General features: G+C 37.5%; 2 protein-coding genes across 2 annotated transcripts; one reads left to right on the forward strand and one right to left on the reverse strand.

The window, feature by feature from the left end:
* Positions 1 to 4,691: 4,691 nt before the first annotated feature.
* On the forward strand, positions 4,692 to 9,840 carry trhrb (thyrotropin-releasing hormone receptor b). Its single transcript, XM_046834359.1, has 2 exons — positions 4,692 to 5,627; positions 7,332 to 9,840. Exons 1-2 carry the CDS (start codon positions 4,878 to 4,880, stop codon positions 7,713 to 7,715), a joined length of 1,134 nt encoding a protein of 377 aa, XP_046690315.1. The 5' UTR covers positions 4,692 to 4,877; the 3' UTR covers positions 7,716 to 9,840.
* A 21,710-nt stretch (positions 9,841 to 31,550) lies between these two features.
* Positions 31,551 to 60,180, reverse strand: nudcd1 (NudC domain containing 1). Its single transcript, XM_046834935.1, has 10 exons — positions 59,944 to 60,180; positions 56,846 to 57,000; positions 53,572 to 53,760; positions 52,887 to 53,073; positions 50,910 to 51,098; positions 44,515 to 44,722; positions 43,386 to 43,530; positions 41,267 to 41,392; positions 35,424 to 35,583; positions 31,551 to 32,838 (listed from the first exon to the last, which is right to left on the reverse strand). Exons 1-10 carry the CDS (start codon positions 60,056 to 60,058, stop codon positions 32,552 to 32,554), a joined length of 1,761 nt encoding a protein of 586 aa, XP_046690891.1. The 5' UTR covers positions 60,059 to 60,180; the 3' UTR covers positions 31,551 to 32,551.
* Positions 60,181 to 61,717: the final 1,537 nt, after the last annotated feature.

Raw genomic sequence — 61,717 nt, forward strand, 5'->3', positions numbered from 1 at the left:
TCCAATATAGAAAATGGTTCTGCAATGATTCTTCAAAAGATCTTGGTCACTGGATCTTTGCATGTTAAAACAGTTCTTGCAATGAGCATAGAATTCTGAAGGATTTGCCTAGAGAGTGCCCTAGGGTTATCTGGAGTGACAAACTGTACAATTATCTCCATTATACAAGTGAATTTGCCCAACAGTGGCAGCTTGGTAATGCTGAAATATGAATTTTGTGACCCTTTGATTGAAGCCGAACAACTTATCCATTAAGCTACCACTTGCCTCCTTTTGTCAGAGAACCACCAGCCACGACTCCCTCCGTCATTCAACACTCTCGCTCAACCTCTTCCTCCTACTAATCACCTACACCTGTCTAATCACCTACACCTGTCCTCCATTTACCAATTCCCTTTATAAGGTCCCTATTTCCCTTCACCCACCGTCCGATCTACAGGTAACTACCATAGATCATTACGGACTACCTACTGCTCCTCTCCCTGTCCCTTCGCTTCCGTGCTCCTGGTTACACGTCACAAAAAGCACTCAGTTAAGTGTACCATTTGCTCCAGTCACCCCTCTTGTCTGTGTATGTTTAGACAAATGAAAGACATTGTTTTACTCCTGGTTTTTGACGCCTGGTCTATCCATGACACTTTTATAAAAAAGGCCTTCCAGTGGTTCTTTAAGGGTTCTTTGTATAGTTAATGCTTCATATATTCCTAAATTAGATCTAATAGTTTTCTGATCATCAAAACACTGTGTTCTAGCATTCTTCACCAAAAGCAAAACAAATCTGAAGTACTGCATGCATTAAAGTTCTAGAATAAACATTTTCAAATGCATCAGACTTTTCAATTTTTGCCTGTGATTTTAAAAGTTCTCTGGATAGAAATTCTTGGCATCCTAAAACGTACTTCCCCAGAGAGATACACCTAATGTAAAGTGCCTGTCAAAAGTTTGGAAATACCTAGTGCAGGGGTCACCAACATGGTGCAAGGACAACATGAGTAGACCGTGGGCCTTCACATAGATGAATATCATCAATTATTAATAATAACATATAATAAAAGGTAAATTGAACAAATCTGTTTTTCCGAATAAACTGAAAACTGTGTGTATTAAACTGGTAGCCCTTCAGATTAATCGGTACCCAAGAAGTAGCTCTCAGTTTCAAAAAGGTTGGTGACCCCTGACCTAGTGTTTCATTACTTTTGAGAGACACATGATTGTTCCAAATGGATGTTGCAAATTATGTAATGCAAAGGTACAATATTTTACTTTGACCAAACAAATATATAAATGTACAGATGATAAACATTGTTTTCACACACAACATTTTTTTTACAATAACACGAATAACAGATTTACAGCATGAACAACAACTTTACAAACTCTTGGCATCTGGACAGTTCATTTCTTCAAAACATTCTTCTGAAATACTTTGCAATGCCTCTTGTAAAAATTGGCAACAGTTTTCTTTGCTTGTTGGATATTTCTTTCTGACCTTGTAATCTAGTTAACCTCAGAGAAGTTCAATAGGATTTAGGTGCAGTGACTGGGCAGGCTATTTAGTGATAGATAAAACTCCAGCCAACTGTTTGTTTTAGAAATAACACTTATATAGCTTACAAGGCTTAATAAAAGATCATTTGGATAGTTAAAGGTTTGGTTTTTAGCTTTCAAATGAGTTCGATGTCGACATGGACCCTTTAAATGTTCTTACAAAGAAATAAACTAAAACACTTTTAAACATTTTATGGATTTACATTAAAATATAGAGTGTATATTTATGACTTGGTTGTGTAATAAATATTACTTGGTTATTACTAAAGTTATTTGTCAGCTTAAATATTTAAAAATGTATATTCATGGACATGTTTAATGCTTTATGTTTCCTTGCATAGAAAGTTGCTTTATGCATAAATCCTTGCATACAGTTTAAAAAGAAAATGGCAATTAGCTATTAAAAAACTAACAATGAATGAATGCTGCTAATACCTCCAGCTGAACTACACTATTGACTGTTAGAGAAGGAGCTCTTTGGCCAGAGCACTATTACACCATTAACATCGCATTTAAAAATCTAGAGATTTGGTGCAAATGCAGCAATTACCAGGAGCTGTCTCTGTGCCATCAGCACAGGTGGTGAGGAGGAGAGCCTTTCTCACATCTACAGTGCTCCATAAACAGAATAACTACACTCTCCCTGAAGAGGATTATACTCCTGGAGCAGCTTTACAGTGAAAAAGATGCCAAATTTTGCAAAAGTATGTGGAAAAATGTAAGAAAAATATTTTACACAATTAAACAAATGTCACGATGCATTATGTAAGTTGTAAAAATAAACAAGCAATCAGGTTTGTTTAAAAACCATCTGGTTTGACCCTGAATTACCCTTCCTCTCTTTTGTGAAATTCATCCATTTTTTTTAGTTCTTGTTAAAAACTAATTATTCTCCAAATACCACATTCTAAGAAAAAACCTCAAGGGGAACTTTTTTCCAAAAACCTTTCAAAGGTCTTATGTGGATGTCTAATCATTAGAAAGCTAAAAATCCCTTAACCCTTGAGGAACACGTTTAATCAGACAGGATGAATTATTCAGTAAGAATAATACAAGCAACAGGGCATGCAGTTTCAAGAGTAAAGGATGTGAATATGGACTCACTGCTGCTTCATGGAAATTAGGATAAATAACAAATTGCTATTTTTTTCTGTCAGGTTTATTAATATATAGTAAATACACCTACATTTTGTTTGCCATTCAGCAATTTAACTATTAATCTTATATGATGGAGCACAGAGTCCAATAATTGGGCAGAGCATTTCTCTTATTTTAAGAACAAGCACAAATTTGGAACATAATACTCATGGTTATATAACTGGGTGTAGTAATTTAGAGTAATCCTCGTCCATCCCTGGTTTAAAATACAACAAAACAAGACCATATTTTATTGTCATCTTGATCAATAATTGTAAATCTTTACCAAAATCTGATCAGAAAATGTTGATGTTCTACCTATAACTATTATAAGGTTATATTATATATTATCTCCAGCTCCATTGGCTGCAAATAAAATCACTGTTTTTATTTTTTTTAGTCCAAAATATTGTTCTTCAAAATCTTCAAAAAATGCTTTCTTTATCTAGATCTAGATCTGTATCTAACCTTTAGAAACATAGAATTTTCTTTCTTTTCATAAAAGGTTATTCGAGAATTTAGTGGTTTGGTTTTTAGTTTCCAGTATGGGATGTAATTTTTCCCTTTGTGGTAAGAAAATGTTTCCTTAAATTGATCTACACGTAACCTTTAAATGCCCCTACAAAGGGAAAAACTGATGCACTTATAACATTTTCAAAAACCAAGTACTTATTGATAAGGTAAAGATTTATGATGTGTTTAAAACTTGGGCTAGTAATCTTCAGTGTCAGTATGTTGCTACAATGAAAAGGGTGGAAATAGGGAATAACATGATAATCAGAGAGTCACCAATTACTACTACAGCCCCCAAAAGCTAGGCTACTTTTACTGAATAACTTTTTTGTGAACATTTTGGTGAACAAGAATATTCATATGCACATATGATAATAACATAAGTATTATGCTGGTTAATACTATATAGACAGCTGTCAATCACACCAATGTTTCTTTTCCTTAACATTAGTTGATCACAAATTCCTAGTCACACTGCAATATCTGGTAGAAATTCTTCAAAGCAGGAATGAAGTTTATTAGATTAGGTTGTTAAAAAAGCAAACAAAAGGGGAAAATACATCTGGAATGTGATGTTCAAAAATGTACCTAATGTGCAAATGTCAGGTGTCCACATACATTTGGCTTTGTGGTGCAATTTAGGGACGTGGGATGTGAACTTCTGGGAGTATTAACTTTTTTTTCTCATAGTTTCTTGTGATTTATTGCAATTTCACCTTGGTTAGTAGACTGTTTGCTGACTGTAGCCACTAATAAATTGGACAGTTTTTTTTGTGCACATGTCTCATTGTGCTGTTAGATAGATGCAGATCAGTAATCAATTTTGCACAATTAAGGAGGGATGAGTTCCCTGGTTATTAAAAATCTTTTTGGAAGATCTTCCAGGTTTCAGATAACATACATTATTATTATTATTATTATTATTATTATTATTATTATTATTATTATCATCATAATAATCATTGTTATTATTATTTTATTTTGTAATGGTTTATGACCCATAAATGTTATGCGCTTTATTTTTCAATTACTAAAAAAACTAAATCTAAACTGAGATCGTTAAAGTTAAATAGAGGAAGGAAGAAAAAGGAAGGGAGCAAGAAAAAAGAGAAGGAAAGACGCTCGATGCTTCAGGCAGCATATTGATTACTTTGGGTCCATTCAAAGGATTGCTTTCATCGATTGCGCATAATTTGCTTCTGGGTGCAATAAGTAAAAAAAAAAAAAGTTTTATGACGCAAAGGAATTGACAGTGCACCGGAAGCTGCTCAAAGGAATCGAAATGAACTTCCTTAAAATATATATCAGTTGATTTGAATTACAGTGCGTCCTGGAACGTGCAGCGTTGCACATAAATGATCCAGTCTATGAGGAGACAAAATTCAGCACCGCAAGTGCTGACCGCATACGCCCGCGCGCGTGTGTGTGTGTGTGTGCGTGTGAGAGAGAAAGAGAGAGAGAGAGAGAGAGAGAGAGAGAGATCAGTTCTTCACTGCCTTCCTCTGATGAAACACGCACATGCCCAAGAATCTCTTTGCTTTTAACTGGGACCTTTTTCACTTCAGCGTACAAGAAGAGAAAAGTTTTCTTCGCCTGAAATAAGTCTGAGCTGGACTTAGAAGTTGCATGTAAGATGATGTGAAGATAGTCCTAGTTTCCTGTCTTTTTTTGCGTAAGTAATGGAGAACTTCACTTTAACCAACCACACTTTGGGCCCCTGGATGGACCACAGTTTAGAATACAAAGTATTCAGTGCTCTTTTGGTCTTCATCATATGCGTGTTGGGAATGATTGGGAACGTGATGGTGATCCTGGTGGTGCTTACCACGAAGCACATGCGCACACCGACGAACTGCTACCTGGTGAGTTTGGCCGTGGCGGATCTGACGGTGCTGACAGCCGCTGGCTTGCCGAGCGTCGCGGACAGTGCGTACGGCTCGTGGGTGTTCGGCCACGCGGGCTGTCTCGGCATCACCTACTTCCAGTACTTGGGCATCAATGCGTCTTCGTGCTCCATCACGGCGTTTACGGTGGAGAGGTACATCGCCATCTGCCACCCCATCAAGGCGCAGTCGCTGTGCACGTACGCGCGCGCCAAACGCATCATCCTGGCCGTGTGGCTTTTCACGTCGCTCTACTGCGTCATGTGGTTTTACCTGAGTGACACGCAGGAGCTCGTGCGCGGCGACGTGACCGTCGTGACCTGCGCCTACAGAGTGTCCCGGGAACTTTACTTACCCATTTACTTCTTCGACTTCGGCGTGTTCTTTGTGCTGCCGCTCGCGCTCGCGACCGTCCTGTACGGACTGATCGCGAGGATCCTGTTCCTGAACGCTTTGCCTGAACAGAAGGTGAAGAACGGCCACTACGGCTCCGGGATCAAACACTCGGTCCAGTGCTCGAGCACCACGGCGGCCTCGCGCAGACAGGTGAGTCTCACACGCACGTGCGTCAGGGAAATCACACGCACGTGCATCAGCCTTACGAACTGAACAGAAACTAATCACGACTGAAGATGCATTTTCATAACACCATGCATTCAGACATTTAAAGAGTAATGACTTGTTCGAATTAATAAAAGAAAAATATGGAAGCACGTATACAACACGTGCAAGGTAATCTTGAAAATAAACATATCTTAAGAAATCATAGATGCAACCAGGTGGAATACCAGTTGAACAATAACTTGCATGTTAATGTAAACAAATATAAACGTATCATGCAAACATGGCGTGATAAAAGCATCGTGGAAACAGCACGTGAAAATAAATGCAAACCATGTAAAACTCACGTGATTAGAAATGCACCATGTAACCTTCAGGTGATTATACATTCATCATGTAAACATCATGCGAATTGAAATGCATCATTGAAACATGACGTGCAAATAAATTCATCGTGGAAACAGGACGTAAACATCACATGAATGTAACTCATATTTATAAATCATGGCCTACATGTGAACATAAATCAATCATATTTGAATAACACAGGTAAAAAAATACAGCATTTATTTATGTATACTGTATTATATACTGTATCACGTAAAGTGGAAGCATAAACATGAGCCTGAGGTAAATACACTTGGACAAAACGGTTAGGCCAAGGACCCTGAAATGTTCTATATTCTGTTCACTGGTTTGAGCTGAGGCTTTTCCTTTGAGAGACAAAATATTCCAGTCTTTCAAAGATCATTTGTTACATTAAAATCCATCTTTTATGCACTGTAGAAACTTTTACAGATGATTTGAATATATGATTGAAAGACAAAGTGAATATATATGTTCATTCATTTAACAGACACCTAACCATAAGACTGGTATGTGCTTTATAAACATCGCAATACTGAAATACAGTATTAAGCTCCACTCTTCTGGGAAGATGTTCCACTAGATTTTGGAGTGTGTTTGTGGAGATTTGTGCTCATTCAGCCGCAAGGGTGTTAGTAAAGTCTAGTACTTATGTAGGGTAAGGAGGTCTTGGGTGTAGTCAGCATTCCACTTCATCCCAAAGATGTTGATCGGGTTGAGGTTAGAGCTTTATAGCAGGCAACTAAATATCTTCTACTCCAACCCATGTAAAGTATATCTTCATGGAGCTGTGGTATTGTCATGTTGGAACAGGTTTAGGTTTTCGAGTTCATGGTGGGGAATGTAATGCTGCCCCTTTTAAAGACATCCTATACAATTGCACACCTCCAACTTTGTGGTAACAGTTTGGGAAGACTCAGGTGTCCCAATACTTTTGTCCATATAGTGTATGCATGCATGAAGTATATAGTCTGTGATATGCAACATTGTAGGTTAATCGCTGATAATTGTTGTATATGATAAACAGTATTATAGAACAGGGTTTATAGTGGAGAATCATTTTTAATAGAATTCTGGTGCAAAAAAAAAAAAAAAGCACTGTTACAACATACAAAAATTAAAAACAAAAATTACAGCCTTACCAGTTCTTTGGTATTAATCCATAGGCTATACACTCAGTTTACTCAATACAATCACATATAACAAAAGGTTCAAACTCTCTGTGTCAGAACAGATTCGAGAGGGTTTCTTTAAAATACAAAGTGGCTATAACTCTCATTTGCAGGCTAAAATGCACTCATGTGGTTTTCCCCCCTTTGCCAGGTGATAAAGATGTTGGCAGTGGTGGTGGTTCTGTTCGCAGTGCTCTGGATGCCTTACCGCACTCTTGTGGTGGTTAACTCCTTCCTCCATGAGGCTTACCTGGACCCCTGGTTCCTGCTTTTCTGCCGCACCTGCGTGTACCTAAACAGCGCCATCAATCCTGTTATCTACAACGCCATGTCACAGAAATTCCGCGCCTCATTTAAGAGGCTCTGCCGATGCAGTTCGAAGGCGCAGGCAAAGCAGACAGCCTACAGCGTGGCCCTGACCTACAGTACTGCTAAAGAAACATCCATGATCGAAAGCACAGACCATTTTTCCACAGAAATCGATGATCTGACAGAAGTGCCAAATAATCTAAGAGAAGAGCTGACACCTAATTAGAAGGTTCTTGCTGTGATATGTAATCAGGGATCTTTTACAAGCGACACTTACGTATAAAAGATGTATAGTACACTCATTATACACTCATATACACATGCTCATTCATGTAAATATAATGTTTAATAAGCTAAGCAAGTGGATAAGGAGATTCTTTTTTGCACATCACAGTTATAAAGTGTGGTTATGAGTCACTTTGATATTCTTGTGAGTCCAAACACGCCTTTCTATTCTTCTTTAATCAGCATTTTTCCTCACAAACCCTGCTGCTGAGTGGATGTTTCACTGTCTGTAGACTTTATAGAATGCTATCCTAAACAATCATTATACAACCTCTGCGTATTCTGATGTATGGACATAAAAATGAAACTGAAGCTCTTGATATGTATCTGCTTTGCAGTATGATACATGATTGGGTCTCTGAATAACTCCATGATTGTCCAGATGTACAGATGTTCCTAATTAAGTGGACTGTGAATGTATATTTGTATCAGATCATATATACTGTCAATGCATGTTTACTGAACACATGAACCACTTAATATGAAAAATGTAAGTGAAAATGCATTTTTGGAAAATGATGACATTAATATGATGTGGAGAATCAGGACATGTTTTATGGTAAGCAACCATGAGTAAAACAGGAGACCTGATGTACAAAAAGTTGCCAAAGGAGAATTAAAAGATTTCCCCAAACCACTGGGGTCTTGTACAGGGTTTAAAATAACATCAGGATGAGTTTTCATCTCAAATGATGAATATTGTACATTTTGTTTTTTGTTCTGGCTGGAGTAGTACCATCAAGGGTCCTTCATTAGTGCTTTAATGGTTTCTATTATATGCAAAAATGAATGCAGTATACATTTGAGAAGATTTAAAAGTGCACATTATTCTATATTATTCCAAGTAACAGACACGCGAATTGTACAAAAGATGGAACAGTTTAGTATGTTTTTCTGAGAGGAAGTGTGTAGCACAAGGCTGCTGTCTGTATTAGTATATTTTTACTGTTCTAAGTATTTGTCTCTGTATTTGTATTCTGATTTAAACACAAAATGGACGTTGCCTAAAACTGTATGGTGTTTGATTTAATTTATATGTTGCTTAATTCGTTTTTGTATTTTATTTATTTTTATGAAATATGAAACCTATCTTGATGCCATCAGAAACACTTCAATCATTATCTCATAGATTTTTCTCATAAACTGCCAGAAAACCCAAAACTTCTCTTCACATCATTATTGGTGTTTATACTTAAATTTTTTTTCTACTTGCCCATTAAACATTCTAACAAATGTATTCATTGTTAATAACCTCAAACCTCATATCTGACAATTTACCAGTGGCTGCATGAAAGTTAAACATCTTAGCAGGATTCTACTGAGTACTGGGTCTCATTCAAATGTCTTGTGAAGTCCTCTGACAAGCTTTTTACAAGGAAAAAAACATATATACATTTTGCATTTTATATTTGTATTTATTTCGAACACACTATCTGTTTAATTGGAAAACTGTATTTGGTGGCATCTCTATCTGAGAGTGTAGAAACATTTACAATTAATTGTATTCCCATAATTCGCTTTTATGTATGCACCTATTCAGTATTCATTGTTCATAATACTGTTTATAGTGCTGTCTTGTTGTTTTGGAATAATGTGTGTGGTTTTATGATGTCTGCAGTGCTGCTACTTATCAACCTGCCCTGATAATAAAAATAATAATAATATATGCTAAATTATGCTAATAATTGTATAAGAATAATCAGGAGACTGTACCAATAGTCTGCCCTTCAAATGATGAGAAAATGTAAATGACACCCACACACTATGATGAGGAAAAAGATAAAAAAAAAAAAGCACTGTGCAAGATTTGTGGAGAAAAAATTAATTTTTTTGAACAAACGTGTGTATTTAGAAATGTTTTGTATTTTGCCTTTTGCTGTTCATACTGAAAAAGTAAAAAGAATATCAGAATCTATTGCATGTTGCTTTTATTTGGCTTTGTTAACATGTAAAATGATTATAATTATTGCTATCATGATATAATTACTGTGAATTATGCTTGTGTTTCTGATTCTTTTTTTTTGGTAGCACTACAAAAGTCTTGAACTCCCATACAAATAAATGACGTTTTTTATATGACAGGGAAGTGTGGGTTTTTAATGATAACTGTAAATTGGTTTATATTGATTGCCTGGCTACTTTATTCGTAACATTTGTCATTGAGAAAATCATGTGGCAGCTGTGCAATTTGTAATCATGCAGATGCAGGTCAAGAGCTTTAGGTAATGTTTGCATTAAATCTAGAAAATAGGGACATGAACAAAGCTCTTGACCTGCATCTGCATTGCACAGTGCCACATGACTGGCTGATTGGAATGCGTGGACTGTGAGGGTATATTCAGATAACATAAAATATACAGTTAGTACAGGTTTACTACAGTACAACCATTTAAAATAAAGAATTTGAGAGAAACTGCATCTTTGAAAAATGTTGACATTATTATGATGTGGATAATCAGGGCCTTTTATGGTAAGCAATCATGAGTATGAATTCACCTCAAAATGGTGGACCTGAAGTATGAAAAGGTACCAAAGACTAAAAAAAATGAGTGCCCAAACCACTGAAATGTACCATTTTCAACAAATATAAGAGGTTTATGGTAGATAAGATGTAAGATGTACACGTTGAAATATTTCATTATACTGCTGATCTGGAATTTTCACCTCCAACAGTCTTTGTATTTTTTAAAAAGATGGTGTTAAAACCAACAAAACAATAAGAAATTTGCACTTTTGTGAACACCTTATGTGGTCTTTGGTTATAAGGGTTTGGTATGGATTCTAAGGTGCTTTTTCAACCTTAATGTCTGTAAAGAGTAATTATTTGAGTTTAAGTATCTTTACTGTCTGCTCAAACCAGTCTTTGGACATTCTTTGACAATCTCATCAACAAGGAAGTTAAAAAACTGCACCCACCTACTGTTGTTTTTCTAATTATTCTGTGTAAAGAGAGTGTAGAGTAGAGTGTAAAAATCCCAGAACAGAATGATCCGAAATAGTCATCTGACACCAACAATCATGTCAATTAAATATTTTCCTATTCTATTCGTGTGTACTGCACTGCTGGCAAATGGATAATTGGAGCAATTAAATGTTGTGCAAGTGTTTCTATTCAAATGGTCAGTGAGTGAAAAGGCTTACAATTTCCAAATAGAAAAAAAATGATACTATAATTTAAGGGCATTATTATGTATTTGACAAATAATGAGTGCAGAGATTCAATTAAATTATATTCCAATGATAAAGCGGCCCATAAGATTGTCCTGGAGCTACAACAGCTATAGAAATTCTTGCAGATTCATCGTGAAATCATCTCACACTATAATTATGACCTGCTCTCTGCTCTTCTCTCCGGTTTAAAAATGACCTTTTTCTTTACTCTCATCTCACCGCAATCTTTCACTCATATTAAATTTTCGCCTGACTGGTGGGTCACAGTAGACTAAAAATAAGATTGTGCATGCCAGGATAATACCATCATTATACACGTGATTAATAGGAAGCATTAAGCATTGTACAACTACACAGAAGGGATAATGACGATGATGAATGGGTTTGTGGCAGTGACAATAAATGTTTGCAAAGAATATTTTACAAAATATTTGGACAAAATTTATTGGGACACCTCACATTTCAGCCATTCGTGGTTATTCCATAAATTGTTAGCAACAAAATTAGAGGCACACAATGGCAGAGGATGAGTTGACCTTTGGGATGAACTGGAACGCTGACTACACCCAAGGTCTCCTCACTTCACCTTCATCAGTACCTGAATTTACTAACACTTTTGTAAGTAAAGAGTGGAGGTTATTATAACGGCAAATGGGGAATGGTTTGCTCAAAAAGCCTATATGAATCTTATGCTCACTTGTCCACAAACATTTGTCCTTGTTGTGTATGTTGTACATAGATTTAGTTTTATTTTTTTTTCAATTTCATTCCATCAAAATGTAAATCAGACGACATAGCTGCATTTAAATTTGTGAGAGTTTGTCATTTAAATGAAATTTCCTCTTGGTGGGGATTGGAGGAGATGTTGTTCAGGTTGATCAGCTTCATGGTGGTGCATTCAGATTCAGGTTTATCATTTAAGAAACCACTGATATTTATAGGAAAATATAACAAATTAGCTTCAATTCAGGTTTTATCCGATTAATTAGATACAAAATATAAACCAAACCTTTGCAAATCCAGACTTATTATTCAGTAATCATTCTTGGCACATTTTATCCAGTCACGGTGATACAATATTGACTTATAATACTACAATCATTCATTATTGAATCATTTTTATCAATGGATGAAATAGACAAAGTTTACCAATACTGTTCCCTGCTGAAAGCTTTGCTTTAGTGTTCTGTGGGGTCGGACCAGACAGATTTGCATTCATTTCCTATATACATCAATAAACTTAGGTCACCCATGACCTTTTAAACAGTTAACTGGTTGTCCTTTCTTTGACCTTTTTTGGTAGGTACCAATCAATGCACCACCATTTTGAAGATGACCCTGACCCCCTCATTCATATATATATTATATATATATATATATATATATATATATATATATATATATATATATATATATATATATATAAATAAATAAAATAGTGGTAGATTAGTGGTATGGGTGTTTGGATCTGGAGGTCATGAGTGCATTTCTCAGCCACACCAACCTGACATTCAAAGCACCCTGAGCAAGGTCGTCAATCCCCCAGTTTTATGAATTAAATACATTTTAGTCTCTCTGTATAAGGGTGTCTGTCATATATACAGTGAGGAAAATAAGTATGTAAACACCCTGCTATTTTGCAAGTTCTCCCACTTAGAAATCATGGAGGGGTCTGAAATTGTCATCGTAGGTGCATGTCCACTGTGAGAGACATAATCTAAAAAAAAAAATCCAGAAATCACAATGTATGATTTCTTAACTATTTACTTGTATGATACAGCTGCAAATAAGTATTTAAACACCTGAGAAAGTCAATGTTGAGATTTGGTACAGTAGCCTTTGTTTGCAATTACAGAGGTCAAACGTTTCCTGTAGTTTTTCACCAGGTTTGCACACACTGCAGGAGGGATTTTGGCCCACTCCTAAACACAGATCTTCTCTAGATCAGTCAGGTTTCTGGCCTGTCACTGAGAAACACGGAGTTTGAGCTCCCTCCAAAGATTCTCTATTGGGTTTAGGTCTGGAGACTGGCTAGGCCACGCCAGAACCCTGATATGCTTCTTACAGAGCCACTCCTTAGTTATCCTGGCTGTGTGATTCGGGTCATTGTCATGTTGGAAGACCCAGCCTCGACCCATCTTCAATGCTCTAACTGAGGGAAGGAGGTTGTTCCCCAAAATTTTGCAATACATGGCCCCGGTCATCCTCTCCTTAATACAGTGCAGTCGCCCTGTCCCATGTGCAGAAAAACACCCCCAAAGCATGATGCTACCACCCCCAGGCTTCACAGTAGCTATAGTGTTCTTGGGATGGTACTCATCATTCTTCTTCCTCCAAACACGTTTAGTGGAATTATGACCCAAAAGTTCTATTTTGGTCTCATCTGACCACATGACTTTCTCCCATGACTCCTCTGGATCATCCAAATGGTCATTGGCAAACTTAAGACGTGCCTGGACATGTGCTGGTTTAAGCAGGGGAACCTTCCGTGCCATGCATGATTTCAAACCGTGACGTCTTAGTGTATTACCAACAGTAACCTTGGAAACGGTGGTCCCAGCTCTTTTCAGGTCATTGACCAGCTCCTCCCGTGTAGTTCTGGGCTGATTTCTCACCTTCCTTAGGATCATTGAGACCCCACGGTGAGATCTTGCATGGAGCCCCAGTCCGAGGAGATTGACAGTCATGTTTAGCTTCTTCCATCTTCTTCCATGATTGCTCCAACAGTGGACAATTTGCACCTACGATGACAATTTCAGACCCCTCCATGATTTCTAAGTTTGGAGAACTTGCAAAATAGCAGGGTGTTCAAATATTAATTTTCCTCACTGTATATATATATATATATATATATATATATATATATATATATATATATACAGTACAGACCAAAAGTTTGGACACACAAGGTGTGTCCAAACTTTGGTCTGTACTATATATACAGTGCCTTGAAAGTATTCGCCCCTTGAACTTTGCGACCTTTTGCCACATTTCAGGCTTCAAACATAAAGATATGAAACTGTAATTTTTTGTGAAGAATCAACAACAAGAGGGACACAATCATGAACTGGAACGAAATTTATTGGATATTTCAAACTTTTTAACAAATAAAAACTGAAAAATTGGGCGTGCAAAATTATTCAGCCCCTTTACTTTCAGTGCAGCAAACTCTCTCCAGAAGTTCAGTGAGGATCTCTAAATGATCCAATGTTGACCTAAATGACTAATGATGATCAATAGAATCCACCTGTGTGTAATCAAGTCTCCGTATAAATGCACCTGCACTGTGATAGTCTCAGAGGTCCGTTTAAAGCGCAGAGAGCATCATGAAGAACAAGGAACACACCAGGCAGGTCCGAGATACTGTTGTGGAGAAGTTTAAAGCGGATTTGGATACAAAAGATTTCCCAAGCTTTAAACATCCCAAGGAGCACTGTGCAAGCAATAATATTGAAATGGAAGGAGTATCAGACCACTGCAAATCTACCAAGACCTGGCCGTCCCTCTAAACTTTTAGCTCATACAAGGAGAAGACTGATCAGAGATGCAGCCAAGAGGCCCATGATCACTCTGGATGAACTGCAGAGATCTACAGCTGAGGTGGGAGACTCTGTCCATAGGACAACAATCAGTCGTATACTGCACAAATCTGGCCTTTATGGAAGAGTGGCAAGAAGAAAGCCATTTCTTAAAGATATCCATAAAAAGTGTCGTTTAAAGTTTGCCACAAGCCACCTGGGAGACACACCAAACATGTGGAAGAAGGTGCTCTGGTCAGATGAAACCAAAATCGAACTTTGTGGCAACAATGCAAAACGTTATGTTTGGTGTAAAAGCAACACACCATCCCCACTGTCAAACATGGTGGTGGAAGCATCATGGTTTGGGCCTGCTTTTCTTCAGCAGGGACAGGGAAGATGGTTAAAATTGATGGGAAGATGGATGGAGCCAAATACAGGACCATTCTGGAAGAAAACCTGATGGAGTCTGCAAAAGACCTGAGACTGGGATGGAGATTTGTCTTCCAACAAGACAATGATCCAAAACATAAAGCAAAATCTATAATGGAATGGTTCACAAATAAACATATCCAGGTTTTAGAATGGCCAAGTCAAAGTCCAGACCTGAATCCAATCGAGAATCTGTGGAAAGAACTGAAAACTGCTGTTCACAAATGCTCTCCATCCAACCTCACTGATCTCGAGCTGTTTTGCAAGGAGGAATGGGCAAAAATTTTAGTCTCTCGATGTGCAAAACTGATAGAGACATACCCCAAGCGACTTACACCTGTAATCGCAGCAAAAGGTGGCGCTACAAAGTATGAACTTAAGGGGGCTGAATAATTTTGCACGCCCAATTTTTCAGTTTTTTATTTGTTAAAAAAGTTTGAAATATCCAATAAATTTCGTTCTACTTCATGATTGTGTCCCACTTGTTGATTCTTTACAAAAAATTACAGTTTTATATCTTTATGTTTGAAGCCTGAAATGTGGCAAAAGGTCGCAAAGTTCAAGGGGGCCGAATACTTTCGCAAGGCACTGTATATATATATATATATATATATATATATATATATATATATATATATATATATATATATAGCCAAAAGTATTGGGTCACCTGGTCATAAGTACGGTATGTGATGAGCATATATGAGCTTTGCATTCCACATTTATTAGTAATTTGCTCATATAATTCTTTCCACTCTTCTGGAAAGATGTTCCACTAGATTTTGTAGTGTGCTCATGGATATTTGTGTTCATCAGCCGGAAGGGTATAATGAAAGGCAGGTACTGATGTAGATGAGGTAAGGATACCTGGGGTGCAGTCAACATTCTCATTCATCCCAAAGGTGTTCAGTAGGGATGAGATCAAAGGTCTATAGAAGGTCCCTCAAGATCTTCCTCTCCAAAACATGTAAACCATATCTTCAAGGAGCTCACTTTGTGCACATGGGCATTACCATGCTGGAACAGGTTTGGGTTTTGTATGTGTGTATATACATATACACACATACATTTACATTACATTAAATACATAAAATTTTAATTTGCAGACTCCCTTGTCCAGAGCGATGTACAAAAGTGTTATGAGTCTCTATCAATAAATAATTCTACACTAGTTAACAAACTTAAGACAAGTCAGCCTACAAGTTTTTTTTTTTGTTTTTTTTTTAACAAAGCAAACTTGGAAAGTGTTAGTTTTAAAGTTTCAGGAAGATGTAGGTCTTCACCTGTCACTGTTCAGACATCTAAGGGAAGTTCCTTCCACCACCTTGGTGCCAGAACAGAGAAGAGCCTTAACGTATACTTACCTCTTACCCTGAGAGAAGGTGGTACAATTATACATACATTTACACACACACACACACACACACACACACACACACACACACACACACACACACACACACACACACACACACACATTGTTCTGTTCTGCGTCTTTACTCATTTATTTATTTTTTTAAGTATATGTACATTCACTGCCATTTGTAAAACATACAAGTTTTTGGCATTGGAAAAACTGATAAAGAACATTCAGACACTACCATGTAAGAAACAGAGTGACTTGGCCATCTGGGCTCAGAGCTGTAAACAAGTACTTTGCTTTCACTGCTGTAGCAGACTAAGCTTTCGAACATAAAAGAAGAAACCGAATATGTGTCAACTAATGAAACTAATGATATAAATAAGAGAGTATTAACAAATACTTTGTTACTGTACTTAAGTAGATTTTTCTGGTATCAGTACTTTACTTCACTATTTATTTTTCAGACAACTTTTTACTTTCACTCATTACATTTTTACATATGTACTTTCTACTTCTTACATTTTCAAACCAGACTCGTTATTTTAGTTTTAATCTATTTGGTGAAATGTCATTATTTTTTCTTCTCATTGCGCATCATTTTCCCATCAACATTTTTCCTGTCGCTGCGCAGCTTTTTCAATATACCACTGGTGTATCATTTCCTGGCTCTCACACACCACAGACGTAGGCTAGTTTACGAAGCTAACAATAATCAAGACAGAAGACAACAAAAAGTATGAGGTTAATGTGAATGAGACAGAGGGAGTCAGCGATGTGAACATGACTGAGAACAGAGACATTCACCTGATCATCAGCATCCTTTCTCTGCTTGTGTTCTATATGGTGGATGTTCAGCTGGATACATAAGGTAACAAAATGTAAAATTTGCCTTGTATTAATATATTAATTAGGGCTGTCAAAATTAACATGTTGATAATAAATTAAAACCTTTAATGCACCACACATTTATTCACAACATCTTTACACAAATAATAAACTCCATCTAAAACCATATTTTTAATCACTAAACATTTGTTTTACTGATGTGCCAATGTCTCAAATCAGCACCAAAATCATCCATGATGCAAAAAAAATCTACTCTCTGGGGTCGACAAACGTGCTGGTGCATTTGGTGTCTTTTTTCTAATAGCGCCAAAACAAACTTAAATTACTTTTTTTGATCATGCAGATAAGAAAGATACATAATTCAAATCTGTAAAGGGTTTACTTTCATTTGTATACACTCATAATAACAACACAATGCTGTAAAATAAAAAAAATAGACAGGGAGCACTCTGTGCTGTCTTTGTCTCAGTCATCTCTCTTCACAGACACATAAATAAAACAACCTGAATCTCAGTGAATATTTACCTCATACCAGACATCATAAATATATGAATAGAAAGCTTGAAATGTCAATGAAAAATTTTTCTTTTTGTTGTATTTTTAAAACCAATATTTTCTGATTATGTAATCCGTATGGACGTTAGAAGGGGTAATAATTAATTTAAAACATTTACAAGAATATTTGGTCTTCATGCTCTATGTTGAGTCTGGTTTCACTAATAATAAGCATACATTTGCATAAAGCATCAATATTTAGCCATGTCCATGTTGATTAATGTATTATAAACATAAAAAGTATTCATTTTAGTTACATTTAGACCTGATAAAATTGTGTGATTAAGTTTCAATTAATTGTGAGTTAATTAATGACAATCATGCGATGATTCGGGATTAAATATTTTATTCGATTGACAGCCGTAATATTAATATGATGTGAGGTCCAGTACCAGCGTTACACTAAAACAGGTAGTAGTAATGGCTACTTTTTACTTCAGTACATGTCAGAGCCCAAACCTCTTTACTTTAACTTGAGTAAAAAAGTATAGTCAGTGCTTCAACTTATACCAGAGTCTTTTAAAACATTAGTATCTGTACTTCTACTCAAGTGAAGGATGTGTGTACTTTTGCCTCCTCCGGAACAAGGAAGGTTTTATGTATTACAGTCAGAGGATTAAAGGACAGTAAAGACAAGTGCACCTTCATTATTAGAGCATTTTCAACAATAGATCGTTCCTAGACTCTTAGACTAATTATCTCTCTAAAGAATATGTGTGAATCAAGCGATTGCTGGCGGAGGAAAAGCTGAAATATTATATAAACTCCACAGCATGATAAAGAGACACAGAAAACACCAGATTAGAATAATCACACTAATCAGATTTGATTAACTGCTACACAATTTTGTTTTTTTGTAGAAAATACAGAAACTCACGCACAACACTAAAGCTTACTGCCAGGAAACTGCACATTTAAATTCACTACTACACATGCACACAGACAACATAATTACCCCTGATGTCTGGGTGGGAAATATGGGATTGTTCTCTACCAATCAGAGTAATACTAGCCCATCACAGACATCTGCGAGCTTATATGCAGCGGTAAAGCTTATTGTCATGAAATTACGACTTGAAATCCAGCACTCCACATACCACAGACTGCATAATTGCCCCTGATCTGTGGGTGGGAAATCTGACATTTCTTCTCTAGCAATCAGAGTTGCTCTAGCCCATTACAGGCATCTGTAAGCTTATATGGAAGAGAGCAGTTTGTGTTAGATCCAAGAGATCTGAGCAGCCCTGTAGGCACGATATAAGGCACTGATAGGGGTGCAAGTGCAGATTTTAAAACAGACAGTCGAATTAATTCAAGCACTAAAATACAAAAAAATTGGCAAAAATGTATTTGTAAGCAGGCAGAAGTAAACATAATCTGCAAAACAGATAGAAAAAGCAGAGGCAAAAAACAAGTTGACAACAAGACATCAATCATGAAATATTAGTCACTAGAACAGGCCACAAAGTGTATTACCTCTCAGTGATTTTGTGAGCAGGGTTCTTTAAGTGTGCGAGTGTGGGTGTGTGAGTAATTAAGCACACCTGTGTACAATCAGCAGCTTAGAGATGCTGAGCAGGGGGGGTGGGTGTGTGTGTGGGGGTTGGGGGTGGCTGGTCTGGGAGTTCACAGCAGTAATTTTTTAAGGTTGTGATGTTTGCTATGAATTGGCTGACACCATGTGATTTTGCATGAAAAGCCATTTGAAAAGATGCAACTGTTTTATGAGTCTCAGTCTTTATTTCTCACATGTATATAATACATATGTATTTATTAGACATAGAGACAAGTAAAAAGCTACAGCATGCGGCCCACTGCTATGTTTAGGGTGTCTGGAAACTAACAATAGGAGTTAATCATAATATATAACTAATTAAATGCATAATAAAGACTAAGAGTTATGAATGAGTATATGAATATCCTCTTCAAATACATGTTATGTAGTACATCATGTTTGAACCCTCAACAAAAAAACAAGAAAAAACCCTGGGCACTATTCTGTCAACACACTACATATAAAAGACAATCAGTATGCTTTTTTGTTCGAATATATTTGTCAGTAGTAAGTAATTAGGTTATTAATTTAAATAACACTATTAATTTTAATAATGATGTAACATCATAGAAAGTTCTGCAGAGTTAGACTGGGTCCCTGTTGCGTTTCCTATTGAAAAGGTTTGTATGTGTGTACAAAATATGCAGAGGTAGCATTGTTGATATTTGTTTGTGTGTGTGTGTGTGTGTGTGTGTGTGTGTGTGTGTGTATAGAAAAATGGGTAAGAGTAACCTAAGACCATCACAAGGTTCAAAATGGAGGTCCACACTAAAGATATAGGACTATAATGTCACTATAAACAGTAGTTATAATACTTTTATTTGATTTAATAATAAGTCAAGTTTATTTGTATAGCGCTTTTCACAACAGACATTGTCTCAAAACAGCTTTACAGAAATCAACAGTTAAGGTGAATGGTGCGTATTTATCCCTGATGTGTGTGTGTGTGTGCCGTGGCGACTGTGGCAAGGAAAAACTCCCTTAGATGTAATGAGGAAGAAACCTTGAGAGGAACCAGACTCAAAAGGGGAACCCATCCTCCCTTGGGTCACATGAAGAGTGTGATCATAAATCTTTAAACAATAATCTTTAATAATAATACATATTACGTTATACATACAATCCTGCTCTAACTGATTTAGTGTCATTTAAAAGCATTTTTTTATTAAATATTTTGATTTACATCTGGGTTTTTAGTGTTTTTATAGCTTTCTATAGATCTTGTGAACTTTTTTGCTCTTGCAACCCCTTGCTGAGTTTTTTTTTAAAGGACATATATTTACAAGTACTGCAACATTTACATCATATCATGGCTTTAAAACATATTTATATAATGCACTCAGAAGTCTACATTCTGCCACTGCATTATCAGAATCAAAATACGTTATTGATCCTACAGGGAAATGGTTGTTATCAGGATTATTGCTGTTTTCATGTCAAATTTGAGAAATGGAGGTTTGTGACACTTAACTACTGATGTCCAGACCTCTGTTTTCATAATTCTAACTATAGCTATTAATATACGCCATATCACAATTCAGCCAATGTTTTGTGCAGCAAGTGGCTTAGGCTTTGGTTTTAAACCATAGTCTGTGCGAATGCTTGATTCTGATTGGCTGTCTCACTCTGTATACAACTGTGACTGCGTGTTACTATGGTTCCAGTTGTTCGGCTCATTAATTCAGAACAGTGATTAAACTGACCGGAAGTACTTGTGTGTTCAATGGTCACTTTTATCACTGTTTTAACTAAAAACGCTGCCTTTCAAACAACTGTAACCATAGTAGCACACAGTTCCATACAGAGTGAGACAGCTGTTGTAAACATGTCCTAATGACCTTACTGGGCTGATTGGAGGATTTTTGCTTGTTGTTCAACTTATGTGGTGCTTTGTAATGTAAACACTGATTTTGATAAATAGGCTGAAACATAAGATGTATTCAATGACCTGGAGAAGAAAACTCTAATTATAAATATAAAAAAATCTCCATACCCCCTGTCCTCTACATCTTCCTCTTTCAACCCAAACACCTGCATGTCCTCCTCACCACATACATAAACCTCCTCCTTGGTCTTCCTCTTTTCCTCCTTCCTGGTGGCTCCATCCTCAGCATTCTCCTACCAATATAACCCATACCCCTCCTCTGCACATGTCCAAACCATCTCAAACTCGCCTTCCCTAACCTTGTCTTCAAAACGTCCTACATGCGCTGTCCCTCTAATAAATTAATTTCTAATCCTGTCCATCCTCGTCACTCCCAACGAAAACCTCAACATCTTCATCTTTGCTACATCCAGCTCTGCCTCCTGTCTTTTACATCAGTGCTAAATAAGTGCTGTGTATGGTGTATGGTATGTGTACATTAATGTTTTGCATGTCTGCCACTTTGACCATGTCTTTATTGTGAAGAGAAAAAAAAAATCTCAATGAATGTATTTCTAGTAAAATAAAAGGGTAATAAATAAATAAATATTATTGGTGGTTCAAGCTCATACTGCAGTCACTTTTTGGAATCGCTTTTAGGGATTTCTATTATTACTCCACCCTAAAACTGATTGTGCAGAACAAACTGTAAGGCCAAGAGACTTGAAACTTGGCCAGATGGTAGATCTCAATTTGGGGAGAGGCTGACAAAGTATTAACCCAATTGGACAAAGGGGGATGCTACATTCCAAAAAAAAAAATAGATTTACGCATTTTTTTAACCATAACTCGTACACGGTTTGTCGTACACTTAAAAGTTACATCCTTGCAATCCTTGGGTCAAAACAAAGAAAATGCCTATTACAGATTTGCTCTATGGAGTCAAAATTTACTTATGTCCAAAACCTACTTTTGCAAACTAGTCCTAGTTTTTTTGCGCAGTCAGAACCAAACCAGTGCAGAAATGCTCCATGGACAGTAAATATCAATTATTTCACCATCACAAACGGTGAACAAATGTAAAAAATTGCTGTGCTTGACTACTTGGTGGCGCTATAAAAAACATATATACTGCTATGACTACGCAACCATTAGTCTAATCGACCTGAAAATTGGTGTGCAGTGTCCTTATCCAATATGTCACAAGGTTATATGAGGGCATTCACTTATCTCAAAAAACATGTCCGCCATCAGCCTATGAATTTGGAGCACCTATTACACAAGGTTAACGGAGGCCGATCGGAACGATACTCGGTGGGCATGCTCATGTCTTTTTCCTCATGAGCTTCAATTTCTTAGTTGCTTGAACCCTGGTAATCACTACTTGCAGCTACATTTATTATTATTATTTTCCAATCAATCCAGTTTTTATTTTTGTTGTTAAGTATGTTTACAAGGCAACAGTGAATAAAATATAAAAAAGAAAAACTTCTGATTGGAGTGTAAATCCCAGCACTTCCAAGCAAAGCCCTTAAACCTTAAATACGATTTTTTGCAAGTAATTTAGGACAAGGACATCTGCCAAATGCCATAAATGATGTGTCCGCTATATAAAAAAAGATTCATAGGTGGACATATGGGAGAAAAAGTAAAACTGCAGTTTCATTGAACATCATAGCACTTCCATTATTGATAATAAATGAGCATATTAAAAGATGACCTTTTACCATCTGGGATTTTAATATAACAGAAGAAGGGCTATCTATTCCATTTGTTTTCATTCAAAACACTTTAATTAGCTAAATTTTTGGCTATTAGTGTCTATTGATGTACACAATGCAGTGTAATGGAGCTTAGATATGCATTACATTTTTCAACTACACTATTTGCACTAATTGCTCTTTAGAGATTCATAATTAGTAAAACAGTATGGATCTATCAATAAGCAACAGTCTAGCAAAAATAATCAGGTGTGCAAACAAACAAGTGCCATGGTGCAGTGGCCTGTGGGAAATGTCGTCCCTGTCCATAATGTCAAGGAACATGTGTATTAGCCCTCAAGATAGCATTTCTGGAGGTTTTACAATAAAGACAGCTTAAACATGTCACAGCTGTTGTATTCACTTGGTGATTTTAGCCTGTGCCACCTTAGAGAAATCTCTTAATAGATGGCCAACTATGATTTGTATATGATCTTAGTCCTGGAGTACTAATATATTATGTTAACTTATACTGAACTAAAGAAAGTGATCAAGCGATGCAGTACATAAACAGTACAGCACCAAAAGTATGTGGAGACCTTTTGCAATTTTAAGTTCATGAATTAAAGCCATACCTGTTGCTAGCAGCTGCAAAAAATCCCAGACATGCAAACTCTATAAACAACCTGTACTAGTAATATGAGTCATAACTCAATGGCTTGTTGACTTGAAACATTATACTGTCATGAGACATTTTGGGGAAATTAAAGTATCTAGGAGCAACAATAACTCACAACATGGAAGACTAAGTGAACTCACAGAGCAGGGCTACCACATGGTAGTGCATAGCTTGTAAAAATCATCTATCTTAACTGGCCATATGTTGCATTACTCACTACAGAGCTGCAAATTGCCTCTGAAAGCAACGACAGAACCAGAACCGTGCATCACCGAGTTTCAGGGGATGGGTTTCCTTGGCAGAGCAGCTGTAGAGCACTACGCACAATGCCAAGCATCAGCTGGAGTGCTGTAATGCAAGCTGCCTGTGGACTCGTGGCTGTGGAAATGTGTTCTCTGGAGTGATGAATCACACTGCACTATCTGGCAGTCTGATACGAATCTAGGTTTGATGCCAAGCAAACGCTACCCACAGGAAAGTAAGGCTTGGTGAAGGAGGGATTATAGTCTGGGGTTGTTTAAGATTCAGGCTCCTCAGCTTCAGGGTATTGATGGTGCAACAGCATACAAAGACATTTTAGATAACAGTACTTCTCAATTCCTGACAATATTTTGGGAAAGGCCCTTCTGTTCCAATATGACCATATTCCTATGAACAAATAGCAGTTTTTGGATAGAAGATTTAACAAGGTGTGAACTAATCCCAGCATCTTGCACAAGGCTCTGGCTTCCAAGTTTTTAATGACATTTATAGTGCTAATTTAAATTATAAGCACTTCTGGTAGGTCTTTCGACATTGTGTGAAGACTGCTAGTGACTCGGGCATCAAACGGAAGTTCATTCCACCTCTCAGGTGCTAGAAAAAAAAATATTCTCGAAGCATGCTTTCCTTTTATCCTGAGAGATGAGTGGGATCAGTCAGGCAGTAGTTGAGGATCAAAGAGAGTGTGATAGAGTGTGGGGAAAGATCACTGCTGCAAGGTAGGTGGGTGCCTGTGTGTTTTAGGCTCTAATGGTGGATGCTAGAGGAAAGGAGAGCCAAAGGAGCCAAAGGAGAGATTGTAGCAGTGGGGGAGCAATGCAGGAGTCCAACCTTTAAAATGGCAAAAGACTGTACAAGTAATTGAGTGATCTGTGGTTATAAGTGTGGCAAAGTACGAATAAAAAGAGTGTCAATGGAACCCCAAGATTGCCTGCAGTGACCAACAGTGAGATCCCACCTTTGAGATGAACAGAAATTAGAAAGTCAGATTTTCTCTTTCAACATCTTGGCGTGACTATTATTTTTTAACTTAATGGACACTATTTCCTGCAGACACAATCCAAAATCTTTCAGAAAGCTCTTCCAGAAAACTGCGGGCTGTTACATACTTTAGGCCATATAATGTATGCCAAAAATAAACCTAGAGTAAAGATCTACTAGATTTACAAATCTATCTGAAAAAACTTCAAGGTCCATACTAAATAAATCCAATAATTTGGAGGGAGGCGTAAACTCATTTTCCAAATTGGAAAGAAAACGGACATGCACACTGGATAATGACTGTAAGGAGGATCAGTCATTATACAATGGCATAGCCAATTCATCAAAAACATCAATTCACCATAGCAAATGTCCACCATCCATTCTTCAAACAAAATCAATCGTGTAAAACCCTCAAAACCAATTCAAGCTTTTGTGTGCATTCCGATGAGCGTAACCATTGTAAGTACGATGACCAAGGGAAAAAAGGGGGGACTTTCAAGGGGTCAGATTTAATATTACAAATGTCATGTTGGAATAAGCCACATATATGTCCTCTTGAATGTAATTAACCCCAGTAGACATAGATTACAGTGAAGCACATTAAAATGCCAACAAGATGTTAATGACACAATTTCTATGCATACAAACCGCCCAGTCAACTGCGCTCTCTAAACCCGAGACTTGTAATAACACATTCATGCATTTAAATAGATAATCTCCATCAAGGCTCCTCCAGTGTCGAATGTTTAATATCTGGTTGGCTGAGACGAGCCACGTTTTTCCTTTAATGCTCTTGTTAGTGGACATACAGATCCACGGATTCGTTAATGCTCTTTCTTAGTTCTACAGGGTGCAGCTGCTAAAACCAAGAGCTGCTAAAAGATTTAAATTGGGGTCGTCTATTGAACTGCTTTTAGACTAATTAAATTGAATTACTGCAGCCTATAATCAAATCTCCCATGAAACAAATAAAATAAGGCTTTTACAGCAAAACACAAGGAATAGTCATAAAGGCATTGTCCTTTTTAGCTGTGAATAAGAAAGATAAGATCTGAAAGTCCTCACGTCAGAGCAAAGGGATGAACGAGCATTTTTTTTTCTGGAGCAGGTTTCACCTCATTGTTGATTATATTCTGTAATAGTACAACCTGAACTGTTTCCACTTTCCTCTGTTCCTCTTATAACACAGGTACTGCACTGCTTCCAGTACGTGTATGTGGATGTTAGATTTTTTGTCCAATCAGATTTCAGCCTCTATGTGCTAACATATCAATCTAGTCTGCCCAGGGCCTTCAAAGTCAATAGTCCTTTTACTATAGTATCCTTAAGAAATAGCTCTGTTTCTTTAACCAATAAGATTTCATATTCTTCTCACAGGGCAGCTAACTGGCCCAGAATAGCGTCAGCTTTTTTTCCGTCCTCTGATTAGTTGGTCAGAGGAAAAAAGGTTACAGCCAAGTTCGACTGGCAAAACACGTCTGTAGCATGCTGTAGCATGCATGAATACAGCCGAGTTAGACTTTTTTATGCCTACGAAGAAAGATACATTTATTTGGTCTTGGAAATACTTAAAAATCCAGTTCAAGAAAAGCTAGACATCGTGAGGAGAGGTCGGCCAACCTTGAAGCTAGCTAGCTTGTCTCAGCCCAGGACAGGGTTTGTTCACCGCTTCCAGATCAGTAAATACGAGCAGTTATGAGTCTGCATCTCTGGTGAGTAGGTTGGATTTTATTAACATTTTTTATGTTTTTGTCATGTTATTAGACAAATATTGATTTTGAACTGCTCCAGATGATGTAGGTGCACAGTTGCGGTTGTAGTGTAGAGGTTTGGAGTCTTAACTGGGTTTCCTGCTTTAGTAAAATAGTATTCACCCTCCATATGTGAAATGCTTTTTCCTCTCTCTGCCATGCACTATTATATTGCATTTTTGTATAGTATTGATGGTTTCTATAATTGTGACGTGATAGTGGTGGTATTGAGGTGGATTGAGTCGGGCAAGTCTCCACTGAACGCCCAGGTACCAAATGCAGGTACCAAATGTATCCACAAGGACACTCCAAAATCTAGTGGAACATCTTCCCAGAGGAGTGGAGGGAATTATAAGGGCAAATTGGAACTAAAAGAAATTAGAAGCTCAACAAGCACATACAAACCTTTGGCAATATAGTGTATATGGACAATCAAACCTGTTCCAGCATGACAGTGACTCTATAATACATAATAAGTCTATATGAATCTGGTTTGCTAAGGTTGTCTTGGAGGACCTCAAAAGTCCTGCACAGAGCCCAGACCTCAACCGCGCTAAACACGGCAGTTTTCAAATCAGAATCTAGTGGAAAGCTTTCCCAGAAAAGTGGCAGTTGTTATAAAAGTTTTAACTATATGGTGCTTTAAAAATAATGGTTCATAAAAAAATTGCTATTTTATAGATTTTATTCAATTCAGTGTGATGGCTTAGATATGGATGACATTAATAATTATATACTTACTGTATGCTATAAAATTTTCCAATAGACTTTAGAGTGTGCTTGTAGAGATTTGTGCTCATTCAGCAACAAGAGCATTAGTAAAGTCAGGTACTAATGCAGGTGAGAAGGCCTGCGGTGCAGTCAGCATTCCAATTCATCCCAAATGTATTCAATAGCAGGACCTATTTCCGAGCTCTATAGCAGGCCACTCAAGATCTTCCACTCCAATACAGTATATGTAAAGCTCATCTTCATAGAGCTGGCTTTGTGCACAAGGGCACTGCCATACTGGAACAGGTTTGGGTCTACTAGTTCAAGTGAACAGAAAATGCATCCTATTCAATTGTGTGCCTCCAAATTTGTGGTAACAGTTTGGGACGCAATTATACATGGTTGGAAAAGTTATATGTCCCAGTGCTAATGAATTTCTGAAAGAGGAAGATGGGGGTCAAGAGGGAAATAACTGTGAATGTACCTTGCTATTTGAGCCTTTATCATCTCAGAAAGCGCACTTGGTGCATTCTGAGGCCAGATTGAAACACTACTTGCACTTAAAGACTTGGAACTGAGTGTTGCTGATTTTGTTCTAGGTTATGGTATGATGGTACACTATCTTCTTACTTGCTATATGGAGGGACACTGGAAAAAAGGCAATATGCCAAACTCAATCAATGCAAAAATTAAATCTGGTGTGCAGCCTGCACTCGTTTAAAAAAACCTTATCAACATCTGAGCAAGCTGATTTAATTATTCATTGTCACAATGGTAGAAATGTTGCTTGACATATACTAGATCAGTACTATCAACAATAAAATGGGATGATCCTTTCAATAACAACAATAAGTAGTATCAGCAAAAGTTATATTTTATATATAACTAAATTATACAGTTGTGTTCAAAATTATTCAACCACCACTGAAATTGATTGTTTTGGTAGGTTTGACATTGATTATGATCATTCAGTCATCCTGCTTACAATTAAATCAAAGAGGCACGTGTAGGTCAGACAAATATAACATAACATTTATAATAAAATAACCACAAATGTCTTTTCTGAGCTCACATCATTATCAGTTTTATTCAACCCCCAAGTGACATTCAATCTTAGTACTTAGTACAACATCCTTTTACAGTTATAACAGCTTTTAAACGTGAAGCATAGCTTGACACAAGTGTCTTGCAGCGATCTACGGGTATCTTCGCCCATTCATCATGGGCAAAAGCCTCCAGTTCAGTCACATTCTTAGGCTTGCGCACTGCAACTGCTTTCTTTAAGTCCCACCAGAGGTTCTCAATCGGATTTAAGTTTGGTGACTGCGATGGCCACTTCAAAATGTTCCAGCCTTTAATCTGCAACCATGCTCTAGTGGACTTGGAGGTATGCTTGGGATCATTGTCCTGTTGAAAGGTCCAACGCCTTCCAAGCCTCAGGTTTGTGACGGACTGCATCACATTGTCATCCAATATCTCCTGGTACTGAAGAGAATTCATGGTACCTTGCACACGCTGAAGCTTCCCAGTACCTGCAGAAGCAAAACAGCCCCAAAGCATGATTGACCCCCTGCCATGCTTCACAGTAGGCAAGGTGTTCTTTTCTTCATAGGCCTAGTTCTTCCTCCTCCAAACATAGCGTTGATCCATGGGCCCAAACAGTTCTAATTTTGTTTCATCAGTCCACAGAACACTATCCCAAAACTTCTGTGGTTTGTCCACATGACTTTTGGCATACTGCAGTCGACTCTTCTTATTCTTTGGGGACAGCAAGGGGGTGCGCCTGGGAGTTCTGGCATGGAGGCCTTCATTACGCAGGGTGTGCCGTATTGTCTGAGCAGAAACTTCAGTACCCACATCTGACAAATCTTTTCTCAGTTCCTCAGCAGTCACACGGGGACTTTTCTCCACTCTACGCTTCAGGTAGCACACAGCAGTTGAAGTCAGCATCTCCTTTCTGCCACGACCAGGTAGCGTTTCAACAGTGCCCTTTGCCTTGAATGATGCTTCCTATGGTGTCTCTTGGTATGTTTAACATCTTTGCAATCTTCTTATAGCCATTGCCCTTCCTGTGAAGAGTAATCACCTGTTCTCTTGTCTTCCTGGACCATTCTCTTGACCTCACCATGTTTGTAACCACACCAGTGAATGTCTAGAAGGAGCTGAGTATCACAGTCATTTTAAAGCTGCCTAATTGGTGCTTATTAGGCTTTATTGCTGCTCCCTGATATCCACAGGTGTTTTTAATACCTGATTGAAAACACTTCATTGAACCTCTGTTCTTCAGAGTGGTAGTCTTTAAGGGGTTAAATAATTATGTCAATGAAGAATTCACAAAAGAAACATTTACTACTGTATTACAAAACTAATTGATGTCATTTTAGTTGCATATGGTTCTTAAAGAAGTCCTTGTAGGATTTCATTCTGAATACAATTACAAATGTACACTAAATTCCCTAAAACCATTTACAGCATTGGGGGTTGAATAATTTTGAACACAACTGTATATAATTATAAATTAACCGCATGCTTTTAAATTGGCAAGGAGAAGACAATTGGCGAACAAAGAGTAAGAAGCTGTTAAAATTTACTGAATAACACGAAAAATGGTTGTCACGTGTGAGCACAATTCACCGTTTTAGTGCTCAGACTGATATTTGATTAGAAACTAATAAAAACCTATGAATCTCAGACAATTTTTGTCCTCGTCTAAAGAAAACGCTCACTGTTGGAGGAAGTTCTAGTTATAATGCAGTCTCTGTTATGGGCTTGGTGCTGGCTGTAGGGTGATACTAAATCTTCCCTCATCACTGTGTGGGAAAAAATTCAACACCCCATACAGCGGAGGTTAATGCGATTTCAGCCGAGTCAAACAGTGCTGTTTGCATAATGAGAAAAATCCAAAGTGAACATCTTACCATGCTTTATTCATGCCTGACATTCTGTCTCCAAGTCATCTGGTGTCTCACCTCAAAGTGCCGCTGAGCCGAGACTTCTGCAGCTGAACCAGGTGTTCAATGAATCATTAAACCACACACAAACTAACAAATAATTCCTCAAAACATCAGAAAATCTTGAATTTATTAATAGTGGTGCCTGGAAGTGTCTTATTTGTGCTCACCATCACTGATGCCACACAAATCTCAGGAGGAAATCTTTCAAATAAATTGCTTTTGCCATTTTAGATGATATGATATTCATTTTATTGCTGCAGCATTTATTATTTTATTTTTTTTTATTTTACAAAGTGACAAGTATTAACACATATTTAAACTAAACGATCCCTTATTTCAAATTGCATTCACCTAAAATACATCCTGAATAAAACGGATTGAAAGAAATGGCTTGGGTACATGCCCAGTTTTCCACTTGCGTAATTTCTGCCAATAAGCTGATATGTGGTGCATAAATGTTAGTTATGAGGCTATAATTTCTTTTACTGCTACTTTATGTGAGGCTATACTTTACACTGCACTAGGGTTATGAAGCTATACTACTATATTATACTAGAAAATATAACCAGCGATTAGAAACAATCATGCAACCTACACGATAATAATCAGTTTCCTAAAATTCTATCAAGGGTCCAATTTGTTGCTCAGAAATGTCTGGATCATCAAATAACACGACCAAACCAACAGTTTCATTTCAATGTCTCAGTCCACTTTATGGTAGAACATACTTCTCTGTCTAGTCATCTTTAAATGTATAGGGAATAAGTGTCTTTTATAGTTTTTGAGACACATGCATGTTCCTTTTGTTTCTATAAAACAAAAATTGTACAGTGAAAGTCAGGAAGAAAGTTTTGTGGACAGATGAGACCAAATTGGCTCTAACAAAAGAAATTATGTAAGCAGGGAATGGCAGAGATGATGTTAACAGGCTGCATCATACTTGCAGTCAACGCTGAATAATTTGAGCTTGTTCTGAACAGAGAAGGTGAAAAGAATATTAAACCAACATGGCTACCATTCCATGCCTCAACACTATGCAGTTCTGTCTGGACTGCAGCTAACTGGGACCAACAAGACAATGACCCAAATCTTATTGCACTTCCAAGTTACAGTATGTAGGAGTTATTTAGAGAGCGAACAGTGGGCTGGAGTGTTATCTATCATGGAATGGCCTCTCCAGTCACTGCACTGCATTGGGATGAACTGAAAGGTCTGAAAGAAATATCCAACAAGTGAAGAACACCTTTGGCAAATTTTTCCCAGAATCACGGTAGAGTGTTTCAGCCAAATGTTTGGAGAAACAAACGGTCTGGAAGCCGAGTGTGTAAAGCTGTCATTCATTCTAAGGGAGGATTTTTCATTGAAAATAAAGTGTAACATCTGTATATTTGTTTGTTGCATAGAAACAAAGAAGCACAAAAAAGACTAGGTGTTTCCAAATTTCTTACAGGCACTGTATTACACAACTGTTTTTATTTGTGCTACAAGCCACACTACCATATGGTTCTGCGCAAAAGGAGTTCTGGAGTCTCTCATCAACAGGCAGTTTTTTTCATACACTAATCATTCATTTTACAATATTTCTTGATCCATTGAAATACCTTCACCACATCTGGAACACAGCCCATCAGTTCTGCTAGTGTGTGTGTATAAATGAATAAAAGCGCATCAGTTTGTTGAATAAGGCAGACATTCTATTATAGGAAATTAATATCCAAGGCCATGTAGAGAGGAAAAACAATGAATAACTGTCAAAAGGAACCACCTTAGAATTAACAGCTTTATATATATATATATATATATATATATATATATATATATATATATATATATAAATAATTAAATGTACACTCCTGGGCAACCAAGACAAAACAGGACAATCCCAAAATAGCAACATATGAAGCTTCTAATCAAATAGATGATGTAGATTAGTATTGATAGATGTTTCATTTGATGTGTGTAAACATGTAAAACCTTTTACAAAAAGAAGAATCGTTCTGGATGAGCTTCAATCAGCTGATGACGAGTTGAAGAATTTTGTGACACCAGAGGTGTTGAAACCATAGAAATGAATTTTTCCCTGTTTCTAGGTTTTCCCTAAACCACTTCTCTGCAGCTAAAGTGAATGAACAAATGGAGGCACAGGGGAGACTCAGAAGTGCATTTGTTTCATTCTTGTTCCTTTTCTGGCCAATGAGAAATGTTCTCAAGTCTATTCAAAGTGTAGAATTTTGTTATTTGGGGCACTTCTTTTTTTTTTTTTTTTACCCAGGAGTGAACATAAACATTTGCATGATGTTAATAAGTGGCTATGAAATGTACTATTAAGTAGCTCAAGTGCAAAAGCAACATTTGGACACCATTTGCTTATTGAACCCAAGTGGAAAACCAATATATCTGATTCGCTTCAAACACCCCACACACCTTGTCTCTTTAATTATTCACCTTCAGGATAAACATATTCTTGGATGTTAAAATGAACAGTCTTTCATTAGATGCTCTAAAGCCCAGTACAGGATCGTTAGACTCCAGACTTGCTACCTGCTGCTTGGCAATCTGGCCAATTTGGCGGCCTTGCTTGCGATTGAAGAGCACCGTGTCCACGGCTGATGGCTGCCGGTAGATGAAAACTCTCCGCACGCACTCAGCCAGGGCCGCGTATGAGAAATTGGGGGCGCATGTCGCGAACTTTTTGTCCCTCTTTGAAGCCTGCACGTAACCTGAGAGCCAGCAGAACAAAGGCGTTATAGACAAAGGCAGCTAAAAATACACATCAGGAAATTATGCCTACAATTGGAGCTCGATTTGCAGAGCGTAACCATGGTCATTCTCTGCAAGTCGATGCTTAAAATAATTACTGTCATTAACATAATAACTGTATGATGCTTAGGTATAATAAGAGAATTCTCTTTCCCATCCTCCAGGCTGTTATTTATGACAGGCAGAAAGACAAGAGGCATCAAAAGTGGTCTTGCCATAGCCTGTAATTTTATCGCCATGCCACTCCATACACACGCTTTACTTTTAGAGTAGAAGTTTGTACCTCCTACGGTTGTTGAATATGAAGAATAAAGAAACTGTAGCACAAACAATAAAAAAAATAAAAAAAAAAACCCACACAAGACAGCATATTAACATGAGACAATATTTTAAACCATGCTCCTGTTCAAACGCTCTTGTTTTCAGAAGCTGTCCTGAAAAATCTTTCTACAGAGTTCACAGAATACATATAGAAGTTAAGAGGCATTTTAAGGTGCAAAAGCGGAAAAGCAAGTTTATTTTTTCAAGTGCTTCATTCTCGTCTCAGGAACACCAAGTGCCTAAAGGGAATAGATTGGATGCCAGACTCTCACTGGGAGGGTTTTTTGGATCCGAGAGAAACCCCCAATTGCGCACAAGAAAACAGGCACAGAAACCTCACAGGACAGGAAGCAGATCTCGAGAACCCTGGAGTGATGACGCAACAATTCTTCCTGCTGTTTCACTACACCAAAGCAAGTTATTGCAGAAGATTAGAAACTTCAATTCACACAAGGATTTTAAAACATCTATAGCATATTTGGGCAGGTTTAATTTCCAATATAAAATGTTTCCAATGCCTTTCAAAAGTTTGGAAACACTGAGTCTTTTTTTCATCCTCTTGAAGGTCTGGAAAAAAGTTCCGTGGACAAATGTGTCTAATTTTAAGAGTTTTTTGCTGTAACAGAAAAACTTATGTAAGATAGAAAACAGGAGAAAAGATGTTATCAGACTGCCTCACACCCACAGTCATGCATGGAGGTGGAAGCTTAATGATTACGGTTGTTTTGGAGCAGGGAACGTTTCAGTGTGAAATAACTACTGAAACAATATGACAACTATTCCATACTTCAAAACCATGCGATTCCGTCTGGACTGCGATTCACTGCTTCCAACTTCACCATACAGTAAGACAGTGACCCGCAGCATCCTTCCAAGCATACGTAAGCACTATTTAGAGAGCAAACAGTGGGCTGGAATGTTATCCATCATGGAATGGCCTGCCAGTCATCACACATAAATCTTATTGAACTGCTCTGGGATAAAGTGGACCACAAGGTCAGGAAGAAATATCCAACTAGTCAAGAACACCTTCTGCAAGTTTTACTAGAGGCATGGCAAAGTATTTCTGCTGAATGTCCAGAGAAATAAAATGTCCGTATGCAAAGAGTGTGTAAAGCTGTTATTCATAATAAATAAAGTTTTTTCCATTGAAATAAAGTGCAACATCTGTATATTTACATATATGTGTTTGGTCAATGTTTTTGACAGACTATATAGGCTGTAAATGTAGCAGAAGAGATTTGCTGATGTCTTTAATGAGTTTATGAGATGTAGACTACTCAGAATGAGATAAAAATAGGATCTATTAATGAGGTTGGCATGCAACGTCTCACAGACGGCTCCATGCTGGATGTAGAAAAGTGGCAGCTTTTACTGTTCCACAACCCACAAGCACTGCAAATCCTGCAATGAGGACAACTTAACACACACACTGTACAAACATAATTATTTTGACACCTGACTTTTCCAGCTGTATGTGGTTCTATATATACACACTAATCAGGCATAACATTATGGCCACATGCCTAATATTGTGTTGGTCCCCCTTTTGCTCCCAAAACAGTCCTGACACGTCAAGCATTACCAGCTCGTTTGTTGGATCCCAGCCTTCGCTCCCCACGTGCAACAATGAGCTTTTGCCGCCCGTGACCCTGTCGCCGGTTCACCACTGTTCTTTTCTTGGACCACTTTTGAAAGATGCTGACCACTGCAGTCCGGGAACATCGCACGAGAGCTGCAGTTTTGGAAATGCTCTGACCGAGTCGTCTAGCCATCACAATGTGGTCCTTGCCAAACTCACTCTAATCCTTACACTTGCCCATTTTTCCTGCTTTTAACACATCAACTTTGAGGACAAAATGTTTACTTGCTGCCTAATATATATTAAATAATATGAATTAAATGGTGTATATACTGAGTTGGTCTGGTTCGTCCTATTCCTGGTTGTCTAGTGTAAATCAGTGTTGTTTTATTGATCCTAGAGGAAACATTGTTTTATTTTACTGTGTACTACATTTGGTTGAAATGTTAATAAAACAGCTTGACCTTACTAGACTTATGTAGAAAAAAGGCTAGAATAGAGGGTCATGGGCAGATACAAATGCTGTTCTGTTCTGTATTTAAAATGTTACTAACCCAGTGGCGTACTCACCATTTGAAACATTAAGACCAGTAAAGCAGAAAATAGAGAGGGAGAAGAAAGAATGTTCACGATGGGACTCACCCAGTGCATTGAAGGTGGCAGTATGTTCCCACAAAGCATCAGGCTGCTCGGGACGTGGCTGCCACAGCAAGGCGTCGACATCGTGGCGCAGACAGAAAGCCTGCATTTCTGATGGATTTATGTCTACTGTGAAAAGGTACTGGTGACTACCAAGGTTCACCTAATGAGACAAAGGATTTTAGAGTCATTTTAAAATGTACATTTAATGTAAAAATCATCCAGATCATAAGGTTTCTTAGATTTAGATTTATATATCAGTCATGTTTATAGTAAACTACATTTCTCTGTTGAAAACTTTATACTGTACTAAAAACCTATAAAATGATAGGATGGATGTACATACAAGTGATGGACAGTTTGGTGAAAAACATTTGTGTCCACAACGTCATTTGTGACCAGACAATAAGATTATGATTTTTGAACCGTCCACATTTTGGCCCGTTTGCTGTTTCCTGTTGTAGCTCAGCAGTTAGATGTTGGATTTCTGTAAGCGTCCACTGCATGTGTATACAAATGTTAAGATGTAAAGGTTTTTTTTTTTCCTTTTTAACATGTCACATAGCATACAGTGAAGATCCGTCTGCATATCCCAGCAATATTGGGAAACAGTTGTAAGAATTACAGTCTGCCTTAACCCAGATTCCACTCCACGCTATATCAAATTCAGCTCATTCACAAAACAGCTTAAATTTGATAAAAAGTAGTTATGTAGTTTGATGAAGAATTTCAGTTGTATCAATCTTTATTTCTTTCTTTTGGCTTCTCCCGTTAGGGGTCGCCACAGCGGATACTCCGCATGTTTGATTTGGCACGTTTTTACGCTGGATGCCCTTCCTAACGCAACCCTCCCCAATTTATCTTGAGACCAGCACTAAGAGTGGGATCGAACCCGGGCCGCAGCTGTGAGAGCGCCGAATCCTAATCACTAGACCACCAGGGACCTAGTTGTATCAATATTAATCGTAGTCTTAATTTAATCAGTCTGGGAGAGGTAGCAAGCCATCAAGGACTATCTTTAACCAAAAGGTGTGAGACCATGATTATCATTTAAACAATACCCTATCCTGACCTGCTGGAGCGCCAGCACCAGCACCAGCAGAGGTGTAAGGAACAGTGACCCCCAGCTCGATCACCCAGGCTTGTGTTTCTTTACTCATTTCCGACACTTAATTTACATTTAGAAGCTAATTCCTGTCTACACTTCGAAGAGAAGAACAACATTAAATATCTGGGCAGAGTTTGCTCGGGGTTCTTTCTGACTCCGATGAACCCAAAGTGCTTCATGTATTTTGTCACTGCTACACTGTTTTAAACTTCATTACGATCATCGTTGTCCTCACATAGAGCAATGTAGTTCTAAATGATGGCCAATTTAGTAAAAACAAAACAAAACGTACATAAATCACTGATGAAATGAAATGTAGTTGTGGCAGAGGTTCTATTTTGCATCGTGAAAAAATACATTGCATTTAAAGCAAGAACAGAAGGGCAGCTTTAGATGTGGGAGTGGATGCAAATGGCTCTTCTAAAAGCCAGTATCCATCGTGTCAGCTCTGACTTCTTTAAAAAAAAAATACAAAACATTTAACACCAACAAAAACCCATCTCTACACAAATAAGGAGCTTAGATCATTATTTCCAAAGGTTCATTATAACACCTTTCAACTTCTCCTTATTAAAAGGAGTTATGAAGCAGCACCGTTATAATCCTCCTGCCACCAATTTCCTTCATAACCAGAGATTGTTCTGCCATAGATAATTAGCCAACCACTCCACTAGATGCTCATTAAAACAAATAGGACGGTTCTTGATTAACACACACACACACACACACACACACACACACACACACACACACACACACACACACACACACACAAGCAGCATTTAATGAAACATCCATTACCATTATGAAAAAGCAGGCAGGGAACTTTTTAATACCTGATTTCAGGAAAAAATTGACGCTAAATGTCAAGCCTTTTACCCAACTAGGAGCTGTCTCAGCTCCACTCAAGAGGCCAGGTGTGAGTCATAAAGGTGACTTTCTCGAGACAAGTTCAAATAAAGAATGCAGAAACCTTTCGGTTCTGTTCCTGCACTCAGATGAGAGACACAAAAAACGCAATCGCAAGCTCAGGGAAAAGTCCCAAGGGCGGATTTCCTGTTGCCACTAAAGATGGCGTTAAAGCTTAATATGTGAGCAAGGGCACTCATGAAAAGGTCAGCATGTCTCAATCATGCATCAAAGCGTGAATTTAGTAGGCCGGAGAGATGTTACGGTGCAAAGGAAAGCGAAGGTGCATTACAAAATGCGCATTAGGAAAATACAGGTGGAAAAAAGACTTTGATGTACATTGTTGCACAAAATGACCTCAAATGCATCTAATTAATAGTTACTACTGATCTATGTTTAATTTAATTTATAAACAATGCTACGGTGTAATGCGTGTTGATTTCCCCACTTTCCACAACTCAAGGTATTTAATTCCTTCTATACCACAGCAAAATGACTATGACTACATTCTCAATCCTATTTGAGGTTTTGCATATTACTCAGAAAAGATCCAGTCCACCACCCTGGAAGACTTGCCAAAAAAATTCCAGTTCAGATTAGATCTGACTGTTACACAGAGACACTACAGTCTCCTGAATCAAAAGTATAATGAACTCTCCTTACATAAAAACCTATTTTTATCATTGAGTTTGTAGACAGGCTGTAACTATGGTTGCTACTACAGAAACAGTAACATTAAAACTTGCATAGCGGAAACCTGCGATTCGCCTCGAAAATACTGTCAGAGCGGCTGTTATGGCAAGCAATGATTTTTTTTGTCCAATCAGATTTGAGAATTGAGAAAGTTGCAGCTTGAAAGTGCTAGAATTTCATTCGTCACAATAACCTTTTTAGATGTATTTTATCATAACCTTAAAAAAACAAAAAACAAACCCTGAATTCTTAATGTTTCCTAAAACTTTCTTACCCTGACTCACTAAAGTGTAATCATAATAACACTCAAAGCTCCTTAATTGGGGGAGGTGGTGGCTCAGTGATTAAGGCTCTGGGTTACTGATCAGAAGATGGGAGGTTCAAGCCCCAGTATCACCAAGCTGCCACTTTTGGGGCCCTTGAGTAAGGCCCTTAAAGCTTTGTTCTTCGAGGGTGCCGTTTCATGGCTAACAACCCAGCTTTCTAACATCGCTGGGATAAGGGAAAAATAAGGGATTAATAAGGGATTTCACTGTGCTGTAAAATACATGCGACAAGCACCTTTCTTTTCTTTCTTCGCTAACACACAGAGGTATGTGTTCAATTGAGCTTTACTGTTATTCCACCATATGTGGAGACATGCAAAACATGTTTTTCACAAAATCTTTCATGTTTATGTTTTTGCACATTGTACTGTATAACACATTATACAGTGGGTATACTGGTCGGCGCTATTTTGTATATCTGTCTTACACTTGTCTTGTATTGTCTGTTTGCACTGTTTGAAATAGGTTGCACACGATGCACTTTCGATGGCTAGCAAAACTTATATTAGTCCTTAGCTCTGTCTTCGGTTATGTAGCTCTATGATGCATGTTGTTTTATGTAGCACCAGGGTTCTGGAGAAACGTTATCTCATCTCTCTGTGTCCAGCGTCAGCTATATATGGTTAAAATAACAATAAAAGCTTCTTGACTCTTGACTTGAAAATGTCATACCTCACAGGACCATGGTTCTATGCAAGGTGAGGTAATGAACATGCAAACCAGGGTGTTTTTTCTCAATGATTCACACACAACACAATTAACCCAGCGTGAAAGCTTTGATTGCACATTTCAGTTTTCCACGTGACTTCATTCATGCATTTTTAAAAAGCAGCATGCCTGTTAATGGCTTGGGGAATTTCTCTGACTGCACACACATTAATATTAACATTTACAAGGGTCTTAGTTATTCAGAGCATGTATATATTACAGTACATATCTTAAACTGTAGATGATCTTTTTGCGTAGATGAGTCAAAGCCATTAAAAACTCAGAGCACATCTCTGTAAAAGTCAATGCAATATTTTGTTTACGACAACTATGTATAGATGAAAAGGGCACTGAAGCATAAAATTGCTATGACGTCCAAGTGACGTGATAGCCGTGGAACGATTTGGAAGAACAATGAAACCCTGACATTCAATTATCACTTTTAGTCACAGAATCATTATAACTAACATTTCCTTAGAACTTGTGAACATACAATTCAAATACTGAAAATGTATCCATGAATTTCCCTCTGAATTTGAATAAAGCAACTATTTGTCTGTTTGTCCAAACGTGTTCATTTAATGGGCAGAAAACCCCCTCCACAAATATATGCAGTTTCCCTAAAATATTCTGAAAAATATTAAATACAATGGCATATTGCCACTTACCTTTTACATGTTCCCTCCATTTCTGCATTTATTTCTTTTGTGTTCTACTAGTTTTCTACACCTTTGATGCTAAATTCGTTGTAGGCATGAATAAGTGAATTAATGTTTGTGTGGATGAGGCGCACAATTGTATAAAATGTCTTTGTATGTCGTAGCATTCAATCATCCCTTCATTTGAACCAAAAGACCCAAACTTGTTCCTGCATGACAATGCCCCTGTGCACAAAGCCATCTCCATGGAGATAGTGTACACGGGTTTGAGTGGAAGATCTTGAGTGGCCTGCTATAGACCTCTGACCTCAACCTTACTGAACACCTTTGGGATGAATTGGAACACTGACTGCACCCCAGGTCTCCACACCACACCTTCCTTACACAGTACATGACTTTACTAACACCCTTGTGGGTGAATGAGAACAAATCTCCACAAACACACTCCAAGTGGGACATTTTCCAGAAGAGTGAAACCTATTATAAATGCAAATAGGGACTAAATGTAGAATGGGATGTTAAAAAAGTACATACACATGATATGGTCATGTGTCCACAAATGTTTGTCTATACTATTGTCTATTTAGTGTTGCTCTGCAGGATTTATAACAAGCAGTAAGAATGTAAGTATGGAGTATCATCCACCAAAACGCATGTACAATCTTGTGGTCAGGTGTTCACAAACTTTTATCCATAGTGTAGGGTTGATGTTGATGGTGGATTAGTTCTGCTACACTGCTGTTAAAGTCTGAAGTCTGCCCTGTTAAACATGTTCAACCATGCAGCTGAGGGAACCAGTGACATGTATGAATGGAAGTCATTGAAAAGTAGTCTGAAAGTCCATTTAGTGTGTCATCAAATTCAAGTAATGCATCAGAATGAGTACTTTACTATAAACTATGATATGAACTCTTTCTGGCACTAGTCACTACTTAATCATCCAACAATTAGATCAACTAATCAATCAACATTTAATCAGATTCAAAGACTCAATGGCAAGCGTTTGTTTTCCTACATGAAGTGGTGCTGAATATTACTACTGACCCAGCTTCTTCTCAGTGATGCACTATAATGTAGTGTCCAATTTAATAACTGAATTTTGCCTTTGTTTGTTGCACACAGGAAAAAAACATCAGTACAACTAATCAAGTGTAACCTTGAGACTACTGGCCCTACTATTATTTGAGATTTGCAATTACGAAGGCACCTCTTGAGACTGTATTCTTTTAGCCATTTATATATATAATATATAATATATCACATCCAGGACAACAGAGAACACTTACCTAACCCGTGACGCAAGAGATTGCTCTTGTTCTGCTAAAAGCACAAATAATTTTTTTTTTTATCAGATCTTCTTGTTAAACCTACAAATCCTACATACAAAGTGCTTAAACATCAGTATATTGATCAATTCCATGTTAAATCCATGTCCTGACTTACCACATGTGTGGGCTTCAAACTGACACCATCGAACCTCATTAATGTCGAACTGTCGTCAGGAAAGCCATCGCAGTCTTCCAGTTCCTGCGCGTTACACGGAGGCTTTTCTTTCTCCGGGTTCGCGTTCTAAGTAAAAACAATGGAATATACTGTAAGAGAGAAGAAGAATGGCATATATACTGTATCTAACGTATTTTCCGGACTATAAGCCGCTACTTTTTTTTTTCCATGCTTTGAATCCCGCGGCTTAAACAATGAAGCGGTTAATTTATGGATTTTTCCTGGGTTTTTCCGGTTTCACAAGCTTCAAGCCCAAAAAAACTGAGCCCCATAACATAAGACCAATGAAATTGCCGAACGGGTTCAGGTGAACCAGTGAAATTCTTTATATTAAATCGCGCTCACCGATGGTGGTTTTTAAACGCACAACGATGCCAAAAGATAAACTCTCGAGAGAAATAGTTGTGAAAGGAAGGAGGAAGACAGTGAACAATGACTTTCTTGGTAGGCTACTGTTTAGATACAAGCCGTGTTACAGACACTGTCTTTCGTTAAAGCCTGTGTAAAGTTCATTAGTTTTAATGTAGACACCTGCGGCTTATAGACAGGTGCGGCGTATTTATGTTCAAAATAAAAATCTTTGTCAAATTCAGTGTGTGCCGCTTATATTTGGGTGCGCTTTATAGTCCAGGAATTACGGTATAAAGTATTAAAATGAGGCACACACTATATGGACAAAAGTAGTTGGACACCTGTCTTTTCCTGCAATATGCGCTTCATTATTAAACCACAAAGTTGTACGCACTGAATTGTATGGGATGTGTTAGCATTACATTATCCTTTCACTTAAACTAGAAGATCCAAACCTGTTCCAGCATGATTGTGCCTCTGTGACTTTGCCTTCAAGACATGGTTTACATGGGATGGAACAGAAGATCTTGAATTACCTGCTATAGAGCACTGATCTAAACCCTACTGAACACTTTTGGGAGGAATTGGAACACTGACTGCAGCCCATTCCTCTTCAATCTACATCAGTACATGACTTCACTGATGTCTTTATGACTGAACAAGCACAAATCTGCACAAGCACACTCCAAAATGTATCCAAAATGTAACTTTGCCTCGAGAGTTACAACTGCGAGAGTCGAAGTTATTATAACAGCTAATAAATATAGAATGATATGTTCAAAAATCACATTATCTTATGTTTAGTTGCCCACAAACCTTTGCCCATATAGTGTATATGCAATTAATAAGCAGCAAGTGAAAGTAAAAACGAATAAAAGACAATTAAGACACATTTTTTACATGAGAAACCTGAGATGAAATTACAGCACATTTTATTTTTTCCACATAATGTTATGTTGCAGCCTTGCTAAAATGCTTTGAATTATAATTCCCCCCCCCCATCAATCTACAACTTGTCAGAAGAGGCTTTCAAGTTGCTGCTCCATGAAGAACAGATCAGTGGAGTCTTGCAGTGACTGATGACCTGCAATTTTCTCTCATCTCTACTCATGATCTCTGGACCTCAACGAGAGTGATGAAGATAATATCTTCGAGTTGATTGCTCAGCTCTAGCAAGATTCCTGGTTGTTCCAAAAAAACAATAGTGGCTAAAGTGTTATTGGGAACCTTCAAAGAACCAGCAATGTTTTGTGCCCTCTCCAGCTCTGTGTCTCGACAAAATCCAGACTCTGAGCTCTGCTCATTTAACATTCTTAACTTAATGGCTTAGTTTGTTCCCTCCTATATTTGTTTTAGCTGCTATACCATATGCAAACAGGTGTATCCCATTCCAGATTATGTCCAATCCACTGAATTTGACACTAATCAACTCCAATTCAAGGGAAGAAACATCTCAAAGAAGATCCTAAGACGTGATGATGCCCCTGAGCTAAATTTCAAGAAAAAGTCACACTTGTAACATACTTTACTTTGTAGTAAATTAATCACTGTTCTAATAAACTTTTATCATCACAAATCAAGTTTCTGTTTTATGATTATGTGGCATGGAGTGAAAAATATTCAAAGTGTTTTAACAGCTGAAACAAAACATAATGAAGGGGTCTGAATACACTGTGTTTGTGTGTGTGTGTGTGTGTGTGTGACAGACCAGTTCCTCAGCAGTGAGGTAAGCAAGTCTCTGATGGACTTGTGCAGCCAGTTCTTCATCCACAATGTACTGTCCTCTCTTATCACCCAGAACCAGCTCGGACCAGAGCGGCCCTTCACTGCGCTTCTGCAGATTTACCTCAAGACTGGACACACACACACACACACACACACACACACACACACACACACACACACACACACACACCCCAAAACAGGCACATAAGGGCACATGCAGCATAATTTCTACTAACACAAACAAAAAGATGAGAAGCTTTTATTTTTTTAAAGGAGTTTTTTTTATGAGAGCTTTGCAGAAGTCAGTAAGATTCCCAACACAGTAACACTTTCAGTAAAATCTAAGATTGATGCAACACATCAAACAGCATTTATAGCTTATCTTTTTATCTGAAGCATTTTTTTATCTAAAGCTCGCCCCATTTAAATTTCTCTTAAATATAGTAAAGGATAGTGTAAATTCAGACCCCCCAACCAGGAGAACACCAAGGACCTATTCATCCTAACCTGCTTTATTTACCTAATACTAACAACCTCATCGGGCTTTTTGTGTGTGAACACACACACACACACACACACACACACACACACACACACACACACACACACACACACACACACACTTCAAAATTTTACTTCACTGAAACAATATTCTGTTTCATAATACTGCAAACTATAATCTATTACACTGTAAATTTTTTATTTCACTAAAAACTTTATTTTATCGTAAATTATTACATTTTATTATTATTATTATTATTATTATTTTATTTTGTTATTGAACATTCTATTTTATTTCACTAAAGCCATATTCTATTCTATTGTAAATTTTATTTTATTTCACTGTGATACTTTTCTGTCATTGCAAATTCTATTTATTCCTTCATTCCAATTTTATTCTTTAATTTTTACAAATTTATTTAATTATTTTTTATACTTGGTCAAGAAAATCTTACAGAAAAATAAAATATGTACCATTTCACTGCATGTCGTACTGTGTATGCTTAAGTATGCAAAACAAAATTTGAATTTAAAACCTAAATGTGGCAGACGTGACACAATTAGCCCAAATGGGTTCAGACACTTGTCATCAGCACCTGAAAATCTCCCACCTTTTGTCATCTTTAATAATCCAGACACTGGCCTCGGGGTCCACCGGGGCAAAAAGCTGACCCTGTAACAGAGGTGTGTAGTCTCCCACACCCACACACACACTGTCCACCAACAGCTTGAATCGGATATCGTCTTTCGTCGTGCCCTCGGGTAAACGGATGCACGCTGTGACGTCTTCTTCCGTCTGCTGCCAAAAGTAGATGGGCTCTACAAGCGAACAAAAAGAAAAAAAAAAAGCCTGAAAACCAAACACCACAAAAAATGTCCTTTTAATTAAATTCCACTCAGCTTCCTGAACAACAACGGGGTGAATAAGGATAATAAATCAGAAGAAGCAAACGAACAAAAGACTTCATTATCAAACTGGAGGATGCATATTATCCATTGCTGTGCTCTATTGATATTCCTTTATTTTTCAAAAGAATTCTTTTATAATAAAAAAAGCACGAGAAATAGGGGAGAAAAAAACAAACAAAACAATGGACACATCTTTGCATGTTCCTCATTACACACTCAAGCACATACTTCCTTTTTATTTTCATGGCTTCTAAGTGGCCCTGGCAGATCCATGATCTCACATCTGCTTCATTCATTTACAAATCACAAACGCCACACTCAATGCCACGTAACAATGCGCAGTCATTTTGTACCACGACACAAAAATACAACGGCATCGGTCGGTACGTCAAAATTGTACAGAAATCTATATGTCTATGAGGATTATTTTAAAAGGACAGAGTATAATATCGAGTCCTCTTTTTACAGTACATGCTAGTCATTATTTCCTTTCAGAAAAGTTCGGTTCTTTCATTTGCGTCAAAAAAATGGTACGAGATTACAGAAAAAGGAAGCGAGAAAATATATTTAACAGAAAGAGCCATTGAAGGTTGACTCTCTCTCACACACACCTACATGTGTGTACAGCCTCGCAATTTTAGACAAAACCATAATACTGAAATTAGAACAATTTTTTCCTGCAGGGAACATGAGGACGTGGCTTTCCACAGAAATAGTGAGAGCCTCATTATGCTCTTTTGTTGATGAGCTAGTTAACCAGGGCCTGATCTCTGTCTCAGCTTGAATTCACTGACTAAGAAAGAGGCTAATGCTTTGAAAAAGAAAAAAAAAAGGGCTCATGCTCTACCTGTACATTAGGCATGTGGGTGTAATGTGTGTGTATGACTGTGTGTGTGCAACTGTGTGTCCAGAGCAACACAGTACTTCACTCCCAATCTCTTGTTCTCTCTACATGTGCTGTAAATGAGCTTCCCTTCTCCTCTGTGTGTGTGCATATGAAAATAAGAAGTCTTTTGTTACTACTCTGACACAAGTCACCTAATGCATCTCAGTGGTGTTCTCAGACCCCAAGATCTTTTCACAAAGCTTCCAATAACAAACTCGTGACATGAATTTTGAATGGTCCATTAGCCTCGGCACATCAAAATAAAATGTTTACATGTTTAAAAGCAGAACACAAAAGCCTGGATTTCAGAGATTTTCAGAGGGTGTCTATTCAGCATCTAGCACGTTCTGGACTGACCAATGGATGATGACGGAAAGTAAAGGGTTATGTCATTGCATTGTAAATCATTACAGATTTTCCAGTTCTAAACTGATAATCAAAGATCGCTATTGTAAGCATGCAGCAATATTATAAACATAATCAGGGTTCTTACATGGTGATGATCCAACAAACATTTACATTGACATGTATTGCATTCAGAACGACTAACGGTAATCGCATTGATTCAACCGAGCAATAAAGGCGTAGCAATGGAAGCTTGGTGTTGTTGGGATTTGAATTCACAACCTTTAAATCAGAAGTCCTGTGTCTTATCCACTGAGCTACGACTTCCCAATTTTACTGTAATGTATTAAAATATCTATTTTTTCCCTCTGATGAAAGAACAACAAATTTAAATTCAATGAACATAATAAAAACCACAACTGGCACCAGCCTATAAAACCTTGTTTTTGTCCTTTAAAGTAAATCCAATTTATTCATTTCGCTAAAAGCTATCATACATCTTTAGATTAGATTCAGTAAGATTGAAATCGACTTTGTTTTCAAACAGAGGGCAAATCCTAGACTAAAATATAGAAATACAGTCTGGAAATTTCCAAATGGTAACAGTGTAGAGTAAGTGTATAGAGCAGGGGTCACCAAACCTTTTTGAAACGGAGAGCTACTTCTTGGGTAACGATTAATGTGAAGGGCTACCAGTTTGATACACACTTATAAAATAACAAATCTGCTTAATTTACCTTTAATATGTTATTATTAATAATGAATGATATTCATCTATTTCTAGTCATCTATATTTTAATATGGTCATTTTCAAATTCACACCAATGCGAGTGTGATTTCAAAAAGAATAGCAACAAAAAAAATTAGATGCAGCTCACTGGTAAGTGGGGCTATGGTGAGCTATTTTTAGAAAAGTCCCACGGGCAACTCATGTGGTCCTTGTGGGCACCATGTTGGTGACCCCTGGTGTAGAGTGTGTAGAGTAAGTGTGTAGAGTGTGTATTGTAGAGTGCAGAGTAAGAGTAACCCATCACTGATATGCCAACTGAAATATATGGCAAGATAAATGCTACCACCACCTTTAACTGGCCCAGGCAACAAAAAAAAAAAAGAGGACGATGATGACTGGAAAGGCAGCAGGCAGCCCAGATAGATAGCAACATGACAGCAAGGGTTATCAGCCTAAGCTACAGGGTAAGAGAGAACCAAAAGTGGCTATAAAATTAAGGGGGAGTTAAGTACTCAAGTACCAATTCCACCTCAGAGATATAGAAATCCAAATTCCATACAGAGTGGCCTGTCTAGAGCAACTTGAGGGACAGAGGAGCACAACGAGTAAACAGCAGTTAATTGGAGGAATGGGCAAATCACCACTTCCTCTACAATTGGTTAGGGTTGTTAGATAAAAAGAAAACGAGCATTATTGTCCTTTATGGCCATAAGAATAAAGTGCAACTACCCCTCAGGAGCTTGACTGTTGAGTTATTGAAATCAGATCATAGGAGGTGTTGTTCAACCAGTGGCTCTATTTGAGAATCTACCAGCACCAAAGTCTCTAGGGCCAAGATTCTGAGGTACAGAGTGAGAGGAAGTCAAGGTTTCTGATCATTTTGAAAATCAGATGTGACAGAAGTGTCAAACAGTCCAGCTACAACAATTTGTTGGTTTACTGTGCTCACTTGGGACAACATATAAGAGAAATCCAGGCATCCAGATAAAGACAAGATCTAGATCTACCAGATTGAAATTCTACCTTGGCTATTATGGTGAAGTAGATCAGCCATTTTTTCTGCATTTGGTTAAAGGTGCCACAAAATATGAGCATCACTGCCCTTTATGGCCACAATAATAAAGTGCAACTCCCATTCAGGAGCATGACAATAAAGTGGTGCTCTACCAACAGCTAAAGAGTCTCTAAAGCCAAATATTGAGGTACAGACAGAGAGGACGTATAGTGCCCAGGTGTCAATGGAGGAGATTCCAGAAATCTTCGGGAATCCAGTCAATCTACAATGGACTTTGCAGCCATCTAACCTCTGGAGCTTAAAAAAAAAACACTTCTATGCTAGAAAAAGGGGCTCTGAAGGACATCTGAAGCTTTTGTTTTATTTAATTTTTTTGTTTTGTTTTAATTAGCAAAGCAGGGCTTGACTGAAAAAATCACTGGAAATGAAAACCACTGAAATGGATTATGGACTCAATGCAGGCTAATCAACAAGCACTGAATACACAAAGAGAGATACTGAAATAGATTGACCTTGCAATGCAAAAAAATAGTTTTAGACAGATAAATCACGAATATGTACATTAAAAAATAAACAATTGTAAAAAAAAAAAAAACATATGTGCAGAAAATGTTTTTTCTTTAAATGTATGCTAGTACGTGAGTTGCGTGTAAAATGCGAACACGTACAATTAAAGCAGTGGGACACTGTGTCTATTTATTTGTGTCACAGGTTGTTGGTGAATGAATCTCCGAGAGGGAATTAAGAAATCGGAGCATTGGTTCTTGTCACAAATTGCTGCAGATTGTTCAGAGTTAGTCACTTCATATTAATACATCTTGTTGACAGCCAGTCTGTGGGAGACCATTAAAAGTGAATGGAACACCACTGACATTTTGGCATATTACACAAAAGAAAAAAGAAAAAGAATGAGAAATGACTGCAAGTTTACCCAAACGCTTAATTATTTAAATCAATCAAAATGTAAAGCTATTAAAATATGTAGATTTAAATGTTACCTTTTTTGTAAAAAAAAAAAAAAAAAAAAAAAAAGGGATACTTCAGGTCCATTTTTGCTGCAAAACCCATTTCTAATTAGTGCATTAGGTGTATTACCGTGCAGCAGGTCCTGACTTGATCTGCAATTCTTTTGTTGAGAAAAGACTCATTATACTTTCACCCCCAGAATGTACATACATTTGATCCTTTATGCTTGGTTCCTTGGACGTATTACCTGCTGTCTAATTGCTTTTCAGTGCTCTCGGTTTTCGATCTAGACTATTAACCAGGCTCAGGAACCGAGGAATTTGCATGAATATACATAAATTAATTAAAGGTTAGATTAAACACTGAAACTTTGACTGCTCCTGCTGAGCAAATAATCCCCTTGCATGGTTGCTATCGCTATGCATAGACATGAAAGAACCATTAAATGCTCTGAATACTCAAATAATTCCAAAAGTGCTATATCAATTGGGAATACACCAATCCCTTATTATTTTCTCAAATATAATACCCAATACCATTCTGGTACCACTGTCCTCTTAGCCACAGACTTTAGGAGCACTTAGATCTTATCAATGACAAAATATCAGTCAGTTTGTATCTAAAAATGTGGCAAATTTGATCTTTTATCTTATTTTCACATATTGCAGTGTGTACATTTGCAAAAATCCAATCGACATGCAGCACATATACAATTAAATTGCTGCCTGAAGTTAACATTTAATCAAATTCACCAACCTGGTGAAATCTTCAACAACTGATACGTTCCTCTCACACAGAAACCCCTAAATGAAGCAGTAACCAGAATAGAGTCTGGTCATCTGATGGTTTCTTTGAACAAAAACGGTTTCCTGCATGGGTGAAATGTATGTACAGTACTTTCACACTTTCTTTTAACACGTACATACACGAGAACATCCAGAGAGCTCAATGAAATGTAACTGCTTCCACTGTGTCCACATGGGCTGAGATAAACACTGTAGGTGTTAATGTACCGTCATAGGTGTTAATTTATCTGTTGAGGGATTGCTTGCTTGCAGGGATAACTTCTTTGTCTATTAATTATTTTCTGCCCTTGGGGACAGATATATTTCATTATTACCTGACAAACTGGCCATCCACTGTAACCTCAACACACTCATGCCTCATGTATGATACAAAGGGTTACAGAGAATTCAAAAACAAAATGAGCAACGAAACATACCTTGGATTGATTGTTTTGAGCTCTATAGTGCATGTAGAATGATATCTACAGTGGCTACGTGAAAGAATGAATGTAAAATAAAGCTTAACAAAGGAAGCCGCATGGTTTTCTCTTGTTGCGTTTTTCCTCTTTCTGTAGTGGTTTGTTTTGAATCATGTCTATGATTTCTTCTCTAGTTTCTATGGAGACCAACTCAAGGACGCTGAGCACATTTACATTTCCCCCAAGTTTAATCTTCTGTCTCACAAAATGTGGACGAGTCTAAAAAGGCTTGCTCGAGTTGTATAAAGAAATACGGATACTCAAATTCAGACTCAAGTCATCATTTGGTGTGGCCAAATAAAAAAAAAATGCTAATGCCATTTCTCTTTGAACTTGTCTTGAGGCTCAGAAATGGGCTGCCTGATGAAAGAGTGGATGCTTAATGGTCAAGAGTATACAGCATGCTGATCGAGAGCAGCTTTGCACTTTCTCAGAAATTAATTAAAACACTTTGGGGAATGAGCACATGAACCAAAATGTGGTTCTTTATAGATTAAGTGATCAAAGTGCTCACACACACACACATTTTACATTTTGTGTCGGTATGGATCATCCAAAATGATGGATAAATGGTAACTGACCGAGTCTTCCCTCTTCTCAATGATTTATTATATTTTTCTCTCTCGGCACAGTGGGAGTGATGAAAATGGTGTGAGAATGTTTCATTACGAGGGGATGAAAAATCATCTACTGCAACGTCAAACAAAAATCTCAATCCGGTGCTCAGTGGCATGCAACAGATTGTTGGCATGTACATCAGTGTCCTGGTGCACTTATTCTGCTTGACACCTCAGCCTTCACTGAAATCATAAGTGTTAACTCCTCACACCAGTATCATCGTATCCTGCGCACTGACGCACACCGTACATACTAATAATCAATACCACATACCTGTTTTTTCCACTTCCATGTCTTCAGGTGGTGTGTCCTCCAGAGGAGCACCATCCACCTGCGTAAAGGTGAAGGGTTTTTCTGAAGCCACCATCACCCCTTTGCCCTGAGGCTCCACGGCAGCATAGTGAGGCACTGACTTGCCCTTCATCAACCTCCTCTTACTCACTTCATACTTCTTTTCTTGACCTGCACAAATTCAATTCAATTAGCCTCAACTTAACTGTAAATTGCTTTGCGTTATAACACAAACCTAAACACGCTATAGGCACGTGTGAAGTGAACTGTGATAGTCTGATAAGCGGGTGCAGATGTTACCATACCATATGCAGTTACCATAGACTAATTGTTCATTCTATTTTCTGTTTTACTACAAAGGTTAATGTTCTATATATTTATATATAGTATTTATTATTTGTATATATTTCTTGTTCTGGATCAACCCCTCAAATAAATGAATAAAAAGAAACCATTTACACGTAAAGATCTCAATTTAATTTTTTTACAATAAATATGTAATAATACGCAATTTAATCTTGACATCGAAGTCAGTGTAAAATTTTTACAGAATCTCATCTCTTGTACTATTTGAAGCGAGACAATCAGACATTAGGGCGTCATTAGCTGACATTAGCTTTCCAGGGATTAAATTTTCATGAATAGTCCATTTTATTGTGTAAATGCCTCTACGAAAGATGAATCATTTTGTTCATCTCAAGCTTCATAAATGAGGTCTATTATCTCTACCCTTCACTTCTCTGCAGCTGTCAGTCCCTACGAAAGAGGATTGTCATCTTATTGTTAGCAAACAATTTTGAATCGACCTAGTACACGCTGTACAATACTGACTTTCCACCCTATAGCATAATACAAAGCATTGTTTTATACCAAGTCTTATTAACTTGAACCTTACACACGTGGCTGCTTTAATCAATCTGGTAAAAACTGAGCTTATGTTTGGAAACACCTTGTCTTTTATAGTTTTTGAAAGACATCTCCATGTTCCTTTTGTTTCCATGCAACAAACAAGGTAAAGTAACGGTAAGATTTACTTTGAACAAACAAATATATAAATGCACAGATGATACACTTTATTTTCATTCCAAAAAGCCTCTCTTAGCATTAAGCATCTTTACACACTCTTGGCAAACTGACAGTTCATTTCTCCAGACATTCAGCTAAAATACCATGTCTTTTGTAAAACTTGCCAAAAGGTGATCACTAGCTGGATTCTGACCTTGCAATTCAGATAATCCCAGTGCAGATCAATAGGATTTAGGTGGGGTGCCTGGGCAGGCCATTTCATGATAGATAACAGTCCAGCCCACTGCTTGCCCCTACATAACATTTACAGATCTTGGACATATGCTTCGGTTCACTGTCTTGAATTTAAGGTGAAGTTGGTTCCAATTAGCCTCAGTTCATCCAAATGCATGGTGTTAAAATATGGAATGTTGATACAGTTTTTCCTTTCACCTGGAATAAATCTCCAACCAATCTCCAAAACAACCACAAACCATTAGGCTTCCACCTCCATGTTTGATTGTGGGGATGAGGTGTGAGGCAGTCTGCTAACATCTCTCCATCTTACAAAAGTTAGAGCCAAAAACATCTCATTTGGATTGATCCGTCTAGCGAATTTTTTTTGCCTTTTACCTAGTTTGTTGCAAATAAAGAAAGGAACATGCATGTGTCTCAAAAAACATAAAAGACTAAGGGTTTCCAAACTTTTAACAGGATCTGCAAGTAAACAATTGTTACAGTATGTGAGCACAACTTACATTTCGAAACACACAGACTAGCAAATGTCTAGTAAACGTGGTATCTAGACATATTAAAGAAAATCCATTCCAGAAATTCAGCTGGACTTTCTTGAATCAAAGCTTCCCAATGTTACATTTTGCAACACTCATGGAAAATACACACATTTCTACACAGTTAAGTGGACAATCTACATTGAAACCTCATCTTGCTCACCAGCAGAGTTGTGGACTGTAACCCACTCGAGTGTAGTGAAAAACCCACTGCCTTTGGTGTCGTCAGGATCTTTTTGGATACGAAGCAGCAGAAGCTCGATTGCGTGGAACCCTTGAACCCCTGCCTGGACGTGTGAAACGCTGTTCAGGATGATGAAAGGCTCCCCGAAAGATTCGCTGAACATGGGCTGAGGAGAATCAGAATCTTTCAATATTCATATTCATAAAGGGTGACTCATAAGAATAATAGAAACATTACATCATGCTCATAAGGCTGTGCTTAGCTAAAATGTAAAAAAAAAAAAAAAAAAATTCACACCAGACACACACAATTCACACAAATCGGATCTCTCCTAACATCTTCTAGCCTGACATCTCAAAGCCTGACATCTGGCTGGGTCAATACACTGACCTGTATTGAGTAAGATAACATAGGGTTATTTGTCAGTCCTCATGAAGCGGTCAATTATAATAAGTAGTGAAACTACTAACATTTACATTTATGCCATTTTGCTATCCAGAGCATCTTAACAAGGGTTAAGAGCATTGCTCAATGGTGCAGGAATAGCGTTATGATGGGGTTGGGATTTGAACTCAGGACCTTGCGCTCCGGAGCACACCTTTTTTTTTGCTTGAGTGAGAAATCTATTATATATATACTGTATCATGAGAGGGTTCGCTCTTACTTCCCACTTTAGCTGAGAGCTCTCTCCTCGGTTGCCAGTGCGTAACAGGGTCAGAGTTCCGGCCCCGTCCGAGAGAGCAGCCCAGGTAGCAGAGGTCAGACTCAGAGAAGCACAAAGCCTTTCGTCCTCATGTCCGCTGCGGTCAGCGGTCATCCGAAACACCTCTCGAGGTTTCCCCAGGGCCGTGTCCTATAGCGAGAAGGTGGAAGATAATTATTCTCAGAGGATTAGGTTCACACTGAATATCTGCTGAGAGGGGATTTTAACAATGAGTATAGCAAACACAACCAGCTCTTCCTTACAATCAAAGATTATTTGTTTTATATGACTTAAATTTGTTGTCCTGTTGCTAGGCATCGCAGCAGCCAATCGCCTCTCTAGGTTCCATGAGTCACTGCGGTGCTCAGCGTGTTCATGTAGATGAGATTATTACAAAAATATGAGCTCCTGCAGATCTGAAGTGAGTCTTGAGCTTTTACAGAGTAACTAACTCTAAGCCTGGCTGTGATATAAAACATCATTTATGTAGCCAGTAAATAAGAGGATTAACTGTAAATACTATACCATTATAATCAGATAATCTGCACATGTATGAGAATACAATAACAAATTACTGTATGTAAACAGAATGAAAATCCTAAACGTTTTTAATGGTTCTGTAGATTGCAGTTTTTGGCAGTTATATGTCTTACCTGCATTCAAGCCCCGATTGGTTCAAATGCAAAATTACATAATAATATAAATTTAATGTAGTGATATTTTTAATATTAATATAGACAAAATAAATATCCACTCAATGCCTGTTTGACTAAATTAATTAATCAACAACGAGAATGAATGGACTGCAAATTAAAGTTGATGCTTAGCCTCCAATGCCTGGGATCTATGATTTGATTCTTTCTGCGATTGAGACTAAAACTTTCTTTCAGCTTCTCCCATTAGGGGTCGCCACAGCTGATCCTCCGCATGTTTTGATTTGGCACATTTTTACGCTGGATGCCCTTTCTAACGTAACCCTCCCCAATTTATCCAGGGTTGGGACCGGCACTAAGGGTGGCTGGGGTTGGTTCCCTGACCGGGGATCAAACCCGGGCCTCAGCGGTGGGAGTGCCGTATCCTAACCACTAGACCACCAGGGAACCTTCTTTCTGCGATTGAGACTAACAAACTAAAAGCATGAATTTTAGATGTTTTGCTAAGTGACTTGCTAAGACCATTAAAAGCTGCACGTGTTCCATTTTTGCCGTTTTCCCCCAAAATTGTATTATATTTTGAAAATCATAAAACAAAATTAGGTAGTAAAACACACGGCGACATGATCAAATCACCAAATCCAAAACATACAATATAATATACCTTATATCTGGTTAGTTGGTAAATAGATAATCCAATGATCACTTATTTTATACCATGGTCAGTATGAATGCTCGAATCTGATTGGCTGGAATCTCTGAATTGAGAGTATTAAATTACAGTAATTTAACGCATATGCATACTGTATTATATCGTTCATTCGATCTTCATGGGAAAGATTTGCAGCATTTCAAGTATGAGAATAGATATATAAATGCTTGGTGCTCTTCTTAAAGCAGTCAAAAGCTTCCTGGATAGTGAAGGCAGAGCATTTAGTACACCTCAAGATAGAGACATGTGACCGATTTATTATGAATTTTTTCTTTAAAAAAATAAGTTGTCTTGTAAAAAGGGCTCAATTCACCTCATATTCATAACAGTGATTTTGGTAACAGTTCGATGTGTCTGTAGGCAGACAGGCAACATTATCTAAAGCATCATGTGTTTTTCTATTCACCTTTTCTTTGTGGGTTTCTCCAAATGACTGACTGTTCATTGTGTAAATTACGAACTTCTGATCCATTCAGAGTAAATGAAAGAACTCAGAGGGATAATTAGTGTATAATTACAGCATTCATTCTCCATATTATATAATTTTACACTGCTGGTAATTAAAGCGTAAAAAATGCACAAGAAAATCGATTTTCTTTGTATTTTGCTTTCAGAGATTATTATTATTAGTGATTTACATTTGATCATTCGCCAGATGCCCTTATCCAGAATGGCTCCTTTATACAACCCGGCAGTAAAGGGTTAAGGGCCTTGCTCAAACGCCCAGCAGTAGCAGCTTGGGGATGCTGGGATTTGAACTTACAACCTTCTGATATAAGTCCAACAGTAATTGATCCAACTGCTCATCTAAATTCAACTAAATCTAATACTGTACTATATAATTTGGACATACAACATTACGTTTGTGCGCCATCTAGTGATAGTAATGAATAATATTCATTAGCCAAACAAACAAACAAAAAAAATATATTTTATACAATATAAAAAAAATATATATTATAAACATCTTAATAGTTTGGTAAATGCTCAAAATAAGTAAAGAGCTCATGGATACTTACAATTATGTAATTACTGATCTATTAATTTATAAATAAAAAAAGAACAATTGCTCTGTTAATATTTGTTTCTTTGTTTATTTAACTAAACTTACATTACAATGGCCATTAAAGAGAAGAAGAAAGCAATGGTTTACTTAGTATTCCTGAAGAGACTGTAAAAGTATTCAGTTGGTTGTAATGCATTCTGTATAGCACTATTTGTCTTTAATACAGTGCCCACTAACATTAGCATCCTTGGAAAAATATAAGCAAAAGAAAGCTGTGAAAAATTGCAGCTATCAGCAGGATACATGTAAATCATTCACTGTGAAGAATGGTTGCCTTTATTAAAATGTACATTTCACTTACATGCTTGATTCTACAAAATGCTAAAGGTAGTTTATGTATGTTTTCTGGGCTCTATGGGGTTGTTCCACCAATGTACCCCAGCACATTGTTGCAGTTATCTAATCAGCCAAACAAAGAAATACGCAAAACATCATGCAGATTCAGTTCAAGTGCTTCAGTTAATGTTTGTAGAGACACCGAATGATGTAAAAAACTCATTAATGAGCCTGTCTGAGAAAATAAATAGAGTATCATTCACCCATCTGTATGTCCATCCCTCCATCCGTACGTCCACCCATCCATCCATTTATTCATCAAAACCTCACTCAAAAATGCAACGTTATATAAACGTGTTATAAGTTTTAACACACACACACAGTATATATAATTAAAAGTCTCGTAGTCTAATGGATTATTTCTGCTAATTACAGCACAAATCAATAGCATGTTCTTGGGTTTCCATGTTTCCGCTACAGTCTTAGTGCTGATCATTACATTCATTATATGCTGCTTAAAATACTCACCAATGTGACCTTCAGATTCAGCACTCTTCCCTTGCAGTCAATAAAGTACACACACTCTTCGTACCAGGGATCCTTGTGGAGGTAATTGTACATGCCGAAAGCCTTCATGTGGTCCAGAGTGTACTGGGTGTCTTTCAGTTTCACCTCTGCCACCCCTACAAGAAAAACAGAAAAGATTATTTTTAACAATATAATGATAAAAAGAGATTTATTAAGAAACCATGGAATAGACCAACCTCCTAATATAAAAGCTAGAAAAGCACCAATGACTGTTTTGAATTTGGTATGCGCGGTATACCGGTATATACAGTATTATACAAATACCGGTATACAGTATTATATAATTTTAAACAGTACGATATCGTAATTTTGCTGAATTCATTTCATACGCTGCTGTTCTGAATTTGACCTGTAGGCGGCAGTGCTTCCCAAATTGCTGCGAAACCGTTAAGAAACGGTAAAGATATGCAAATGTATTAATTGTTACTTTAGTTGCATTTTTTTTTCTATAAAGGCAAAATGTAACCATTGATCTTAGTAGGTTTTTTGTTACATTTTAGGACATTTTGTTTTTCACTGTAAAGATAAAAAGATTTCAATATTTTTGTTATTGTTTTACTTATATATTATATACTTTTTTTTTACTATTATTATATATTATATACTTTTTTAATCGATTTTTACAATTTTTTATCAAATTGTTTTTAATTCACTTATTTTTGAGGCTGGTTATTTGTCAGAATTACATTCTGGTATTATACTGAAGCCAAAATTATGGTATGGAGCCACTACACTACATGGGAAAAAAGGTTTGTGGAGATCTGAGCATAAGATTGGTACATGCTCTTTGAATATTCCATTACAAAATTTGTCCCCATTTGCTGTTATAATAACCTATAATCTTCTTGGAAGTTGTTCCATAGATGTTGTTGAGTGTTGGTAAAGTCAGGTTTGATGTAGGGTGAGAAGGCCTGGGGTGCAGACAGCGTTAAAAAATCATCCTAAAGGTGTTCAATAGTAATAAAACTGCAGCAATTTAACATTATTTAATTTAATTACAGTGTTGGGTCCCCAAACTTTATATCTGTGGTCTAAGAACAATTGATTTTGCCTGAAAAAGCTTAAATTTTATTTACATTTATGGCATTTACAATTCTACTTTGCAGTTCAGGGTTAAGGGTCTTGTTTAAGGGCACAGGAGAGGAAGCTTGGCTGAGATTTGAACTCTCAACCTTCTGATCAGAAGTCCAGCATGTTAGGATGTTAGTCAGTACACAAACAGAAATGTTGTCTTTAATAAAAAAAAGTATATATTTTTTAGCATATTTACCAACCTTCAGATATGCTGCTAAAAAGATTACAATTTTTAAAATAAAAATATAAAATGCTAAAACAGCTTTGCATTTGCTTTTCCAGTAAAAAAACAAAAAACACTTATGAAGCAGTTCCAGCTACAAACCAGCCATACTGAGATTTTTATGGTTTTTGAGAGACATGTGCATGTTCCTTTTGTTTGATGAAACTTGCCAAAGGTGTTCGTCATTTCCTGACCGTATGATCCAATTCATCCCAGAGCAGTTCAATAGGATTTAGGTGAGGACCAAGTAAAAAGGAGTACGGTCAGGGAGGTGGGTGTTAAACTGTTCTCCCATGGTGTGGCTCTGAGCCCTTTCCTGTTTGCAGTGGTGATGGGCAGGTTGACGGACAAGGTCAGAGAGGAGTCTCCTTGAACTATGATGATTGTGGATGATATTGTGATTTGTGGTGAGAGTAGGGAGCAGGTTGAGAAGAGCATGGAGAGCTGTAGGTACACGCTGGAGAGAAGGGGAATGAGAGTCAGTAGGTGTAAGACAGAGTGCATGTGTGTGAATGAGAGGGAGAGCAGTGGAGTGGCACGGTTGCAGGGAGAAGAGGTGGAGAAGGTGGAGGAGTTCAGGTACCTGGGGTCAAAAGTGCAAAGTAATGGAGAGTGTGTTAGAGAAGTGAAGAAAAGAGTGCAGGCAGGGTGGAGTGGGTGGAGAAGAGTGAAAGCAGGAGTGATATGTGATAGAAGAGTATCTGCAAGAGTGAAAGGGAAAGTTTATAGGACTGTGGTGAGACCTGCGATGTTGTATGGTTTAGAGACAGTGGAATTGAGTAAAAGACAGGAGGTGGAGCTGGAGGGAGCAGAGCTGAAGATGTTGAGGTTTTCGTTGGGAGTGATGAGGATGGACAGGACTAGAAATAAGTTTATTAGAGAGACAGCGCATGTAGGACATTTTGGAGACAAGGTGAGGGAGGTGAGATTGAGATGGTGTGGACATGTACAGAGGAGGGACATGGGGGATATCGGTAGGAGAATGCCGAGGATGGTGCTGCCAGGAAGGAGGAAAAGAGGAAGACCAAGGAGGAGGTTTATGGATGTGTTGAGGGAAGACATGCAGTTGGTTGGGGTGAACAAGGAAGATGTAGAGGACAGGGTGGTATGGAGACGGATGATCCACTGTGGCTGTGTATGGTGTTGATGTATGGAATAGTAGCCATGTTGGTTTAGTTTTCCTTTCACCCGGATTAAGTCTCAAAGTCTCCTTTCCTGCTCCAAAACACACCCAAGGTTTTTGCCTTGTACCAAGTTTGTAGTATATACACAAAAGGAACATGAATGTGTGTTTACAAACAAAAACTCTAATGTGCTAATTTCAGACTTGGATTTTATGTATAATGATTTTATAATATATAAAGTGTTTGATTTGATAAACAAACAGAACAGTATGTCACTAAGAAAAGACAAAAACTATAAAGCGAAGTGCTGACAGTGGAGACTCCTTCCACAAATGTTAAGTAAATGTCTTTTGCATATGCTTTAACGTAATAATATAGTATACACATTAAGATACTTTATGGAATTAACACATTCTCCTGGAATAAACTGATGGGGTAAACTTAAGGGGACACACACACACACACACACACACACACACACACACACACACACACCCCACAAAATTTCAGCAACAGCTCATTTAATCACATGAAGTATTACTCTTTTAATTTAATGCTTCCTTTGGTTAAATTAAAGTCGAATAAAAATTGAAATTAAATTAATTTTCATCCCTCACCTGCATCCAGCTCTACATTATAGCATGGGATTGAGTCTAGAGAGAGTATGTAACTTTCAAAGCTGGGATCCAGTAGATCTTTGTTCACTTTCAGAGAGCAATTCGGATACGCCATAATCCTTATAAAACAAAATATTACTGAAGCTGAGAAATTATCACAACATTAGACGTGCAACTGAAACTCGTGCTTCCGCTCAAGCTTTCAAGCCGGACCGCCTGCTCGCGCACTATGAACCCTGGGAAATGAAGTAGCGCGGCCCTACTGCGCCTATAGGAATTCATGCCTTTGGATTCGATACCGCATTGTGTCTTTTTATTTGTAAAATTATTGATATACGCCATTAATACTTGACTATGCAAGTTATCTCAAACTAACTACTATTTGAAATTATCCCGGAAAGTTATTTCACAAAAACTCGCCTCTCCAAGATGCCTCGGACCTGAACCGGAACCATGATTTTAACTGTTTCCCTCCGGTTAACATATGCAGATGCACTGTAGTGAACTTGTTTTGATCGTCACGTAATTAAATCGCCTTTTCACCCCAAGAATAATAAATTATATGACCAAAAAAGACATTTATTAACACACTAATAATGCTTTGGAATTGTTTGTAAAATATGCATTAATTAAATTAAGGCAACGTGTTTTCGATTATAGATAATAGTGATGTGAGTGCGCCACCTAGTGACAGCAAACATAAATACATTACAGCGAATAATAAGGCGACGAAAATAGAAAGTGTACAACATTAAAGTTAAAAAAGATTCTTATTTGAAAATAGATGACTGCTATTTATCAGGAAAATTGTTAAATGTATGCTCCCGAAAAAGGTTTATTAAATGTGCTTGAGGATTTATTTATAAAAATGTATTTTAATTGCATGTGTTTGTATGTTTCAGTGTATTTAAGAGTAACAAAACTTTCCAGATTCCAAGTCAGAGGACTGGGAATAGCAGTGAAGGAAAAGCAGCCAACAAACACTCAACACCTCTGGGAACACTTCAAGATAGCCATCCAGGTGACTACCTCATTAGGCTGACTGAGAGAATGTCAAGAATGTGCAAATCTGTTATCAAAAGATAGCTACTTTGAAGATTTAAAAATAAATAAAACATATTCATGGTTGTTTAACACGTTTTTGTGTACTACACAATTCTGTATGCATTCTTTCATAATTGAAAGTATTAATGTAAAATGTTCAAAATAATAAAAAATAAAGAAAAAACACTAAAGGAAATGTGCTTTTTAAACAGTGCATCTGGAAAGTTTTCACAGCACTTGATTTTTTCACATTTTGTTATGTTACAGTTTTATTCCAAAATGGATTAAATTCATTATTTTCCTTAAAATTGACAGCGTGAAAAAAGCTTGTTTGAAATCTTTGCAATTTCAAAATAAAAAATAAAAGAAATCACATGTACATAAATATTCACATCCTTTGCCATGACACTCAAAATTGAGCTCAGGTGCATCCTGTTTCCACTGAGCATCTGATCACTGATGAACATCATCAAACTGAGATGTTACTGCAACTTGACTGGAGTCCACCTGTGGTAAATTCAGTTGATTGGACATGATTTGAAAAGGCACACACTTGTCTATAGAAGGTCCCACAGTTAACAATGCATGCCAGAGCACAAACCAAGCCATGAAGGGATTGTCTATAGACCTCCGAGACAGGATTGTATCAAGGCACAGATCATTTCTGCAGCATTAAAGGTCAGAATGATCACAGTGGCCTCCATCATCGGTAAACGAAAGAAGTTTGGAA

The sequence above is a fragment of the Silurus meridionalis genome, chromosome 22 (genome assembly GCF_014805685.1).
Source record: "Silurus meridionalis isolate SWU-2019-XX chromosome 22, ASM1480568v1, whole genome shotgun sequence".
Taxonomy (NCBI): domain Eukaryota; kingdom Metazoa; phylum Chordata; class Actinopteri; order Siluriformes; family Siluridae; genus Silurus; species Silurus meridionalis.

Excerpts from the sequence above, each read along its gene's own strand:
- trhrb (XM_046834359.1), top strand. The coding sequence starts at position 4,878 with ATGGAGAACTTCACTTTAACCAACCACACTTTGGGCCCCTGGATGGAC. Across the intron at positions 5,628-7,331 it reads CGGCGGCCTCGCGCAGACAG|GTGATAAAGATGTTGGCAGT; the intron begins GTGAGTCTCACA and ends CCCCTTTGCCAG.
- nudcd1 (XM_046834935.1), bottom strand. The coding sequence starts at position 60,058 with ATGGCGTATCCGAATTGCTCTCTGAAAGTGAACAAAGATCTACTGGAT. Across the intron at positions 35,584-41,266 it reads GTTTGAAGCCCACACATGTG|GTGAACCTTGGTAGTCACCA; the intron begins GTAAGTCAGGAC and ends TTGTCTCATTAG. Across the intron at positions 32,839-35,423 it reads TGCCACCTTCAATGCACTGG|GTTACGTGCAGGCTTCAAAG; the intron begins GTGAGTCCCATC and ends GCTGGCTCTCAG.